Below are 61,137 nucleotides of genomic sequence, written 5' to 3' on the forward strand. Positions count from 1 at the left end.
TTCATTGGATGTAATACTGTTGAAGACCATTACAACATATTCTTACTAGAAATCAAAAGAGCCATCAAACTATATGTACCAATAACAACTCCCAAAACCAGGAAAAACAGCTTACCTATAACAATAAGGAACTTGCAATCCAAAAAGAGATCACTCAAAAAAACAAATCTAGTCACGCTGCCAACTTTAAAAGCCAATACAAAAATCTATGCCACCAGATAAAAACTGAATGCACTAATTATCACATTAAACAAGAAGAAAATCTTCTATGCACCAATTCCACCCGAGCTTTCTACAACTTTGTAAACAACAAACTAAAGGACTCAAGGTCCTTCCCACCCCTGAAAGGACTTAATGGTAAAGACTGCAATGACAACACCATCAAAGCAAACCTCTTTAACACATTCTTTGGCTCAGTATTTGTAAATAGCAATGGATCATGCCCAGTATTTCCTAGCTGAACCACAGACAACAACAATGATCTAATACATATCGATTTTACAGAAGACATTGTTGAAAAAGCACTGTGCAATCTAAAACCATCCCTATCTATTGGACCGAATGGAATATGTGCCTACTTCTTAAAAAAGCTATCCACTGCCATAGCTGAACCACTAAGCATAATCTTTGAAAAAATTTTCAGGAACAGCTCCTTACCAAAACTATAGTCACAAGCCACGGTCATCCCCATCTTCAAAAAGGGAGAGCCCAGCCTAGTTCAAAATTACAGACCAATCTGCTTATGCTGCATCACCTGAAAAGTCATGAAAGCAATTATTAACCAATCCATTATCCTCCACTTAGAGACAAACAACCTACTCTCTAATAAACAATTTGGTTTCAGAAAAAAAAATCCTGTAATCTGCAACTCTTACACTGCAAAAACATATGGACTACACAACTCGATCAGGGCAAAGCAATAAGCGCAATCTACATAGACTTCTGTAAAGCCTTTGATTCAGTGGTACATGACAAACTACTACTAAAACTAAAATCTTATGGTATCTCTGGACACTTATATAACTGGATAGTAGCATTCCTGTCAAACAGACAACAAATGGTCAAAATTGGGAGCGTCCTATCAAATTCTGTACCTGTCAACAGTGATGTCCCCCAAGGCAGTGTTTTAGGACCCAACTCTCTTCATACTCTACATAAATTACCTCTGTGATCATATTAAGAGCAACTGCATTCTCTTCGCTGATGATGTAGAGCTATTCAACACCAGAGATAATACTACTACCCTCCCAAAGGACCTTGGCTATATATCAATCAAATGGCAACTTCAGATCTCAACAAATAAATGCTCTGTCTTATATATTGGCAGAAACAAATCAGAACACAAAATACAAGCTAAATAGCCAAGACCTTGTTGAGGATCCAAACTCTGCTAAGGATCTTGGAGTACTCATCTCAAATGATCTAAGTGCTAGAGCCCACTGTAACTACATAGCCAAAAAGGCATTACGATTTCTTAATCTAATCCTACGTAGCTTCTTCTCTGGTAATATCACACTACTAACTAGAGCATATGAAACATTGGCTAGACCTATACTTGAATACAGCTCATCAGTCTGGAACCCGTATCATGTATCTGATGTTAACACAATTGAAAAAGTCCAGAAATATTTCACAAGAAGAGTTCTCGGCTCCTCTACTCATTACAGAATACCTTATGCCACCAGACTTGAAACTCTAGACCTAGAAAACCTAGAACTACGCTGCCTTTGGTCCTAAGTATATAAGTATAATATATAAAATCATACATTGCAATGTCCTATCTATCAATGAATACTTCAGCTTCAACCATGACAACACAAGAGCAAACAATAGATACAAACTCAAGGTTAACCGCACCAAATTTGACTGCAGAAAATACGACTTCAGCAACAGAGTGGTCAATGTTTGGTATACTCTACCTGACTCTGTGGTTTCTTCCACAAACCCCCAAAACTTTAACCTTAGATTGTCTACTATTGACCTCACCCCCTTCCTAAGAGGCTTGTAGGGGGCATAAGTGCACCAGGGGCTGATATTGAAATAGAATTGCTAGTTTATTTTAATTGACCAATAAAGTACCAGCCCAATGAAAGAATGAATGGTTTTGAAAGAGAAAAATAATGAAAGGCACCAGGAGAACTTACAGAATACAGTGATTAAACAGCTAAGCGGGGCTTCGAACTGGGAAAGGAAGAAGCTGGAACTAAAGATTTAACTAAATTGGACTAAATATTTTGGGAATAAACAAGCATAAAATAAAGCTGGACTTAAGATTGTCAAAAAATAATAATAATAAAGTTTACAAATTGGAGACTGGACTGTGCTGGAATATTGAGACTCGAAAAACCCTAAATAAAAAAATAGGGGGGAAAGGTGAAGACTTTGTATAATGGAGACTGTCACCTTTTAACAAAAACTTGTGCTCAAACAAAAGGGAAAGCATCCTGTTTCTGAATGAACTTGTATATAACATTAATTAAAGAAATATAACAATATTTCTTTAATATAACATTAAAGAAATATTGAAACAAAGTAAGAATCTTAGAAAGTGAAAGCAGAACCAGAATAAAGGAAAAAAGCAAGGAAAGATGAACTGTGGGATTGATTGATGTTTTTGGTGTAGACCCTGGGCTGGAATAACTGAGAACTTTAGAAAATTGAAAGAAGAAAGAAGGAAAGTAAAAGTGGGGGGGGTTGTGGACTTTAATGATGATAAAATATAAGAGTGTGTAATGATGATATCTCTTCAGGAATTAAAAATGGAACTTAAAAATATGAGAGAATTACTACAGGAAAGAGGCAAATCACTTTGCTCTGTGTTAGAAAAAATGGAAATGGCGATTGAAGAACAAGAAGAAAGAGCTTCAGAGGAGGAGGAGTCGACTCAAGGAGAAGACATTTTAAATAGACAATTAACACAAAGAACACTACAAAGAAGTGGGGAAAGAAGGAAGGTTAAAAAGTTGAAATTTAAGAAGGCAATCAAAAGCGGGAATACCTGTGAAGTCAGGAAAGGCACAAAGACCCAGCAGAAAAGGGGAAAGGAAGATATTAAGAAAGAGAGAGAGACAAACTGGAATGAGAAAAGATATGGGGAAAAGAGGGGGAGGAGAAGCAGTAAGAAACAAGTGCATGAAATAAAGAAATACAGAAATAGTAAAATGTTGAAAAAAAAATGTTTTTTCAGAGATAATGGTTAATGAATTAAAAAGGGGATTCTGCAGGGTGACAAGGGGTAATAAGAATATTTCTGCAATTAAAAATATTTAGAAAATAGGGTAATATAGATACTGATAACTCTTATTAAAAATCAAGGGGGGAAAATATGCTGCAAAATCCAAATGAAAAAATGTAACGATTATTATTGTAACTTCTTAAAAATAATGGTTTATTGGGAATCAAGATGAGGGAATAAAGGTATATTTTAATCATTGAGGTGTCACACTCAAAACAATAAAAGGGTGGAAACCTATACTTTTTTTTTAGTGTTAACATTTGAATTAATCTAGAATTTATAAAAAGAATGTGTAATGGAAAGGGAATATGACAGACTAAAGAACCAACTAAATAAGTTAATATAGACTATTAAAAGCAAGGAGAGACATTGGTATATTATTATTATTATTATTATTATTATTATTATTATTATTATTCAAACACATATTGTTTATTTTTATTTTTAAAATAAATATTAAAGGATTATATTTGAAATAATTGAAATGAAACAAAAAGATGTTTCGATTGAGATTAATGAAAGAGGCCAGAAATAATGTGTTCTCCTAACTGAAAATTTGGAATGGAAAATGTAATAATAGAATTAAGTATGCATATATGAATGTATAATTGCTGTCATATTTGTTTGTAAAGGAAATATGTTGTCCACTAAAAAGAGATTTTTGTTTTTAATGTGAAAAACTGAATAACTTTGTTTAAAAAAAAGAAGAAGGTGAATATATGATCTAATGATTCCAGAGTGCAGGACATAAAACAATGGATTCAAATTGGAGAAAGGAAATTCTAGATAAAAATTAATGAAAAAAATCCCGATAAGAGCAGTTTGCCAGTGGAAGTACTATCCAGGCAAGTTGTGAACTTTGCTTTTCTGGAACTCTGGAGGGTTATTTAAAGAGGATTCCTGCACTGAGAAGGAGGTTCAATAATCTTAATAGTCTCTTCTCATTTTTTGTGAAAAAAAAATGGAAAACAGAAAGTCTTTATCTCTTTTACTGGATTTAATCTTTGTAATGGAAGAACAATGAAAGTTAAATATGGTGGCTTCTTCTGTGAGACAAAAGAATAGGATAAGGATATGCAGTGGAGATGGTGCTTTTGTAAAACAAAATTACCAACATGTTTGTTACTTAAAATGTTTTAACCCCTCTGAGACCTGTTGACCACTGTTATTAGCAACAGATAGTTGAATTTGCGCTACAAAAAATAGCTGTGGTTAGATATTTTAAGGTGCTTTGTTTCCTATGTTGACCTCAAAATTAGCAGCCAGGTTTTCAAAAGTCTTCAACATGTTGTGTTCTGAAAACCTGACCATGAGGATAACAAAACAGGATTCTTCTTTTAAAAATGTGACTACATTTGCAACTTTTCAGTGCAAAACATGATTCCAAAGTCATTAAATAGTATCATTCTGTTGATTCCAGTACCATGGCACCCCACACAAGATATCCAGAGTAAGCAAGTTCTTTTCATCATTTTTTAAATCTGCAAATAATTAAAAATATATTTCTGAAATACCCTGTCTCATGAATTTGTGTTGCTTCTGACTAGTTGCCAAGTCCCAGATTATGTGTAAGTCATTACCAAATGTTTTCCTCACATGGGAACAACTGGAATTGTTTGGTGTTAGTCTTGCCCTCCAACATTAATTCTAATTACCTCAAAATGCAAACATGCTTAAGTTTCCAGCAGATGACATTATTTTCTCTTTGACATCAGACATCAAAGCAAGAAAAATAAACATGGGATAGTGACAGCATTAGCTGTTAGTCATTATTCAGAACTTTTTTTTTCATGTTTTAGTCCAGACAAGTTCCTATTGAAGTCTTCTACAAGAGATTAGGCTGGGAGTATTGAAGTGTTTCAGTCTGATGAAAGCCTTTTTTCCTTTCCAATTCTCTTAAAATAAGTACATGACCAAGAAAAAAGTAGAGCAAAAGGGAGAGAGAAGAGGAGGAAAAGTCTGGTTTAGATCAGAATTGGAGTCTTGGTTTTTAGGGGCACTCATTCTGAGACTTGTTTTGTTTATTTTTAGATACCTTCTACATGCTTGTGGAGGATAGATTCATAGTTTCAAATTGAACTAATTCAAAGAGTAATTTGGCAATCACAGTAAATTGTGTGGTTTGCCTAATGAACACAAATTAAGATCAGAAACTATAAAAGCTGAGTGCAGATTTCTGGAATGGAGATATTTAATGCATTGCTATATTTGCTCTTAGATATCATTGTTGGATGGCTTTTGTGACCTCAGCGTGAGGAACTTTAGCTTCAATTTGAGAAATATTCATCTGACCCTAGATCTATATGCTTGTACCATAGAACTATATGGTGTTATAGGTCTGTAGATTTCAGTTAGACATATTTTCCAAGTTAGGGTTAGCTAAAAAGCAATGTTTCCCAATTTATTTGAATCTGCTTCTCCCTTCTTAAAATTGTTTATTTTTAACCAATAAATGTTTATGTCATGATTGACTATAGAATATGTAAAGGTTATTTTGTTCAGTTTTCTGTCCCTGTTGCTAAATGTGAGGATTTGTAGTTGGAAAGACTAACATAACATAGATATTTGAAGAGGACTTAACATAGATATTTGAGGGGGACTTAGAGCAGAGGTGGTATTCAGCAGGTTCTGACCAGTTCTGGAGAACTAGTAGCAGAAATTTTGAGTAGTTTGGAGAATTGACAAATATCACCTCTTACTGGCCTTGCCCCCATCTATTTTCTGCCCCCTAAATCCCAACCTTAAAGCTGGGTCTTCTTTTGTTGCCCTGCACAGGAGAATGGAGCTGGAAAGGTTAGTGGGGTGGGGAAGGAATGGAGATTTTACGGTATTCTTCCTCTGCCACACCCACCAAGCCATGCCACATCCACTAAGCCATGTCATGCCCACCAAGCCACCCGCACAGAACTGGTAATAAAAAAAATTGAATCCCACCACTGACATAGAGATATTCTAAGTTATTTGACTAAATGATTTAAATAAAATAATATTAGAATAAACATAAGTATACCTTTCTAAACCAATTTAAAGGAACCTAATAGTGCTCTATCACTTGCTAGTCAAAACTATCCATGTTCCTAAGAAAAACATAGTTCATTCTTTCTTTAAGATGCCCATGTCATCCCACAATTTAAGTGCATTAAATGCTTAAAAAAACATGCAACGTTCCATATCTTAGAAACAAGACATATGCTTCCTATGTATGACATTCAAATGCAAAACTGATATCTGTAAAAGCATCAAGAAACTGAACTAAGATAAATTCTTTGCCTGGTATCCCTTTCATAGTTATACAAAGTTCCAACTGGTGTTCAGGAACAGCTCAGTATGTTCTATTTGGCTGAGACAAAATGTCAAGGTTGGTCAAAGTATTGTCCTATTTTAGATAGAAAATCCCACAAGTAGAAAATAATAATAAATAATAACTAGCATTTCTATAAGTTCTCCAAAATCAGCAACTATCTTATTCTAGTGAATAGTAGGAATTCTTGATGATCAGAAGTGAGTAATGAAAAGGATCATATAGTAAAAAGAAATGGAGAAGAAGGGGTGGGCATGAGCAGGGGTGGGATTCAAATTTTTTAACAACTGGTTCTGTGGGTGCGGCTTAGTTGGTGGGCATGGCTTGATGGTCATGTGACTGGCTGGGTGTGGCCAACTCAATATCACTCACATTGAGGCATGCATCTCCTCACCTGGCCTCTCGTGACAGTGGGGATGCTGCAACAGTCGCAAGTGTGAAAAATGGTCATAAGTCACTTTTTTCAGTGCCACTGTAACTTTGAATGGTCACTCCACACAAGCAAAGTACCAGCAAAGGAGGAGAAAAAAACTCCAGAGAAGTTCCTGAGATAGGAAGTCTAGTCCTGCCAAGAATGTAATAAGGATTAACAGAGAGGCAGTTTCTGTAAGCAATACCAGAATGTTTCCTTCCTGCCTTCCTTACAGGATTAGGCCAGTAATTTCTTCTAACAACCAATTCTCTGAATTGCTTAGAATGTTAACAACTAGAGAATAGGTGCAAATAGGTGCCACCCCCGGGCATGAGGGGAAAATATCGAGAGTTGACTTACTTCAAGGGAGAAGGTACTGCTTTTTAAAAAAAATCTACAAATAGATAGTTTGGCACAGCTGTTTGGTTTTCAAGTAATGCCATTTGTTGCATTTGAGAATTTAATTTTAGTTCACATTCAGATTAACAGATTAACAGAGTTGGAAGGTACCTTGTAGGTCATCTAGTCCAACCCCTTGCCCAAGCAGGAGAGCCTACACCAGTTCTGACAAATGGCAGTCCAGTCTCTTCTTGAAAGTCTTAAGTGATGAAGCTCCCACAACTTCCTAAGACTAGATGTTCCACTGATAGATTGATCTCACTATCAGAACATGTATCCTTATTTCCAGGTTAAATCTCTTTGTTCAGTTTCCATCCATTATTACTTGTCTGGCCTACAGATGCTTTGAAAAATAACTTCATCCCTTCCTCTCTATGGAGCCCCTCAAATATTGGAACACTACTATCATGTGTCCCCTGGTTCACTCTTCACTAGATAGCCATGCCCAGTTTCTGTAACCGTTCTTCATATGTTTAACCTCCTGGTTGCTCTTCTCTGCAGACTCTTTTTCTAGAGTCTCAACATCTTTTTATAGTGTGGTGACCAAAACTGGATGCAGTACTCTAGGTGTGGTCTTACTAAGGCTTTATAGAGTAGTATTAGTATCTCATTTGATCTTGATTGTATCCCTCTGTTAATGCAATTTAGGAGTGCATTGGCTTTTTTGGCTGCCGCTGCACACTGCTGGCTCATTCATTTAGTTTATTCTCCCATTTGCTTTATTTAATCATTTCCTTTGCCTCACATTGATGAGATAATGATGAGATAATTTCATTCTGATGACAGAATGAAATAAATTTGGAAAACAGTTTTATCATGTTCACAAATTATAAAATGGCAAGCAAGTTTACAGGTTATGTTGGTAGGAGAAATTATGATAGCTACAGAATCTTCCATAAAAAGAGTTTCACATTTACTAAAACTTCATAAATCTCCATATTTGTCCCTATCTTATACAAATGTTGGGTTGGCAACATTTTTATTTCCATCAAGCATAATAAAGATGATGTTGAAAATGAAGTTGTCAAATTTGTCACAGGTTCTTTAACTGTACCTAACTTTGTGGCTTCAAGGTACAAAGGAACCAACACAAAACAGATTCTTAATCAACACACACACACACACACAAGCATTCACAATACCAATTGCTACTTCACTCTTCTCCACTGCTAATATTTCTACTGCTACTGCAACTACTACTCCTTGTGAACTCTACTATTCCTATTCCTGTGAGTATTGCTACAGAAAAAATATATCTTGCTTCAGGCTTTATTTCCACACATAACAAACACTTTTTTCTCTTTCCACACAAAAACACACCCACAATTGTCTCTCATTATTGCCAACATTGCAGTGCTGACTGAGGAGAGGACTTACCTAGGATAGTCCCACAGCAAGATAGGATACAAATGCATATTATTATTATTATTATTATTATTATTATTATTATTATTATCATCATCATCATCATCATCATCATCATCATCATCATCATCATCATCATTACAGTGTAGGTGTTGGCCTGCTTTCTCACAAAATTCATATTTTGAATGGTTTTCAAATACAGATTTCTTAAAGAAATACAAGCATATGATTAATTTTGCCATTGTTACTATTTCACCAAAAATAAGACCTACCCTGAAAATAAGCCTGAGCCTGATTTTTAGAGGGGTTGTAATATAAGCCCTACTGCAGAAATAAGCCCTGGTGGCATGGCCAGCACAAAAGGCAGCAATTGAGCGAGGGCCAATAATGTCTGGCAGTAGCTGCAGCACACACACGGCAGGTGAGTTGATTATTTGTCCAAGGAGCAGGAGGAGGCAGAGATATTAAAAGAAAATAGAAAAATGGCTCCTTGAGTGTATAAGGGTGCAGAGCCCTGGGTTAGGCAAACACCATGGTCATTAAGTGAACCTTCTGGTCATTAAGTGAACACTGTGGTTGTTAAACAAGTCCATTTTCCCCAATTTTTAATTTGAAACCAGAAGGAATTGTTGGAAACTAGCAAAAACCATAGAAAACCTCAGTCATATGACCATGTGGGATGTTGTAACTCAGGGGTGGGCAAACTTTTTGGCTCGGGGGCCTCATTGACTTTTAAAATTTGACAGACGGGCCACCACCTGGTGTCGAAATGCCTGTCATTACAAGTCAAAATCAAATGAATGCAATCATTCAATCATTCACATCAAACCTTAATTCTGTACCAATCTTCGGGCCGGATTAAAAAGACCAATGGGCTGGATGTGGCCCCCGGGCCGTAGTTTGCCCACCCCTGTTGTAACTGGTCATAAATGTGTATATGTGTCTGTGTGCATGTCTGTCCAAACTCCAAAAACAGGTCAAGTAGCTCTGGGGAGGTCAGTTGTAAATTAGAACACTTGCTAAGCAACTGGCCATTAAGCAAGGATCACTTGTATTTGGTTTGCCACCTGGCCATACCCATCCAGTCACATGCCCACCAAGCCATGCCCACCAAGCCAGCCCACAGAAACAGTTGTTAAAAAACTTGAATCCCACCCCTGGGCAGGGGTGTGGTTTCTGGCTGTAGATGCAGCCCACCAGCCCCTCAACTGGCACATGCAGTGTTTCCAGAGCCCACTCCCACCACCAGGCTGACAGCAAGCAGAGGTAGAGGGAGGAACATGATGTGGACTGCTGAATGCGCTTACTCCATCCCACTGTCTGTTTTGGCTTGCGACTGGAGAGCAGGTTGCTGTTGGTCATCTTCACCTTGGCCCCCTCACGGGTCTTGCTCTTGGTCTTTGATTGGAGCATGTTCCCCTCATGCACCTGATCACGGTGACCCACAGTGGTGCCAAGGTGCATCAGGTGCACAAGAGGTGCCCTTCCCAAGCAGATCCAGCAGAAAGTGGGGGAAGCCAAGTAGACATGGTAAAGCACACCAAGGCACAGAGGACAAAAGACAGCCATCATGAGTGGGAAAAGCCAGATCTCCATTGGCACCATGGCCACCCAGGCCCAGCAGAGATGGAGGGAGGCACATGATGGCAGTGGCTTAATGGACCTGTGTGAGCTGCTGGAAGCCTTGCTGGTGCTTAAAGGAAACCTGCAAGTTATTATAGGAAAGCCTGGATTCTATTGAGGGCTGTATTTGCCTTCAATTAAATTGATATAGTTGCTCTTCAGATCTTTTAGTTAATGACATGGATATTGTTATAATCAATATATGCCCTCTATTCTCTATTCTCAAGTCTTCATAAATACATCTGGGTGTATGAATGCTTGAAATTTTACTAGTTCAAATACAAGGGAACAAGGTAAACATTTAAATATGTATGTTATTGTCTCCTTCCTCCTTTTTTTTTTTAAAAAAAGATAAACTGCAATTTTCTATTGAAGCAAATCAGAAATTTGGATCTAGATCAATGGTGGTATTCAGCCAATTCGCACCAATTCCAGAGAACCAGTAGCAACAATTTGGCCTGGGTCGTCGAACTGGTAGTGACTTCGGGCTGGCTACGCCCCCTGACCTGGTCGCCTGGTCACCACTTGCTCACCCTTTCTGGCTGCTCACCACCTCCCTATCTATGTTGCCGTCACCACATGGCCCAACTAATTGCCTCGCCAGTTGCCTTGCTGATGCATGGTCAGCTTAGCTACATCAAAGGTAAGCAATGCATGCTGCCCGCTGACCCTTTGCCTTGGGTTGGGCGCTGGGGCCCCAGGGAATACGCTATTCCTTGAAGCCCTGGAGCCACTGACTGCTTCGGCTGGGTCAGGGAATGTGTGATTCCCTAGCTCTGGCCTTGCCCCAAAGCTGCCGCCCACTCGCCATCTGCTCTCCCTTAAGTGCGATGCATCACCCATTTTCTCCTCCTTCAGAGGCTCTGGCCTTTAATCTCCTCACTTCCTCCCCTACGACTGCCTCTTTCATCATCCGTGGCCATGGCCTTACCTTCCTCCCATGGCTGGCTGCCAGGGAAAGCAAGCCAGGACTGAGAGCCACTGAGCTCCCCACCAGTCTGCATCTCGCCCCCCTTATCATGAGATGTCTGCAGATGATGTCTCTTTGCCAGCCGTAACCAAGCCGGATGGCTGGAGGCTTCTTGCACCAAAAACTATCAGCCTCTGCTTTTCGAATGTGCCAAAAAAGAGTTTCATCACCACCCTGTTCTTCACACTGGCCACACACACACACACACACACCATTGCTTGCTGAACCAAAAGGACTTGCCTGGGCAAGTACCTCCACTCTGGCATAGCAGGCAATGGGGCACACTCCGATGCAAAGAACAGGGCGGCAAGTCCCAGTTGTTGCTTCTTTGCCACCAGAACCAAGCCAATAGCCCACAAACTGTCTCCTAGCAGAAGGTCCCAGGACCTCACATGTGCACACATGAGGCTAGGATCTTCTGCGAGAAGATAGTGTATGGGCAAGTCCTTATGGAACCCTGAGATGCATTGCACATGCTCTGTGTATGCCTGAGAAGGAGGAGAAGATTTGGGTGAACTTTTCTGCCTCCCTTCACTTCGCTCCACTGCTGCTCGGAAGGCAGCCACCCCAGCCTGTCCCTTTAAGGTACTTCAATGTGGAGGGAGGGACCAAAAAGAGACAGGTAGGGTGCAAGAGCTACCTTCTAACTCCCAGCCGAGTCATCCCCATCCCACTGCCAAGAAGCCTCCAGCCGCCACCTCTTTGCTGGCAGGAGAATCCTCCAGCCACCACTTCTGACTCAGTTCTGGCCAGCAAAGAAGTGGCAAAAAGGCATGGTGGCTGTAGGCTTCTTGCAGCAAAAATTACCGACCTCTGGCTTTGCTCCACTTCTCCAACATGCCGCCATGGCTGCGTTCAAGACACCAGCCATGCAGGTCCACCCCATTGAGCCTGCTGCCCTGGAGGGACTTGCCCAAGCAAGTCTGAGTGGAGTGGTGCAGCAGGCAATGGGGTAAACCTGCATGGCCAGCACCTAGAACATGGCAGCAACAGCACATTGGAAAAGTGGAGCAAAGCCAGAGGTTGGTGGTGTAGGCTTCTTGAAGCAAAAATTACCAACCTCCAACTTGCTTGGGCAAGTCCTCCGGTGCAGTGGGCTCAATAGGATGGACTTGTGTGGCCGGCGCCTAGAATACTGCAGTGGCAGTGTGTTGGAGAAGCAGAGCAAAATCAGAGGTCGGTAATTTTCACTGCAAGAAGTGTACAGCCACTGTGTCTTCTTTTCAGTGCAGCTGGAATCCATTCACACACACAAAAAAAACACACAGTGGCTGCAGGCATGTCGTGACAAGGGTAAGATGTGGGCTGGCAGGGACCCAGTAACAACAGTGGCTCAGCTCTGGCTTGCCTTCCCTGAGAGCCAGCTGCAGGAGGAAGGTAAAGTCACATCCATGGGATGATGAAAGAGGCGGTCATGGGGGAGGAAATGAGGAGATTAAGGGCCAGGTCCTCTGAAAGGCCTGCCCGGGCAGAAAATAGGTAGATAGATAGAAATTCAATTTTTTTCCTACCAGGTTCTGTGGGCATGGCTTGGTGGGGGGTCATGTGACTGAGTGGGTATGAATGATGTCAAGTTGGACATGCCCACTCAGTCACATCACCCTTCCCCACCAAACCACAACCACAGAAACGGTAGAGGAAAAAATTGGATACCATCACTGATCTAGATCTGAATGTTTTTAAACTTAGAGGCTGCAGATCTTTATAATTTAATTGGATTCATCATTAACTTTAATCCATTATTAACTTCCTCTTTTTCTTCAACAGCAAGTATTGTACAGCTGTTTAGATAAGAATAATTAAGAACAATGTAGTTTCTTGTAAATTCCTTTAAGAATAACGTGAACAAAATGACTAAGCATCAAAATCAGGCCACACACAAAAGATGGGTAATATTTAATAACTTTCAGAAAGGCAAGATAAACTAATTTTGCTTTAAAACAGGGTGGTCTTCAGATCAAGTATTGGCAAAAGAACATGAGCTTTTATCTGGAATACATTTTTTCACTTCTCAAGGAGGGCAAGAGGACAAAACATGAAAGTAGTCTATTGATGCGAGAACAGAAGACAATTCTGTCTAGAAGAGTAGCAAAATTATAAAAGTTACAAGTCAGTCCAAAATAAATTTAGAATACGCACGTTTGCAAAGTAAGTATACTTGTAAAACAGTATTTTGGATATAATGTGATTTAATTCCAATGAAAAATAGCTATTAGTTACAAATATGAACCCTAAAAAAACAAACCATATAATTTGTATTATTCCACTATTGAATGAAAGCAGAATTAATCACATGAAAGAATACAACTATTGTATATTGGGATTATCATTCCATTTAACCCTGGAGTTACATTTCAAAGAATGATTGATTCAACAGGTCATATCTATTTCAGACTGGAACTTCCGTAATTCTATGCTAGTAGGACATGAAAACTGAATATTCTGAAAATTGTAATCCAATATATTTGGAGATTAGAGAACAATGCAGAGCACTAAATAATGTAGTGCCTTAAATTTATATAACTTGACTTGCTAATATCCAATTGTCTCAAATATTAACTCAGGTCACTGCAGGAATAATCCATAGATATTAAACATTGCCTTATTTTTTCTTTAAGGCCAAATTGTGAGAAACTTCAAAGATGTAACTATAAACTAGATTTTTCTTTACTTTTGTCCTGTATAGTAAGGATCATAATCTGAACATTAATGAGGAGTTTTTACTTTTTATTCCTGTCACACTACAGTATTATTAAAAACATGTAATATGATCAATTTCCCAAAACTGATCCATCTTTTAAAAAACGAAATACTGTGATATCAGATAGAACTAGTTCAAATTCTGATTACATTTTTACTGGTTTAAATCAGAAAACTAAAAAGAGAATTAGAGTGCTTCCACTGTAACAGGGATACTGAAATCAAGACAATAAAATAATCTCCCTGCATCCAAATGCATTCAGAACATTCTGCCACTCATTGATACACAGTACAATGAACTTTACACTGATATTTAAAACTTTTTAAAATTAGTGACTGTTTAAGAATGGTTCTGTCTATTGGACTTCCTAGAAGTGCAAAGATGAGCAGATCTGGGGTGGGATTCAAAAATTTCAGCAACTGTCCAATTGCTGGGTGGGCATAGCCATGGTGGGCATGGCCTACCAGAACATCCAGGAGGGCTGTTTTTTTGCCTTTCCATGGGTCCAGATGCTTCCCTCAGCTGCTGGGAGGGTAAAAACAGCCTCCCCCAGGCTATGGAGGCCCTCTAGAAGCCAGAAACAAGCCCATTTCGTGACTTCCAGTACTTCCCAGAGGGCATTTTTTGCCTTGCCAAGGGTCTGGAAGCTTCCCTCAGGCCTCTGGGAGAGCAAAAATGTCCTCCCCCAGGCTCTGGATATTTGAGGCCCGGGGAAAGCCAGAAACCGGCCCATTTTTGGACTTCTGGAAGGCCTATTCTCCCCCTCCCAGAGCCTCTGCGTGGACCCTGCACTTACCTGCATCGAAAATGGATGGTGTGGAGACTCCTGGGAGGGGCAGTGTGGGGTGGGGAGGGCCATCCAGTTGGTTCAAATATCAGTTCAGTGAACCAGATGCAAATTTAACATCTGGTTCGCATGAACGGGTTCAAACCGGTAGAATCCCACCCCTGGAGCAGATGCTTTCAGTAGCTAACAAGACAGATTTTGCAGTGGAGACTGTTGCTAGATTCCAAGATAGCTAATTCCAAGGTGGAAAAAAAAGAGAACTTGTTGAGATGTCCGCAAGAGGGCAGCAGCAGTAGATGCAGAGTGAGGAGCTCCAGCGGGCACGGGCAGTGCCAGGTGATAAGCTCTCTAATCCCTGCAGTTCCAGCCAGTGAGATGGAAAGCCTAATGCCCGAGACTTGCCAGCAAGCCAGAAAAGAGCTCCATTCCTCAGCAAACGCTCAATTCAAAAGTACTCTGAGATCTCCGATTCCTCCCATCCTTGACCAGCATGCCGGAGCGCTCTATTCAAAAGTGCTCAATGATCTGAGACTCGACCCATCCTTACTAGAAGGTAAGGCAGTGAGGCTCGCCCGTAACAGGGAGCTCAACAATCATCCTTGCAGGGTGGTGAAAAGATGAGATTCATCCCATCCTTGCAGGGCGGTGAGTACCGGGAGCTGTGAGTCGGTCTTCAGACATTTGCAGCAAGGGTGTGAAGCAGACTGCTTCCCCACTGCCACCCCTCCTTCCCTCTTCCCTCTTCACCAAATTGCAAATCCAGACTTCCTCTTTAAAAGGACAGTAACTTTGGACTTTCATAAGTACGGAAGTATTGTTATAACTGAACTTCTGTGAAGATTGGAAGCAATTTTATTTCCTGTGATAGAAGCAGAAGTCAGGAGTGAATGTTCAGTACAAATCTGAGTCTACATAGTAAAAATATAAACTGTTCAAATTGCTAGTGCAAGACTATCTTTCTTTCTCTTTCTCTTAAAAGCAACAAACTTTGAAAGTGTATTTAAATTAACTAGGAGGTGGCCAGAAATCCCATTCATCAAGGGAAAACAAAACAAAAAGTTTCCTGTTGCCTCCCAGTGAATTGTTCTGTTTATCTCTGCTGAAGAAGGGGCCAGAGATCCCCCCTTCAACATCTTTGCATCTTTTTCTCAAAAATTCAATCTACAAAACAAGAAATAGAGTGTAAACCCTTGCTCACTGATTGTTTTCAAGCAGCCCAGAGACCTCCTGCCAGTTTATCGAGGATTATAAACCTATTCTCAGATATCAGCAACAGCTAAGCAAAGTAAAGCAATAACCCTTTACTTACCAACTCTCAATACTACTTCATACTACTTCATTACTTTCATTATCTCAAAAAAATCAATTTCTTTAAAATAATTAATTTTTATCAAATGATCAATTGATTTATTGTTTTATTGCTTAGTATGATTGAGTGTTTAGTGCATATAGTATAATTACTGAATATCTGATTAGTAAAATCAGTGATTTAGTGAATTTAATTGACCAGTGTGTTTAGTAATTACTGAAATAAATTAGGCTGTTAGGCTGTTTGTTGCTTAGCAAAATTATTTGATTAGAGTGATTTGAATAACCAGTTGATTGATTGATTGATTTTTAGTAACAAGCAACCTTACTTTTGATTTGTTCTTGAACATATCAATTAACATTTATTAATTACCAACATTCATTAAGTAACTATCTACCTATCACATTAACTAGCCATTGGAATTGATTACTGTACTATTGCCATTGACCATGCCAGCCAAAAACTCCAAAACAAAACAAAAGAAAAATATCTGTACCAATGACCTCCCAGATTCCTGCACATGTTTCAAATGTCTTGAAACCACCAATGAAAGCAAAATTTACATCAAATGCTGCCTATGTAATAATCTAGCCCACCCTCCCTGCTTAAACGCAAACAAAAGCCTAGCTGATATGGTTAAAAATTCAGACACATTCTTGGGGAGAGGGGAGGAGCTGGCATCGCGATGGTATGGTCTGCAATCAAGCTCCAAGATTGCAGCTGATATCTTCGCCCCTGGCCGGTCCAAACGGACCTAAACCATCCCGTAGAGATGGTGATAGTGAAGGGCACATCCTGTGGATCCCAGGGACACTGCAAAGTCCCTGGTTGATTCAGGAGAAGTCCCTTTTGCCGGCGGCGGAGAGGTAGCCCCAAAGCTGCTGAAGTTGGGACAGCTCCAGAAAGGAAGAGACTGAAAGAGAAAGTGTGTCGGCTAGGTGAAAATCTTTTTTTTTTTTACTAATATTTTGAGAATTGAAAGGACACTCTAAATATAAGAAGAAACCTGTAAGATTTTTGACAAAATTGAATAAGCGGCGATTTTTAAAGGAAGACGTCAAAGTGAGGCTTGGCTTTTTATTTTTTACTTTTTTTACTGGACTTTATTGTGACTTAGCAGTTAACTGGACTGAATTTTCCTCTCTATATATTCTTTTTTTCTCTTCTCCTTGATTTTTCAATTTTTTAGATTAGAAGCTCCCTTTAGTTACTTTTCTTTATATATATATATATGTATATGCTCTCTCTCTCTCTCTCTCTCTCTCTTTTTTTTTTTTTTTTACCTCAATTACATTTTTCTGGGAAAGAAGCGGGAAATGAGAACAAAGAAACTTTGTAACACTGCCAACTAGAGGCTTGAAAATATTATACTTGAAGTGAAGAGAACTGTGAAAGACTCCTTCTCAAGGACATTGCAACTTGATAAGACAGAGGGAAGAGTGCGGAATATTATTACAGGTGTTCTTCTGGACTTCTATCAACAATCTAACACTTGAAGCTTGGCTTTGAAGTTTGTGGAGAAGAGAGTCATAATAAGAGCCTTGGATAATTAAATAAAGTGCAGTGTGTTTTCATCTATTTTCTTCTAGTTGTGTTACCCCTCCTTACCAGCTCTACTGTAAACTATTATTTTTGCAATATTTTTATTTTCGCTTTTTATTTTAAATATCTCCTTACTCATCAGAGACACCCTGGAACATGAACAGAAACGTCCAAATGCTATCTTATTTGGCCTCGAAGACACCAACAAATCAGATGACATCAGAAAAGTTTGTGATATCATAAGCAACTCAAATACAACAAACATCTCTCCTGAAGATATCATTGAAATAACCAGAGATGGCCATGGGTGCAAATACAATGACGGCTCTGTGGGCCCAAGATTTTGTAGAGTTGTATGCAAAAATGAGTCCAGCAAACGCATATTCATTCATACAATAAATGCCATTGCAAAAACCAATCCCAACCACAAAAAACTTTGCTCAAGACCAGACTTATCCATACTACAAAGAATCCGCTCCTGTGAACTCCGCACAGAACTCAAAAACCATCTAGACAACGGAGAAAAGGATCTATACGTTGAGTACAGAGCTGATTGCATCAAAAGAAGGTCACATAACCCACAACTCCGCATCCCACCCCACCCCATCCAATCCAACATCACTCAAAACTAGGCATGCACACCCCTAACTAGCTCTATTCCAACTACAACTGGCCTTAAAGGCAAGCTACTCAATGCAAGAAGCCTTGTAAATAAAATACCTGATTTTTCCTCTTACTAAATATGGCTAAATTCGACATCATATTTGTCTGTGAAACATGGCTCAATGCATCTCTCCCTGACTCCATTACCACAGTAAGAAACTATCATGTTTACTGATCAGATCGTGAAATCTGTAGAGGTGGTGTTGCTATCTTCTATAAAAAGTCCCTACATCCAAAAATAATCCAAGTTACCCAGGAGCTTGCTATTCCTGAGACCATTGTCTGTGAACTGTCCTTAAATATCACATTTCATTTCTTACTATGTTACAGAGCCCCTGATTATGACATCGAATATGTAAACAAGCTAAATACACTACTAACATGGGCAGCATCCTGCCCACACACTTTTATCTTTCTTGGTGACTTCAATCAACCTCATATTAACTGGACTCTAAACGAATGTAAAACTGAACCCATACATGCAACCTTCTACAATGCTGTAACAAATCTGAGACCGGAACAACTAGTAACCAACAATACTAGACTTAACAACTGCCTCGATCTCATCTTCTGCAATAGTTTGAATTCAATTTATGGAATACAAATTAAAGAACCCTTTTCCAACAGTGACAGCATGATTGACTTTTGTCTCAATATACGTCCACACAAAAATCATCACAATGACAGAATCCCCAATTATAACTTGAAAAAAGGCAACTATGATCTTATAAATAACGATCTCTCAGCTCTTGATTGGCAATTTCTATTCTCTGGATGCAATACTGTAGAAGACTATTACAACATATTTTTACTTGAAGTCAAAAGAGTCATCAAACTCTATGTACCATTAACAACTCCCAAAACCAGAAAAAACAAATTACCCAAAGCAATAAGGAAGCTTCAGTCCAAAAAGAAATTACTTTGGCAGAAAAACAAATCTGGTCACGTTGCCAATACAAAAAATTATGCCACCAGATAAAAACTGAAGGCACCAATTATCACATTAAACAAGAAGAAAATCTTCTATGCACCAATTCCACCCGAGCTTTCTACAACTTTGTAAACAACAAAAAGACTCAAGGTCCATCTCACCCCTGAAAGGACCTAATGGTAAAGACTGCAATGATGACCCCATCAAGGCAAACCTCTTTAACACATTCTTTGGCTCAGTATTTGTAAACAGCAATAGATCATGCCCAGTATTTCCTAGTCAAACCACAGACAACTACAATGATCTAATACATATTGATTTTACAGAAGACAATGTTGAAAAAGCACTACACAATCTAAAACCATCTCTATCTATTGGACTGGATGGAATATGTGCCTACTTCTTAAAAAAGCTACCCACTGCCATAGCAGAGCCTCTAAGCATAATCTTTGAAAAATCTTCCAGGACCAGCTCCTTACCAAAACTATGGTCACAAGCCGTGGTCATCCCCATCTTCAAAAAGGGAGAGCCCAGCCTAGTTGAAAATTACAGACCAATCTGCTTATTCTGCGTCACCTGTAAAGTCATGGAATCAATTATTAACCAATCCATTATCCTCCACTTAGAGACAACTTACTCTCCATTAAACAATTTGGTTTCAGAAAAAAAACTATCCTGTAATCTGCAACTCTTACACTGCAAAAACATACGGACTACACAACTTGATCAGGGCAAAGCAATAGATGCAATCTACATAGACTTTTGTAAAGCCTTTGATTCAGTGGTACACAACAAACTACTACTAAAATTAAAATCTTATGGTATCTCTGGACACCTACATAACTGGATAGTAGCATTCCTGTCAAACAGACAACAAATGGTCAAAATTGGGAGCGTCCTATCAAATTCTGTACCTGTCAACAGTGGTGTCCCCCAAGGCATTGTTCTAGGATCAACTCTTTTCATACTCTACATACATGACCTCTGTGATCATATCAAGAGCAACTGCGTTCACTTCGTTGATGATGTAAAACTATTCAACACCACAGACAATACTGCTACCCTTCAAAAAGACCTTGACTATGTATCAGAATGGTCAAACAAATGGCAACTTCAAATCTCAACAAATAAATGCTCTCTCCTACATATTGGCAAAAAAAAATCAGAAAATAAAATTCAGGCTGAATAGTCAAGACCTTGTTGATGATCCAAACTCTGTCAAGGATCTTGGAATACTCATCTCAAATGATCTAAGTGCTAGAGCCCACTGTAACTACATAGCTAAAAAGGCATTAAGAGTTGTTAACCTAATCTTACATAGCTTTTTCTCTGGTAATATTACACTAATAACTAGAGCATACAAAACATTTGTTAGACCAATACTCGAATATAGATCATTTTAAAAAGAAAAAAGCAAAGTCTATCTTCCCAAACAATTTCTTTTAATTAGGAAAGCATCAAATTGGCAGTCTGTTGTAATTCCAGATCTGGGACAACCTGGAATTACACAACATAGTATTGGAAATTAGAAACACCTCCCCCCTCAAGAGTCACATTGCCCAATAGAAGTAAATCAACATTGTCTGGTGTCATCAATATTCACCTCCAGGTCTCAGCAGGGCCAGCTTTTGTTTCCATGGGAAAGAGAACCACTTAGCCTAAACAACTCTCTCTATCTCCCTCCTCCCATCTTAGGAATGTGGCAAGCCTGAAACCCTTCTCCCCATGATCAGCAAAGAGAAAGAGAGAAAAGGAATATATAATAAGGCTAAATAAAATGGCTACACATGTGTCAAATTTGGGCTTGAGACCTTCCTTCCTTCCTTGACACTAAAAACATAGGATAAAGAAAATGGAGCAGAAATCCTTAGTGCAAAATTTCAATGCCTTTCAATCAGGTTTTTAGAAAAAATGTGCCAAATGTTTGATAAAATTGACAAAGCATGTTCTAATGAGGTTGTAAAACAAGACCAAACTATAACGGATATCTCTGAAATTAATTTGAAGAGGGATTTAAATGTAATATAAATTGATCTGATGGATGACTCATTCTCTAAAGAAGATAAACAGATATTAAAATAGGAAATTTAAAAAGAAAAAGAAATAAAGGAGAGAGGGAGGGAGGGAGGAGAAAGATAATGAGATATCTATTCTATTCCAATCACCTGCTCCAACAGGGTTAGAAGGGTGTGTGTGTTCTCTTTGTAATTTACCAGTACATTTTGGTTTTGCCTTCTTCAGAATTGGCATTGTAATACATTGAGGAAAAGTAATTTTTAGGGTGGAGATCTGATCCAATGGATCCTGTTTAAAGCCTCAACAAAATGTGAGAGCTTCCTGATAGTCTTGACCATGTTTCGTTCACAAAACCTTTAATAGAAGCCAAAGATGTTTCAATGTGCTGGCAAAGATGTTTCAATGTGGAAAAGGGCCTCAGTCTAAATTAGGCCTCATTCCAATTTGATGCATCAGGTCTCTCTCTCCTTCCCTCCCTCCCTCCCTCCTAGACTGGTTTTGCTCAATTTATCCTGCGGGGCCAGAACTTTAAACATGGGTGGATGGATAGAGAAAATGAGAGAGAGAGAAAGATTGGTAGGTAGGTAGGCAGGCAGGCAGGCAGGCAGGCAGACCTTTTGGATGAATGTATAGATAGATAGGTAGGTATGTTTACTATGGAAATGAGGAGAAGAAAATATTACCCAAAACATGGTCAGAAGCATATATTACACTATACTGAAGGAAAATACAGACCTGCAGCAAGTTAAAAATTATAGACCTATATCCCTATTAAATTCAGATTATAAAATCTTTGCTTCAATCCTGGCAGAAAGACTGAAAAGATATTTAAATAACTTTATCCATGCTGATCAAAATGGATTTCTGCCAAAGAGACAAATCAAAGACAATGTGAGAATAATTCTGGACACTTTGGAATACTATGAGGCACATCCAGAAAAGCAAAAGGTCTTGATGTTTCTAGATGCACAAAAAACCTTTGACAATGTGAGTTGGCAATTCATCTTACTGCAATTGATACAAATGGGCTTTGGTAAAAAATTTATCCAAGCCATTGAAATGATATATCATAAACAAACTGCAAAAGTTATGGTAAATGGAGAATTAACAGAATCCATAGATATAAGAAAAGGGACAAGACAAGGTTGTCCACTGTTGCCTCTGCTGTTTGTGTTAACATTGGAAGTGTTGAATAGGAATATTAGAGAAGAAAAAGAAATAAAAGGAATGAAAATAAAAAAGGAAGAGTATAAATTGCAAGCCTTTGCAGATGACCTGGTATTTATATTAGAGGATCCATTGGAAACAACACCTAAATTAATAGAAAAGATAGAAGAATATGGAAGAGTAGCAGGTTTGAAAATAAATAAAGATAAAACAAAGATATTAACAAAGAATATGTTAGCAAGAAAGAGTTGGAAGAAGTTTTAGAAATACAGGTCACAAATAAGGTTAAGTATTTAGGGATATACATTACATCAAGATGTAGCACACTGAAGGAGGGTAACTATCTTAAACTCAAACAGCAGATTGTGACAGATTTGACAAAATGGGAAAATTTACAATTATCATTGATTGGGAGAATATCTACAATTAAGATGAATATATTGCCTAGAATTTTATATCTATTCCAGACAATTCCAATTCAGCTAGGGAAAGAGTTTTTTGAAGACTTAAATAGAATTGCGCTGAAATATATTTGGAAGGGTAAGAAAGTGAGAATAAAACTTAAACTGTTACAAGATGCAAAAACAAGAGGAGGGTTTGCCTTGCCCAACTGGGAGTTATATTACCAGGCGACAAATCTGATGTGGGTAAAGGAATGCATAACACTAAGGAACAGTAGACTATTGACTTTAGAAGGATATGACTTGCTGCTGGGATGGCATGCTTTCCTCTGGTATAAGGGAACTAAAACACAGGGGTATTTTAGAAGACATTACATTAGAGAGGCACTTTTTTTGAACTGGGAGAAGATAAAAAGACAATACTACTTAAAAATTCCATTATGGATATCTACCATTGAAGCTTTTTCTTATCCAATAATATATAAAAAGGAACAAACAGTTAGATATGGTGGGATATTGAATGAAAGGGGTGAACTTAAATCTATGCAAGCATTGGAAGAACAAGGTGTAAAAATGAATTGTTTTTCATATTTGCAAATACAATCTAGATTTGATAAAGATTTTAAAACAGAAGGTATTTATGATAAGTTGACTGATTTAGATAAAATTCTGATGGGTACTGATGAAAAGGTAATTTTAAAACTCTATGGACATTTATTAGAATTTAAGTTGGAAGAAGAACAAGTTAAAGAAACAATGATTGCTTGGGGGGAAATTTTGGATATGGGATTGATTTAGAGAAATGGCAAGAATTGTGGTCTCAGAATTATAAAATGATAATATCAACTGCATATAAAGAAAATTTGTATAAGATGTTTTACAGGTGGCACCTACCCTGTCAAGAATTGCAAGAATGTTTAAGAATAAATTGGATAAATGTTGGAAATGTCATCGGATACCTGGTTCATATTACCATTTGTGGTGGACATGCTCAGATACAAAAAGATATTGGAGCAAAATCCACACATGGTTGGAAAAAATGCTAAAACAACACATAGACTTTAAACAGGAGATCTTTTTATTGGGAATTATACTGGAAATGTACAATAAAGAGCTGAAATCCCTCTATTTTTTTTTTGTTGGGCTAGAGATACATATAAATCTCCTAACTTTGGTGCTTCTAACAGTTTATTTTGATGTTTCTGGATATGTGTTTCTTGAAGGCCTATAATATCTAAGTTCAATTTCTGTAATTTAGTTATCATTTTTTTCCTCTTAATTTGTGAATTTAAACCATTGATGTTAATGGAAATCAATTTGATTTCTTCTGCCAGAAAATTATGGACTGTGCTGAAATGAGTAAATTGACATTTGAAATTAGAGAGCAAAAAGACAAACAATTTTATATGATATGGGATTTGTTTTATCAATGGTTGGACAAGAAGACATGGTAATGTAATAGATCAGATAATTTTGTAATAGAAGTTTAATAGATTGATATAAAATCTAATATAGACATATATAACCATTGGATGAAAGTACAATATAAACTTTGGAATAAACTTTGGAATATCTCATATGGAATGATGGAATAGATAGTTTGGTCATGGATGATTAATAACTGATAAATATATAAGCATATGTTAGCTTGTCAATGTGAAAATTTATATAAACTGTGAGTAATGACTGTGAGGGGATAGCACAAAAGATTTGTAACCAACTGACACACTGTATTTATATAAAGTGGAAGGTGGTTTTGTGTTTTTATGTTTTGTTTGTATATGTTTATCTTAAAAATAAAAACTTTTATAAAAAAACATGGATGGATGGATGGATGGATGGATGAATGGATAGATAGATAGATAGATATAGAGAGAGAAAGAGAGAGGCAGAGAGAGATGTAAGTAAGTAGGTAGGTAGCTATATAGATAGATATATTGGTAGATAGGTAGGTAGGCAGGCAGGCAGGACTTTTGGATGAATGTATGGTTAGATAGGTAGGTAGGTAGGTAGGTAGGTAGGCAGGCAGGCAGGCAGGCAGGCAGGCAGGAAGACAGACAGACAGACCTTTTGGAGGGATGGATGGATAGGTAGGTAGATTGGTAGATAAGTAGATAGATAGATAGATAGATAGATAGATAGATAGATAGTTTGGTGGGTAGGTAGAAAGAAAGATCTATATTGGTAGATAGGTAGGTAGGTAGGTAGGCAGGAAGGCAGGCAGGCAGACTGACTGACAGACCTTTTGGATGGATGGATGGACAGGCAGACAGACAGATAGACAGACAGAATGCAACAGCAGCGACACTTTGGGAAAGTACAGCCACTCTGGCTTTGGTCTACTTTCCTGATGTGCCTGCAGGGCCGGCGCTTCGAACATGGATGGATGGATGGATAGATAGAGAGACAGAGAGAGACAGAGAGAGACAGGTCGATAGATAGATAGATAGATAGATAGATAGATAGATAGATAGATAGATAGACAGACAGACAGACAGACAGATCTATATTGGTAGATAGATAGATAGATAGATAGATAGATAGATAGATAGATAGACAGACAGACAGATCTATATTGGTAGATAGATAGGTAGATAGGTAGGTAGGCAGGAAGACAGGCAGGCAGGTAGGTAGGTAGGCAGGAAGACAGACGGACAGACCTTTTGGATGTATGTACATATGGATGGATAGACAGACGGACAGACAGAAAGACAGACAGACAGAATGCAACAGCAGTGGCACTTTGGAAAGTAGAGCCACTCTGGCTTTGTTCTTTCCCGATGTTCCTGCAGGGCTGGCACTTCAAACATGGATGGATGGATAGAGAGAGAGAGAGAGAGAGAGAGGTAGGTAGATAGGTAGGTAGGTAGGCAGGCAGGCAAGCAGGCAGGAAGAGAGGCAGACAGACCTTTTGGGTGGATGGATGGGTGGGTGGGTAGGTAGGTAGGTAAGTAGGTAGGTAGGTAGGTAGGTATCTTTGGTTCTTTGGTCTTAAACCCATTAAGTCTGTTTGCAGGAGTAACCTTACTTTTCTCTTGGCTACAAGCATTACAGTTTAAATACTTGCTACAGGGTTTCAATTTTACTCCCTCTGATAATTCAACAGTTTGTTTGAGCATTTTGAAATTAATGTGCCCTAGACATCTATGCAGTAAATGTATACATTCATCATGTGGCTTAACAAATAAACTGAATTAGCCATCTTCAACTGGTCATCATGTATTACATATAAATCATTCACTAATGTAGTAGTAACACTTTTACCCTCTTTCTCTATTATACAGTTATCTCCCCTAAAGGTTACTACATAACCAATATTAACTAAAGCCCTTACTGATAGCAAATTAAATTTCAGTTTAGGTACATATATAAATGTTTATACAAGAACAATATGCAGTATCTTCACCTAATGCGTTCATCTTCCATCCATTTGTCAATGATACATGTTGTTTACTCGTGGACATCTTTACAAATCTTTTTCTATCTTTAGTAATATATTGTGATGCTCCACTATCATCAACCCACAAATCATGGTTTACAGTTGAATTGCTAGACATAGCTAAACTAACATTCTTCTTAGCCTTCTGGTGTTTGCCAGTATTCTGTTGTTTTCCCTTCTTACAGAATCTAGCTATATGTCCCCTAGCCCCACAAGAAAAACATTTCCTAATAGTATAGGCAGTTGAAGACAAATTTTCTTCTTGTGGTTGTTCCTTCCTCAGTTGGTCCCTATCCATCCGTCTTCTTGCTTCTTCTAACAATCTTCCAGTTATGTCAGTCAATGTCAGTTTATCTTTGGAAAGGACTTCCAGTGAAGATACATAATCATCATAACTTTCATCCAATGAGGAAAGAATGATGTAAACTTGATGCAGCTCTGAAAATATCAGTTCTTTTTCATGTAGCTCTTGAAAAGTTCTTTTCATGAAGTTTAAATGAGCTAACATATCTCCACCTTTCAGAAGACGTGCTCTAAACAGTTTACGTGTAAGATGTATGTGTGCACCTACACTGTCACAAACATAAATCCTCTTCAAATTCTCCCAACACCTAGCAGCAGACTCTTCTCCACGATTATGGACTAGCTGCTGGTCACTCAGTGTTAGTCTAATTATACAAAGAGCTCGTTCGTTGTTCTGTTTAAAGTCAGCAAGCTTCTTGGCATCATCCTCATTAGCTGGATCCCAAGCATTTATATCCGGTGGGTCTTGAACTACATTCCATAAACCTTCTTTACACAGAAGCAGACTGCATTTCATAGACCAGGAAACATAGTTTGTTCCATCCAACTGGGTTATCAGTGATAGACTTGTTGAAGTGTCTTGTGCCATCTTTATCAGAACAGTAACCCACAATTAAACAGTAAACAGCTGTCTGTCTACAGTACTGTGCATTCACACCAACTCTCAGTTATCTGAGCCTGGTATGGCCTGGGCCCATAATCAGTGTTGAGGTAATTCCCTGTTAGGAGAATGAGCGCATACAGAGAGACATATTTGAGAGAAGTGTTTGAATAATATACACACAGCACACAGATACACCGTACAGTAAATGTAGGGTTTTACTTTCAATAAAGGTTTAAGCAAAGTTCAAGATCAGCAGTCCATAGTCATTCTCAGTTAAATTAGTCAGTTTTCAGTCCAGGGATAATCCAATAACAAAGTCCAGTGTCAAAAACAGTTCAGTATCAGACTTACATCAAATTCAAAAATAGCAGTCAGTTAGGAAGAACAGCAATACTCTCCAACAGAAGGAAACAGAGACTCACTGAGACCACTCTCTTCTGAGACTAAGACTAAACAACCCAGGTTTCTGGCTCCATCTTATGGCTGTTTGAGAAACCACACCTAATTACACTTTTAGGATTCTCTTAAAGAGACAGTATTAAAATGTCTATCCTGGTTTATATATTGTCCAACCCAAATAGCTGTTAGGTGACTTACATTCCTAACAGGTAGGCAGGAAGACAGGCAAGCAGGCAGGCAGGTAGGTAAATAGGCAGGAAAGCAGACAGACAGACAGACCTTTTGGATGGATGGATGGATGGGTGGGTGGATGGGTGGGTGGATGTATGATAGACAGACAGACAGACAGACAGACAGGCAGGCAGGCAGACAGAATGTGACAGTGGTGTCACTTTGGGAAAGTAGAGCCACTCTGGTTTTGCTCTACTTTCCTGATGTGCCTGCAGGGCTGGCGCTTCGAACATGGATGGATGGATGGATGGATGGATGGATAGATAGATAGATAGATAGATAGATAGATAGATAGATAGATAGATAGATAGATAGATATAGAGATAGATAGATAGAGAGCGAGAGAAAGAGAGAGAGACAGAGGTAGATAGGTAGGTAAGTTGATAGGTAGGTAGGCAGGCAGGCAGACCTTTTGGATGAATGTATGGATAGAAAGATAGGCAGGCAGGCAGGCAGGCAAGCAGGCAGGAAGAGAGACAGACAGACCTTTTGGATGGCTGATGGGTAGGTAGGTAGGTAGGTATGTAGGTAGGTAGATTGGTAGGTAGGTAGGTAGATAGATAGAGAAATCTATATTGGTAGATAGATAGATAGGTAGGTAGGTAGGTAGGTAGACAGGAAGACAGGCAGGCAGGTAGGTAGGCAGGCAGGTAGGTAGGCAGGCAGGAAGGCAGACAGATAGACAGACAGACAGACCTTCTGGGTGGATGGATGGATGGATAGATAGATAGATAGATAGACAGAAAGACAGACAGACAGAATACTTTGGGAAAGTAGAGCCACTCTGGCTTTGCTATACTTTCCCAACGTGCTGCCGCCACTGCATTTAATACACCGGCTCCACAGGCTCACCCCATTGAGCCCCTTGCACCACTCTGGTGCAACAGTCGATAGGGTGAGCCTGCAGTGCTGCACCTCGAACACCCCCTACTGCCTCTTAGCATCCCCACGGGGTCTGGCAGAGGGGCACTAAGAGGCAGTAGGGGGGTGTTCGAGGTGCAGCACTGTAGGCTGACTCCATTGACTGTTGCATCGGAGCGGTGCAAGGGGTTCAATGGGGTGAGCCTGTGGAGCTGGCGTATCAAACGTGGCTGTGGCTGTTGCTCTATTCTCCCAACATGCCACCACTGCCACATTCAAGCTGCCAGCTATGGAGCAGTGCAACAGTCAATGGGGTGAACCTGTGGGCCCAGAGCCTCTAACGCCCTCTGCCACCTCTTAGCTCCCCTGCTGGCCCCCTTGCATCTTTGTGCCCCCCTAAGGCATCCCCCTGACTTCCAGGGGGCAGTACCACATTGGGAACCACTGCTCTAGAAGAACACATCAAATTATTGAGAAAAGTATTTAAAAGACTATTAGAGGCAAAGCTGCATGTGAAACTATCCAAATGTGAATTCTATAAAGAGTCATTAGGTTATCTTGGCTACCACATTTTAAATCAAGGGATAGAAATGGATCTAGCACAAGTGAAAGCTGTCTTGGATTGGCAACCCCCAAAAGTCACATTCTCCAATAGAAGTAATTCAACGTTGCTTGATGTCATAAATCTCCACCTCAAGGGGCCTGAACACAGTCAGCTCATTTTCCCATGGGAAGAAGAATCACCTAACCTAAACAACTCTCCTTATCTCCACTCCTCCCCTCTTAGGAATGTGGCAATCTCGAAACACTTCCCCCATGACTGCCAAAGAGAAAGTAAGACAAAAGAATATATACTAAGCCTAACTAAAATGGCTACACATATGTCAATTTCAGGCTTGACATGCCATTAGATCATACTGTATTACCAAATGTAGTGGGCATGCATGGAAGCTGAAAGATACTGAACTAAAATACACACATGGTAGGAAAAAAATGATAAAACAACACATAGACTTAAAACCGGAGATATTCTTATTGGGAATTGTGCCTGAAAGCTATGGTAAAGAAATAACACGGTTATAAGAAAATAATGGAATGTGCAGAAAAGAGTAGATTAACATTAGTAACTAGAGAACAAGAAGAAAAGGAGTATTATAACATTTTGGAGTTATTATATAGATGGCTAGAAAATAGAGTAGGAAATTAAAGGATATTATATTACTAATGATATACTAAAATTGATTATTTTTGGATAAGGTTTAATATGAATATAATTTAGTAAGATTTGAAATTTTCCTTTAAGGACAGTTTGAAATTGAAATAAAAACTTAATGACAATATAATGATATAAGAGTATATCTTCACTATAATATAATGTAAATGTAAACTAAATAAGAAATGTATACCAATATTATTACATGCACAAGTTATATGTACTCAATCAACACATTGTATAATTGAAAGATGGTTTTATTTGTTGTTTTTGTTATAAAAATAAAAAATTTTCAAAAAAAAAAGAACTGCAGAAAAAACAGTTACTACCAACCTGCCTTCCAGTGATGGCCTGTATACTGCACAAGTAAAAAAGAGGGCTGTGAAAATATTTACAGACCCCTCACATCCTGGACATAAACTGTTTCAACTGCTATCCTCAAAAGACGCTATAGAGCACTGCACACCAGAACAAATAGACACAAGAACAGTTTTTCCCCAAATGCCATCACCCTGCTAAACAAATAATTCCCTCAACACTCTCGAACTATTTACTAAGCCTGCATTGCTATTACTATTAATTTTCTCATCATTTCTATCATCCATCTCTTCCCACTTATGACTGTATGACTGTAACTTTGTTGCTTGTATCCTTAAGATTTAGATTGACTGTGTCCTAGTATGATTTGATTGCTTATTTGTACCCTATGACTATCATTAAGTATTGTACCTTCTGATTTTTGATGAATGTATCTTTTCTTTTTATGTACACTCAAAGCATATGCACCAAAGACAAATTCCTTTTGTGTCCAATCACACTTGGCCAATAAATAAAAAATTCTAAATTTATTATCCTGACTCAATATTTTTTATATATGAAACTATTTTTTCTTTATATTTTTATATTTTCTTTATATTTAGATGTAGCTTCTCTCCACCAGTTATAGCAAATCAGTATACCTTAATATTTGTCATAGGACAACTAAAATTGATACATTTGATTTATAACTACTATTTATAACTAATGAAAATTTAAAACAAATTATTATTTATTTAGCATATGGTGATGGTATATTACCCAGGAGACTACACTGTGAACCCAGAGTAGTTATTTGGCTGCATAAGACTACTAGTCCATTCAGCTCATGCTCTATCTACAGGGGGCAAACTAGCTCCACACTTAGAATAGCTAACAGCCTTTTGCAGCAGCATCTGCATTCCCCTCCACTGAAGCCATCTCAAGTTCAAGTGTTGCATTTGGGCAGGTCAAGCACTGATTGGATTTATACTTCCACATGAAGCACTATTATTTTTCCTACCAAGGTACTATCTATTTATCTACTTGTATGTAGCATGCTTTCAAAGCGCTAGGTTGGCAGAAGCCAAGGCAAGTTGACAGGAGCTCACCCCTGCAATCATGCAGTATTAAGACTTAAACCACCAGACCACAGACCTTCTCCAGCATCTTTAAGGCATTGAGCCATCTTGCTTCTTAGAAACAAATGGAAAATATTAAAAACCAGATTACTAAACTAAAATAAACAGTAGAATTGCTAAATAAATAAATGCTTAAGGAAAAAAGATTCATCTTTCTGATTTTTTTAAATATTTTAAATAATATAGAGCAAGATCTTTTCATATGCCAGAAAAAGAAGCCTTTCAAAACCTCCTGACCTGCACAGTTTTTAGTTGATAGATAAGGTCATAACAAGAACCTTTAGTCAAATCTTAAATACTAAATTAATGGGGTTCAGAAAGGGCTGCTCTTTTCATCAGTGTTTGACTCGCTAAGGTAACATAACTAAAGTCAACCTTCAGAATTATAATTACCCTCAAAATAATATGGTAGTCCAAGTTCTTCTAATCTTGATCCTCCTTTTTTATACTTGTAAATTACAAACCACTCTTGTGAAATTGATGGGTTGACAACATTGTAAAATTGGTATGAATAGATGGCCAAATCCCAGCATGTGATATAAAGTGTACAATTCATCATGAAAGATAATTAATCTGATGTGGTTTACTACAACTGCACTATGAGAAATCCAGCTCACCAGTAGATATTATACTAAAGCATTAAATAGTTGTGGTTTAATACAATCAAAGATCAGCATACTCTGGACACCAAATTGAAAAAGAAATCTTTCAAGTGTTGGTCCTGTGATGACACATTCATTGCCTGCAATGTCTTGTAGATCTAAATTTTGCATATTTCTGGGGGTTAACACACACACACACACACACACACACCTTATAATACTAAAAATATCATTATAAATTATCTAACTAAAATACAAAACTTGCTGAATCCATGTTGTTTAAAAGAGATCTGCCTAAAATAAGACTTTTACACAAATCTCTCTCTCTCTCTCTCTCTCTCTCTCTCTCTCTCTCTCTCTCTCTCTCTCTCTCACACACACACACACACACACACACACACACACACACACACACACAAACACATACTGAAAGCATTCAAGCTCCCTTCACTTTTGTGGATTTTTAATAAATTTAAAGACATTTATAAAATTCTGTTTTCACTTTGGCATTATGGAGTCCTAAGTGTAATGACAAAAATGAATTTCATTCATATATCCTTTCAATATCAGGCTGCAACATAACAAAATGGACAAAAGTGAAAAAACAAAAAAAAAACTGAAAGCAAATAAGGAAAATTGATATTAAAATGGGGCATTGTGATTACCTATACTCAATCTTTACAAGATGCAACAGAAAATGTACCTACTTAATCTAGAGTGTGTATGTACATGTACATGTACATGTGCATATACATATACATACATACACACACACACACATCACATATGTCTGTGTATATGTGTGTGTGTATATGTGTGTATGTATATGTATATACACGCACACATATACATACACACACTAGATTAAGTAGGTACTTTTTCTGTTGTATCTGGTAGGGATTGAATGTAGGTATTCACAATGCCCCTTTTTAATATCAATATTCCTTTTTTGCTTTCAGTTTTTTTAGTTTTGATCATACACTTTTTTCCTTTATTTCTAAGAGTTACCTAGCCTATGAGTACTACTCTAACCTTTTGGAGAAATTTATTGCAAAATCTGAAGTTATTTGGATACCTACAAGTTACATTAATTAAATTACATAGCAGGAGCAGAAACTGATTTATATATTATTGAAATTTAAAAAAACAAAGCTCACAGCAGTATTCTACACTTCAGTACATAATATATTCTAAATATGAATCTCTTGTCATTCCCCAGTAAATTTAGTTCTAACTTATATTTCAAGGCAAGGGGACTGACAATCCATACATGTCTATTCTAAGCTAAATAACTTCCTTCCTGGGTCCCGGATGCTAAATTAAGCATTTTGGTCTCAGACTATCACAAGAAGAAAGAATAACTTTAATGACAACAAGCACAATGAAGAAAACAAGCAAAAATAAAAGAAATCTGACTTTGGCCCAGAATTGGAAGCATCTTATATAGAACCTGATGTAGTTCTCATGAAGATAGTGTATCCAGACTTGCAAGATTCTATTAATATCATTTTATAATAAAAATGGCATAAATATGCATGACTTTGTTTTCCTAGTCTGATCTACCATGATGGAGCATGCCATATCTTTTTATCAAGACTTAAGCTCTAGGGATTATTCTTCCTTAACTTGTTTGGAGAGAATCGTGGCTTGTTTAACAAGACTTGGCTAATAAAGGTGGTAGTGTACCCTATCTAAGGCGACAGATTATTTCAACAACTGGAACTTCAAGTTGGAGTAGGAGATGGTGGTGATCTTGAAAGAGAATTTGGCTGTTCCTGGAGCCCCGATTGTGCAACAAAGTGAGTGCTGCACCTTAAAATTGTGGCACCTACCTAGCTGCCAACCAAGCTATAGATTAAGCTCTAGGGATTAATCTAGTTTCTAAATTTCACTGCAGGGAAATTCACTGCATCTGGCAGAAGATGAAGAACAAATATAATAAAATGCAGGTGCGAGTGTTTGGGCCTAAACTGTGTTGATAAAAATTATAAAACATCAGTAATTTGTCACCCCATTGTATCAACAAAATATCATCCAGCACATTGTATCTGGTAATCTGCATATTTTAGTCAATGGGAAGACCATATCTTCTATCTGAGTTTTTACTCAATCTGCAGATAGCTGGGTATCTAGGGAAACCTTTCTCCAGATTTAACGAGGTTGCTGGTTGTGGGCTTTTTAGAACTGGAAGACCCTAGCAACAGTAACTCATTATCTCATCTTAAAACTGGATTTCTGGAGAGTGCTTGACTGTCTTTGAAGAGTACTCAGAAGCTCTGGTTGGCACAGAATATAGCGGCCTGAATACTGGTAGGCAATAGCACTTGAAAATAATGGCTCCTATGCCCTGAATGTTGCATTGGTTCCAAGGACAATTTAAAGTCATACTTAACTGCTGAGATCTAGGTAACCCTTTCTACATTAACATTTCAAAAACATTTGTCAGCCCCATTAAATAGACTAGGCCAGGAAATTTTAAAAAAACCTTTTTTAAAAGATTTATCCTAATTACTGCATTTTTCAAGTTTCACAGTGCTGCATCTTCTCCTTTTTCTTATAATTTTGTAAATTAGGGAGGATTTGTCAAGCTGCTTTTGAATATCATCTCTTCTTAGGACTTAAGAAATACTTTTGTCCCTTTTGTTTAGGTTTCTGCATATCTCTCTCGAGTTCATCTTCCTTACTGTCTGTATCAGTGATGAGTTTTGGGAAACGTGACTGTGGATGAGGTCATGTTTAACTCTGTCTCTAACTAGTTTTAACTATATTTTGAGTACAGTGTGGGATTGTTGCCTTAAAACATTTATGATAGATAGAACTTTTTTTCAATCATATCATATTCTTGGATACTGCCTGGGTTAATCCCTGCATTTTCTTGGCAAGGCTTTTCAGAAATGGTCTTCCTAAGTTGAGAGGAAAGGACAAGATAAGATCACCCAGATGGCTTTGGGCCCAAGGTCAATCTGGAACTTGGAGAAAATTTATTTTTCTACTAGATTTTGTATTCTATCTGTCTCTGTCTGTCTGTTTTTCTTTCTTTCTTTCTATCATCTATCTATCTCTTATTATCTCTCTCTTTCTATCATCTCTAGATAGAAAAAGAGATAGATGATATAGAGATAGATGATGGATGGATGGATGGAGGGAGGGATGGATGGACAACAGACAGAGAGATAAAATACACAATCTAATATAAAAATACAAATCCTTTTGCATATTCCATTCTATAGATTGGTATATTCAAAAATGATTGTCACTGAGTATGAGTATGTCAATGAGTAAGAAAATTTTACCTTCTGGCAGTTCAACCTCTGCTCCGGCTTCTCCATCAACTGGAGGACGACTTTCAACAATGGCGAAGCAAGATAAAGCACAAATGGACCTAACGACGGTTATACAAGGAATACAAGAACTTAAAATGAGTATTGAACAAAGAACAGAGAGTATTGAACAAAGAATTGAGAAGACTGGTGAAAAAATTGAAAATTTTCAACAAATGATGGCGAAACATGAGGAGAGACTCCAAAAAATTAAAGAGAAAGACAAACAAAGAGATGAGACAATTGGAAATATCGTTAGCAAATTAACAATGGTTGAACAAGACAAAAGTGGGATGTTGAAGTGGGAGATGGATAGGTCAGAATTTTATCTCAGATTTCAAAATATAGAGGAAGAAAAAGGACAAGATTTGGCGGCAGTAATGATAGAAATCTTGGCTGGAGCTTTGAGGATAACAGAGGAAAAGATGATGGATGGAGTAGATGAGATATACCGTGTCTTCACAAAATATGCGATGAGGAATAAGCTACCAAGAGAGGTCCATGTCAGATTTACTAAAAAGACTATTAAAACACAAATACTACAAGTGGCAAGAGATAAGGCGTTGAAATATAAAGACAAAGAGATTGTGGTCTTAAAACAAGTACCCAGAAGAGTGAGAGAGATGAGAAGAGAATATCGATTCCTGACTAAAATGATATTGGAAAAAGAGGTGAATTATAGATGGTTGATCCCAGAAGGATTAATGTTCACATGGGAAGAACAGAGACACAGAATTGATTCAATTGAGAAAGCAGAAATATTCTACAATGAATCTTTTGGAAGAAGAGAAATAGAGACAGAAAAAGAGATCATTTCAACTGAACCCCAAGAGGACCAAATGGGAATGGGAAAAGAAGAAGGTGCAGCAGGTGGACAAATGGAGACCAAAGAACAAGGTGAAATAAGATCCACGAGAGCTGTTAGACCTAAATACAAAATATAATCATGGATGAAAAAAATTGATTTCTATGAATATAAATGGATTGAACTCAGCTACTAAAAGAAGAAAAACTTTCCATAGACTAGAGAAGTTAAAATTTGGATGCCAGATATATCAACAATTATAAACCAATCTCACTTTTAAACGCCGATTATAAATTATTTACCTCAATTATAGCGAATAGAGTAAAACAAGTTTTAAATTTATACATTCATGAAGACCAAAATGGTTTCCTTCCATTCCGCCAAATTAAAAACAATTTAAGAACCGTTATTGACGTCTTAGAATATTATGAAGCTCATCCAGAGAAACAATTTACACTCATGTTTCTAGATGCGGAGAAAGCATTCGATAACTTACATTGGCACTTTTTAATACAAAAAATCTATAACATGAATCTGGGCACTAAATTCGAGAATATTATCACAACAATTTACAATACCCAACAAGCCAATATACTAATTAATGGTGAACAAACAGGCCCACTAAGCATTGAAAAGGGCGTTAGACAGGGTTGCCCTCTCTCACCCCTCTTATTTATATTTGCTTTAGAATCATTGTTAACGCGGATAAGACAAAATTCTGAAATCCAAGGAGTTAGGGTCAAAGCAGAGGAATATAAATTACAGGCGTTTGCAGACGATATGGTTTTCTTCCTAGAGGATCCCATGGAAAAAGGACATAATCTAATAAAAGAACTAGAACAATATGGCTCAGTAGCAGGATTAAAGATTAACAGAAATAAGATGAAATTACTGACTAAAAATCTAACAGAGAACCAGAGGAAAGAATTAGAAAAAACCATGGGGATACAGGCAACAAAAAAGGTCAAATATTTAGGCATATGGTTAACACCACATAGTAAATCACTCAAAGAGAATAATTATGATAAACTGTTACAGCAAATTAAGAAAGATCTAGAATCTTGGAATAAGTTGCAGCTTTCTCTACTGGGCAGGATTGCCACAATCAAAATGAACATCTTACCAAAACTCCTTTACTTATTCCAGACAATCCCAATAAAATTACCAAAAAATTTTTTGATGATATAAATAAGGTAACTCTTAAATTTATTTGGCAAGGGAAAAAAGCTAGAATCAGTATTAAGGCCTTACAAGATGCAAAAAGTAGAGGTGGGCTTAGCGCTTCCAAACTGGGAATTATATTATTGGGCAGCCAACTTATTATGGTTAAAAGACTGGGTCAATTTACGGAACAAAAGAACTCTAGTCTTGGAAGGGCACGACCTTCAGAGAGGATGGCACGCATTTCTATGGGATGTGGGGAAAACTAAACAGGCGTACTTTCATAGACATCTTATTAGAGATTCACTATTAACTAATTGGAAAAAATATGTAAAAAACATTATTTAAAAATTCGATTTGGCTTTCAACAATGGAGGCAATGGTTCATCCCAACAATTTGGATATAACAAAAGCGACTAAATATAAAGATTTATTAGACCCTTTAGGAAAATTAAGAACTCGACAGGACTTACAGGAACAGGGATTTAAAATTGATCAGTGGTTATATATACAAATCCATAGTAGATACAAACAAGATATCAAAGAGTTTGGAATCTATAGCAAATTACAACACTTAGATAAAATCTTATTAGGATCAAATAAAAAGAATATCTCTAAATTTTATAAATATTTATTGGAGGTAGAATTAGAGCAAGAGATAGTGAAAGGGAACATGATAACGTGGAGTAGGAATATTGGAAGAAGCATTACATTAACAGAATGGGAAAAGATCTGGAATAGAATCATTAAGATTATGAAATCCACGGCGTACAAAGAAAATATGTATAAAATGTTATATAGATGGCACTTACCCCCTTCGAGGTTAGCGAAAATGAACCCAAACTCTAGTCCAAAATGTTGGAAATGTAAAAACATAGAGGGAACCTACTTTCATATGTGGTGGACCTGTAAAGAAGCCCAGAAATACTGGCAAAAAATTAGAAAATGGCTGGAGGAGATAACCAAAGAACAAATCGAATACAAACCAGAGTTCTTCCTACTAGGGATCTCTGATAAACATTTTCCTAAAAAGACGAAATATATAATAATTCATATTCTAACTGTGGCCAGATTAGCATTTGCCCAGTGCTGGAAATCATCCTGTTTACCTACAGATCAATTGGTCATTCAGAAAATATGTGACTGCGCAGAAATGGACAATTTAACCATAGCTCTTAAAAATAAAGAGTCTTCAGCATTTGATAATAATTGGAATGCGTGGTACAATTGGTTATATCAGAGATAAACTGTTCAAGGAATAATGGGTAATTTAAGCATAAATAGTGATAAGATGTGTATATTTAAAGTAAGGTAGGAGAATTGGATCTTGCAGACTGTCAAAAAGAATATCTGTTTGGTTTTAACATATTTTCTTTTTTCTTCCGTCTCTTTGTTTTTTTTCTCTCTTTTATACTTCTTTTTCTCCTTTTTCGGTCGCAAGACCGAGCGTTTTTTTTTTTCTTTTCCTCTCTCTTTCTCTTCTTTCTTTCTTCTTTTTTTCTCTCTGTTGCATATGTAATGTTGTTATGTTATTTTTTAATTGTAAATTCAATAAAATTTATATATAAAAAACAACATCAATGATTATTGACACGACCAAAATTGGGGAAAATTTTTACTTCCTTGACTCATTGTAAGAAAAGAGGAGTGGTCTTGTACATTAAAGAAACTATTGCAGCAAAACTGATTTATACTGATGAAGACAGAAGAGTATTAATGGTTGAAATAGTGGATGACAATACAAAAACACTCCTGGTTGCAATTTATGCCCCGAATGACAAGCAAGAAGAATTTTATAAAAAGTTACATATGAAAACAATTGGGCTGGACTATATTAATATAGTTATGATGGGAGATTTTAATGGAATTGTAGATAATAAATTGGACTATACAGCAACAGCATCAAGACAAAATAGAAAGACTCTCCCTAAATCCTTTTTCAAAATGATAGATGAATTAAATCTAAAAGATATATGGAGAGAAAGAAATGGTAAAACTCAACAATATACTTTTTATTCAAATAGACATTTATCATGGTCCAGAATAGATATGATTTGGACTTCATCAGAATTAATATCTAACATTCAAGAAATAAATATTGAAACAAGTATATGGGCAGACCATAATCCAATGACAATTAAATGGAAAGGACAAAAATGAAGATCTAGATGGACATTAAATAATACTATTTTAAAGGAAAAAGATTTCACACAATGGATGGGCAAAGAATTGGCTTTCTTTTTCAGTGAAAATAAAAAAGAAGATACTTCAATGCAGAATGTTTGGGATACAATGAAGGCATATGCGAGAGGATTAATAATAGACTATACAAAGAAAAAGAATATTAGGAGGAGGCAAACTATCAAAGCTTTAGAAGATGATCACAAAAAACTGGAAAAAGAATTGCAGAATATGCCACAGAAAAAAGATATTAAACTCAAAATGGATATAATTAAACATAAGATGGGTCAGGCAGAGAAAGAAGAACTGGCACAAAAAATTAGAAGTGCTAAACAGAACTATTTTGAAGATGCAAATAAGCCAGGTAGATGGTTAGCATATAAATTGAGAAAGGAGAAAGAATCTAGGAAAATATTACAGCTAATAGATGATCAAGGTCAAATGTGTTATGGTAATAAGGAGAAATGGGAAATTATTCAAGACTTTTATGGACAATTATATAAGCAGGAGGATTTTGACGAGGAAAGAATTAAACTTTATTTACAAAATGCCAACTTACCTAAGTATCTGAAGAGACTGAAAAAATGTTAGAAAGCACTATAACAATGATGGAACTAACTGAAACATTTAACAGACAGAATAATGGAAAAGCACCAGGTCCAGATGGGCTCCTGGCAGAATTCTATAAAACACTACAAGAATCGTTGAGCACTCCACTGCTAGAAGTCATGAATGAAGTTATGTTAAATAAGAAAATACCTAAAACATGGTCAGAAGCTTATATTACATTTATTCCAAAAGAAGGGGCTGATCCATTACAAATTAAGAACTATAGACCTATTTCTTTACTGTATGCAGACTATAAAATCTTTGCTTCAATTTTGGCAGAAAGGCTTAAAAGATACTTAAATAACTTTATTCATCCTGATCAGAATAGATTCCTGCCAAAGAGACAAATTAAAGACAACATGAGGGTAATTCTGGACACTTTGGAATATTATGAGGCACATCCTGAAAAACAAATGGCTTTGATATTTCTAGATGCCCAAAAGGCATTTGATAATGTGAACTGGAGATTTATGTTTTTGTTATTGGAACAGATGGGCTTCGCTAGAAAATTTATTCAAGCAATAGAAGCCATATACGATAAGCAAACGGCAAAAGTAATGATAGAGGGAGAATTTACAGACTCTATTAATATAAGAAAAGGCACAAGACAAGGATGCCCATTATCACCTTTGCTATTTGTATTGACTTTGGAAGTGTTGAATAGAAATGTTAGAGAGGATCCAAATATAAAAGGAATGAAAGTCAAGAAGGAGGAATTTAAATTGCAAGCCTTTGCGGATGATTTGGTTTTCATTTTGGAAGATCCTCTAGAAACAGCTTTAAAACTATTGGAAAAGATAGAGACGTATGGTGAGATGGCTGGTTTGAAATAAATAAAGATAAACAAAGATTTTGACAAAGAATATGCTATTAAAACAAAGAGTTGAATTGGCAGACTTATTGAAAATTAAAGTTACGAACAAGGTTAAATATTTGGGGATACATTTGACGTCAAGATGTACCACATTGAAAGAGAATAACTATATTAAACTTAAACAACAGATAGCATCTGATCTGAAGAAATGGGAAAACTTACAATTGTCATTGATAGGTAGAATTTCAACAATCAAGATGAATATTTTACCCAGAATCTTATACTTGTTTCAAACAATACCAATTAGGCTTGACAAAGATTATTTTGAAGAATTAAATAAAATTGTGTTGAAGTATATATGGCAAGGTAAGAAAGCGAGAATAAAATTAAAACTTCTACAAGATGCTAGAATTAGAGGAGGATTTGGCCTTCCTAATTGGGAGTTGTACTACCAAGCTGCAAATTTAATGTGGGCTAAAGAATGGATAACATTAAGAAAGACTAGATTGTTGACATTAGAAGGACATGATTTATTACTGGGATGGCATGCTTTTCTGTGGTATAAGGGAACTAAATCGCAGGGCTATTTTAGAAGGCATTACATACGGGAGTCTTTATGGTTGAATTGGGAGAAAATTAAGAGAAAATGTTATTTGAAAATCCCAGTCTGGTTATCAACTATTGAAGCTTTTTCTTATCCTGTAATATATAAGAAGGAACAAACAGTTAAATATGGGGAAATATTGGATGAAAAGAGTGAACTTAAAATGATGCAAAAACTAGAAGAACAAGGCATAAGGATGAATTGGTTCTCATATGCGCAAATACACTCAAGGTATTTTAAAGATTCTAAAACGGAGGGATTTTATGATAAATTGACTGATTTAGATAGGATTTTGACAGGTACTGATGAAAAAGCGATTAAAAAATTATATAGTTATTTGCTGGAAATTAAATTAGAGGAGGAACAAGTTAAAGAAATGATGATTGTTTGGGGGAAGAATTTTGGATATGGGATTGATTTAGAGAAATGGGAAAAATTGTGGTCTCAAAATTATAAAATGACAATGTCAACAGCATATAAAGAAAACTTGTATAAGATGTTTTACAGGTGGCATTTCCCCCCGACAAGAATAGCAAGAATGTTCAAGAATAAATCTGAAAAGTGCTGGAAATGTCATCAGATACCTGGCTCATATTACCATATGTGGTGGACTTGTGAGGACGCTAGAAAATATTGAACTAAAATTTGCATATGGTTGGAAAAAATGATAAAGACACATATAGACTTGAAACCAGAGATTCTTTTACTGGGAATTTTACCTGATACATATAATAAAAATTTGAAGTACTTGATTGTAAATGTATTAACAGCGGCTAGGATTGCATTTGCTAAAAATTGGAAGAGTGAGAAAATTCCATCAGAGGAAGAAACTATTAAGAAAATATTGGATTGTGCTGAAATGAGTAGATTGACATTTGAAATTAGAGAACAAGAAGATAAACAATTTTATGAAGTTTGGGATCTTTTTTATCAATGGTTAGATAATAAAACATAATAATAGAATATTTAGACTTAGGATATAATGAATATATATTTTCTTTTTCTTTTTTCTTTGATATTACTTTTATAAAACTTTACTAAGATAGATTTGGTATGATTTTATGATTTGTTGTAAAATAAATTAAGTAAATTATAGTTATCTCATTAAAGTATGAATTAACAAAATTATAGTTAAATGATTTCTTAGTAATGATACTAGGTTATACAATTGTTGATTGATAATATGAGTGATTATGTAATATAACTATAATGGCGTCTAGGAAACGGATGCACAAAAAAAAGTGGTAAACCAAAAAAGTGGTAAACCAAACCTGTGTAAATCTATGAAGGAGGAGGATGTTTTATGTTTTATGTTGTATGTTTTATGTGGTTTTGTTTGTTGTTAAAATCAATAAAACTTTTTTTAAAAAATATGATTGTCACTGGTTTCCCAAATTTGAAGCTGGAATATTTTCAGCTATATCTAGGTACTCTAGGAAAAGAAGTTTGCCAATACATCATTTCTTGAAAAACTGGAATAATCTCAACAGTGCTAACTTAAGCAAAGAGTTACCAAAATATTTTCAGCATGTCAATTGTCTCATGAGAGGCAAGAATACTTTAGATGATTTCTACACAACATTAAAAGATGCTTATCAGTCTTTATGATGAGCAGCTGTGAGACACTCTGATCATTGTATGATTCATCTTGTACCTGTTTACAGACAAAGACTTAAAACCATGAAACCAACAATTAAACCAGTGAGGACTTAGACTGAGGAGGCAAAGTTGAAGTCACAGTCTTTTCTTGACTTCACTGATTGGAATGTTTTCGAAGATATCTCTGCAAACTTGGATGAACTCACAGATACTGTAACATCATATATCAGTTTTGTGAAGACCTTTGTGTGCCAACTAGAAACCTATGAATATACAGGAACAACAAACCTTGGTTCACAGCTAAACATAAATAGCTATATCATGCCAAAGAGGAACCTACAGAAAAGGTGACAGAATGATGTAAAACCAGGCCAGAAACATAATAACAAGGCAGATCAGAGCAGCAAAAAGAAGCTACTCTCAAAAGCTAAAAATTAGTTATCAACAAATGAACCAGTAAACATGTGGAAAACTTTTAAAAATATCACCGGCTACAGCAAACCTGCTTCCCATGCTGAAGGAAATCAACAATTGGCAAATGACCTGAATGTTTTTTACTGTAGGTTTGAGCGAAAACTACTGCCACTCTACTAGACACACCAACAACAGCCAAGCTTCCTACAACCTATTCCATCCCATTGAGCCTACCACCTCTGGTGATTAAAGCTCACATGGCTGACAATGAAGTGCAAGGTCTATTTCACAGACAAAAGCCAGGAAAAACACCAGGCCCAGGGAAAATAACTCCTTCTTGCTTAATAGCTTGTGTTGACCAACTAGTCCCATGTTCACCCCCATCTTTAATAAATCATTAGAAATATGCTATGTTCTTTTTTGCTCCAAACATTCTACTATCATCCCAGTGCCAAAGAAACTTTCCATTAAGGAACTGAATGATTTCAGACCAGTTGCCCTAACATCTGTAGTTATGAAAATCTTTGAAAGGGCAGTGCTGGCCCACCTGAAAACCATCACAGACCTGCTATTAGACGCCTTGCAATTTGCCTACCAAGCAAATAGATTGACAGATGATACTGTTACTATGTCTCTGCACTACATCCTACAACATCTTGAATGTCCAAAGATCTATGCAAAGGTCTCCTTTGTAGACTTCAACTCAGCATTCAATACCATCATCCAGATATTCTTCTAATTAAACAAAATCAGCTAGCTGTGCCTGATCACACTTGTAAGTGGATCATAAGCTTCAAGGGTGGGATTTAAATTTCTTAACCGGTTCTGTGGGTGTGGCCTAATTTGTGGGTGTGGCTTGGTGGTCATGTGACTGGGTGGATATGGCTTGCTGACTGGGCATGGCTTGGTGGGCATGTGACTGGGTGGGCATGGCTTGAATGTAAATATTATAAATATTTATATAAATATTTAATGTTTTATTTTTAAAAAGCAACTTTTACCCAAAAGCAGGCAAAGCAGGCAGGCAGACTGAGTTGCTCACAGAATAACAGATTCACTTAGAGCTCTATATAACTCCAATCAGCCACCTGAGTCTGTCACACAAGTAAATTCATAAAATTTGCTTGCAAGCAAATTCACAAAATTAACTCACAAAACACCATGTATATAAATATTGATTTTTTTATAAACAAGAGAGCAACTGAATGATTTCAGACCAGTTGTTCTAACATCTGAGTTATGAAAATCTTTGAAAGGCTAGTGGTGGCCCCCCTGAAAACCATCACAGACCTGCTATTAGACGCCTTGCAATTTGCCTACCAAGCAAATAGATTGACAGATGATACTGTTACTATGTCTCTGCACTACATCCTACAACATCTTGAATGTCCAAAGATCTATGCAAAGGTCTCCTTTGTAGACTTCAACTCAGCATTCAATACCATCATTTCAGATATTCTTCTAATTAAACAAAATCAGCTAGCTGTGCCTGATCACACTTGTAAGTGGATCATAAGCTTCAAGGGTGGGATTTAAATTTCTTAACCGGTTCTGTGGGTGTGGCCTAATTTGTGGGTGTGGCTTGGTGGTCATATGACTGGGTGAATATGGCTTGCTGACTGGGCATGGCTTGGTGGTCATGTGACTGGGTAGGCATGGCTTGTATGTAAATATTATAAATATTAATGCAAATATTAATGTAAATATTGAATTTTTTATAAAAAAGAGCAACTTTTACCCAAAAGCAGGCAAAGCAGGCAGGCAGATTGAGTTGCTCACAGAATCACAGATTCACTTAGAGATCTATCTATCTCAAACCGGCTACCTGAGTCTGTCACATAAAATTTGCTTGCAAGCAAACTCATAAAATTAACTCACAAAACACCATGTATGTAAATACTGAAATTTTTATTTTAAAAAGAGCAACTTTTACCCAAAAGCAGGCAAAGCAGGCAGGCTGATTGAGTTGTTTACAGAATCACAGAGTCACTTTAGAAATCTATCTATCTCCAATCAGCTACCTGAATATGACTCTGCAATGAAAACTAGAAGCTTCAGTCCTAAGGAAAGTTCAGCTGTGCTTTTAGATTAGCTAGGAAGCAAGAAATCCAAGGATTTCCTGCTTTCTAACTAATCTAAATCTCCCGGCAGAGCAGAACAACTGATGGTCAGGGAAAAAAATGGAAAACTAGCAACTCACCAAACCAGGCAAGTTGGATGGCTTGCATGCCAGGTAAGGAGTGAATGGGTGGGGAGGGACGGGCCCAGCCAGTAGATCGATTTGCCGGTTCTCCGAACTACCCATGTATGCAGCATTTGCAAGAAATCAACTCTGCTGCCTGAACAGCTGACAAGCGCTGCACATGGGTATGCAGCATTTGAAAATCCTCTTGTTTCCTGCTTTTTCAACCTCAATTGTGCCACACATAGCAGCTGAGGAGGGAAAAGCAGGGAATAGAGGACAGCCTAGAGCCCGGGCAGGTGGGTGGGCCAAACACCCAACTGGTTCGGTTTCAGCTGCTCTTCACAGCTACCGGTTCTGGGATGCTGCCAAACTGGTAGCATCCCACACGATAAGCTTCCTAACAGACACGAAGCAGCAGGTGAAGCTAGGCAAATTACATCAGATACCTATACAGCCCCCCTGCACAGCCCCGCCCCCCTGGGCTCTCTCCATTCCTCTTCTCTCATAGAATAGAATAGAATAGAATAGAATAGAATAGAATAGAATAGAATAGAATAGAATAGAATAGAATAGAATTAGAATGAAATGGAATGGAATAGAATAGAATAGAATAGAATAGAATAGAATAGAATAGAATAGAATAGAATAGAATAGAATAGAATAGAATTCTTTATTGGCCAAGTGTGATTGGACACACAAGAAATTTGTCTTGATGCAAATTCTCTCAGTCTACATAAAAGAAAAGATACATTCATCAAGAGTTAAGAATCATAAGGTACAACACTTAATAGTAGTCATAGATTACAATAAGCAATCAAATCATACTAGGAAACAGTCAATATGAATACAGTCATAAGGATACAAGCAACAAAGTTACAGTCATACAGTCACAAGTGGGAGGGGATGGGTGATAAGGAGTGATGAGAAAATTAACAGTAATAGTAATGCAGACTTTGTAAATAGTTGGACAGCGTTGAGGGAATTATTTATTTAAATGTAGATTCAGATGTTCCTAGCATTACCTTTATAATGCCCTCTGATGGATTGAAATCATCCTGTTTATCTGTTTGCAATTTACCTTCCAAATCAATGGTATGATTGTGAAGAGATCTGCATTGTTTCTTAAATGTTACGTTGAAACAGTGATATTCTCAGGTAATATGTAATTGTTGTTTAGTTCCATGGGTAAGCAATAGGTTATGGTGGTTACAAATTTGTTCTTTTTGTATGCATACAACTCCCAGGCCATCTGGAAGCAATTCCGACCTTGTCCCCCTGCAAGACAAGTCTACCACACCATCGCACAACATGTGGCTACAGTTAGGTATCATCAGAAGCAAACAGGAAAAATAAAAATTTATTCAGCATTCAAGCAGATTAAGTCTAGGCAAAGAAAACATTTTCCATAATCAAACAGGAATTAGATTACTCCTTGCATTTGGGCTGTTATCTTTATTGGTTGACTTTTCCTTTGCATCCATTATCTACTACCCAATAATGTGAGCTATAAGAGAAATCCAATGAGCTCCTTGCTGGAGAAATGTGAAAGATAAAAGAAGCAGAAGCCCCCATACTTCCTACAATGGATGAAAAATATGCAACTTATTTAATTGAAAGCCTTATTGACACTGAGCCTCTTGTAGAAATAAAATAGTTGGCACAACAAAAGATTTGCTTTCCAAATCCAACCATTCAGTTATAAAACTGACATTTATAAGAAAGAAAAGGCACAAATAAAAGCTGCTGTTATTAATCATTTTTCCAAATATTCCCTTTTATTATAACTGTCTCTGCATACAAGAATACCTTGTGGTTATGAAAGAAGAGTGAAAACACCCTGAATCATACAGTCAGTCACCATGCCTTAGAAGAATGAAGATAATCTTTTAAAGGTAATTCATGGAAATGTTGAAACCACTCTTTTAAAGGTCAGACAGAGGGTAATGAGGACTTTAAATACTGGGAATGGATTGTCCCAATTTCTGCCAATCCAAGTAAGTCAGGCTGCTTTATTCCTGAAGTACTGCAACTAAAATACTTTGATGGGTAACCCCGCTAGAATTCTACAGAGTGCTCAAAATACTATGAAGCATTTTAGGTTGGGAACACTTAAAACTATTGTGTGATTCCCATGGAGAACACTTCATCTAGCCACAAAGAATGAATACTTATGTTTCATAAGTGGGATTTTCAGCAAATGAACTTGCATGTTCTTTCTTAGACTAAAATGCAACCTATTATTTCATTAGGAAGGTGTCAGATCTGTAGCTACTGTTTTGGGGTGATTTGAAGTTTTTTCCCCATTCTACTCTGGTTCTTCAAAAAGTTACCTGTAGCACTAATATTAGTCTTGGATTGACGGTTTGGCAACAGCCACTGAAGTGTACTCTTATGTAATGATGTCATGACATTTACAAATATTCCTTAAAAATCATCTAAAAAACCATAGCACACACACTTTTAAAAATAATTTTACTGAATTTCAAAGGAATAATAAAATACAAAATAATATAAAAGGGAGAAATTGGGAAGGGTAAAAAAAGGGAGGAAATTTAAAAGGTGACAAAATAAAAAATGCATAAAACAAATTATAAACTTTTCAACTTTTTATAATAGAGATTCAAACATGTAATATAGAAACATACTACTCTAAATTTAAGTAAACATGTAGCAGTTGAACAGCATGAGGAAAATAAATTTTCATGTTTGGAAGGTATGGGAAGCCCTCTCCTAGAAGAATGAAATATTTTGAGAAATATTAAAAAGAAAGAATATTATATTTCCCTAAATGAGAAACAGAGAAACATCTTCTTAAAAGACAGAAAGCAGACTCAGTCTCTCTCTGCCCCAGAAACTAAGGAGGCCGCCTTTTAAAAATACAGATTTGGTAATCCATTCAAGACAGAATTAAAACCCCAACTCATTGCCATCCTTCATAAGACAAACTAATTAAAATCAAATAACAAAATACATCTCTAAAATACAAAATGCTGTATAAAAATCCTTGAAATTGCTACAAGATGCTAAATACAAAGGAGGCTTTGGGTTGTCAGTTTGGAAATTATACTACCAGGCCTCTGCACTTGTCTGGAGGAAAGAATGAGTAAATCTGTGACAACAAAGGTTATTAAATTTGAAGGGGCATGATCAGGGGTGGGGTTTCAATGGTTGTTAACGTCACCAGTAGTTCTAAGAACCAAAGTAAAAGCCTCCATTTTTTAAAAAAAAACCTGTTTCTTTTACTGCGCATGGCAAAAATTCCTTCCTCATTCTCCCCCGCTGCCTGCCTTCTGCCACCCTGATGAGTGAGTGAGGGCAAGCCGCAGCCCCACTCACCACTGCTGCTAACCATCCTCACCAGGCTGGCCTGCCTCCCAGGCCCACCTTGCCTCCCGAGTCCAACATGCGTGCCTTACCTTAAAGAAGATGCAAGCCTTGGCCGCCGCTGCTGCTAGCCATCCTCGCCCGCCCTGGCTGCCTATCCCGCCGTCCTCCAAAGATGTAGATTGGTAAGTACAGCCTCCAACCAGGTCGCCTACCTACCGCTGCCACTCCTGGTCGATTGCCAAATCACGGGACACCCACCGCCCTTGTTGACACTCCCTGCCTCACCAGCTTCCACCTTCCCTTGCCCACCGTGACCCAAGGGTTGCTGCCTTGCCTTCCCACCACCAATTGGTAGTGAGGAGGCAAAGTAGCAGCTCCTGCTGGCCCGGTTCCCTACCCCCTCTTGCCACCGGTGCCACCAGCTGACTCCCAGGCCTGGCGCCGCTGCCTCACCCACCACGGCCCAAGGGTTGATGCCTTGTCTTCCCACCAATGATTGGTAGTGAGGAGGCAAAGCAGCAGCTCCTGCTGGGCCAGTCCCCTACCTCCTCTTGCTGTCGTCAGCTGACTCCCAGGTCCAGTGCTGCTGCCTCACTCACATGGTGGCTGCCATCTTGGCTAGCCCACCAGTGCTAGCCCGCCACCTTCCCTTGCCCACCACAGCCCAAGGGTTGCTGCCTTGCCTTCCCACCACCGATTGGTAGTGAGGAGGCAAAGCAGCAACTCTTGCTGGGTCAGTCCCCTACTGTTAAGTTTGGGAAAGGAGAGGCTGAACCAGAGCATGAGTGCAACAATACTTTATTATAACAATAAAGGGCTGACCGTGCTTGCCAAGCCGGGAACTGGCTCGCAGCGATCAGCGACTGGTTGGACCCCGCAGCCTGCTTTTACAGCTGGCTGCTGGGGAGAACCAACCAATGAGTGAAGGGGAAGAACACCCCCGCAAAGTGAATGGACCTGAGTGAGAACTCCTAGGGTTCTCAGAACATAACACCCCTTCCCCCAGATGCGAACACGCATAGTCTTTGAGGTAGGCAGGAAGTTTATGCTGGCGCCCGGAACAGGCGCAGCTCTGGGCGCTGTCTGTCCGTTCAGGGTCTGCCTGGGAAGGCAGAGCTGGTAAAGTGTCACCAACGTGCCCCTCGGTTCGGGCAGGTCCGGGACTCGTAGGGTTGGTCACTGGGGACGTGCTCCTGTAGACTGGATCGGACTGGTCAGCTGTCTGGGCGCCGCTGTCCATGTTCGGGCTTTCTGGAATGGCTGCCGGTGTAAGCTGGTCGCCGGGAAGGATGTGGATGTGGGGTTGATGTTGAGGCCTCCTTCGTTTTGTAATTCTGGGTCCCTGCTAGCGAGGTGCTGAGGCGCCTACGCAGCTGGTCCAGGTGCCTTCTCCAGACACGACCGTCCTCCAGTCTGACTCGTACGACCTGGGTCCGGTGATGGCCACGATCTCGCCCGGGATCCACAGGGGGTCTCCAGCGAAGTTCCTCGCGAATACTGGCTCCTGTAAGATAAAATGTCTAACCCCGATGTGGAAGCGAGGGGAGAGTCAGGGCAGTATTGAGGGTGCAGTCTGTCCAATACAGTCCTCAGGCGCCTGCCCATCAGGAGCTCAGCTGGGGACTTATTGGTGACTGAACAAGGAGTTGAGTGCTGGCTCATCAGGAAACGCGCGAGTTTGTGGTGCCAATCATCCCTGCTGAATCTCGCCAGGGCTTCTTTAGTGGTCCTGACGGCCCTTTCAGCCAATCCGTTACTGGCAGGATGAAATGGGGCTGTGAAAATGTGGCGGATACCCAGGTTGGCAGCAAAACGGCTGAACTCGGTTGATGCGAACTGTGGGCCATTGTCAGAGACAATGGAGTCGGGTAGCCCGTGTGTTACAAACAGGCGAGTTAATACTTTGGTAATTGCTTGTGTGGTGGTCGTGGATAGCTGTGCTACATCAATCCATTTAGAATAGGAGTCCACGACTACTAGGAACATTTTCCCATGCAAAGGGCGGCCAGGTCGATGTGAATTCTGGACCACGGAGCGCTGGCGCTCTCCCATTTAGTAGGGGTGGCAATAGGAGGAGCAGGACGGGATTCCTGGCAAATGTTGCAGGAACTTACCCATCTGACGACGTCCTCGTCGAGGCCCGGCCACCATACATAGCTGCGTGCTAATGCCTTCATTCTAACGATGCCAGGGTGTCCCTCATGCAACGCCTCCAGAATTCGGGTGCGCAGTGAGGTCGGGATGACCACTCGAGTGCCCCACAGTAGACAGCCCTGCAAACTGGACAATTCCTGCATGCGGGTCTTGAAAGGTGTGAATTTGTTTTCAACATTACAACCCGGCCACCCCTCCTCACCCAGTCGAGCACCTGGGCGGCGTTTTGTCTGCCTTGGTTTTAGCAGCAATGTCAAGGGCAGTGATGGGGAGGTCCAGTTGGGTGACCTCAAAAATAGCGTGGACAGGAGCAGGGTCTTCAGCTGGAGCTGGCAAGGGACAGCGGCTGAGAGCGTCAGCGTGGGACAATGTTTTACCTGGACGGTGTATGAGTCTGTAGGAGTAGGCTGCAAGGAAGAGGGTCCATCTCGTCATTCTAGGAGAAAGGACCTGAGGGGTCTGTTTGTCCCCAGCTAGTAGACCCAGGAGGGGCTTGTGGTCCGTGACCAGCTCGAAAAAATGGCCAAAGAGAAACTCGTGAAATTTTTTCACTGCTGCAACAGCTGCTAGAGCTTCCTTATCGATCTGGCTGTAATTGCGCTCTGTTGTAGAGGCGTCCTGGAGAAAAAAGCAATGGGAGCCTCGGCGCCATTGGGAAGCCTGTGACTTAATACTGCCCCGATTCCAAAGGGAGATGCGTCTGCTGCCAGCACTAATGGAAGGTTGGGGTCGAATTGAATAAGTACCGCCTCTGGCGTGAGTAGTGATTTGACGGCGTGAAAAGCAGCGTCTTCTTTGTGCCCCCAGTGCCAAGGTGATTTTTTCCAGTAATCTGTGTAGGGGTTCAGCTACTGATGCTTTATGGGGCAAGAAGGAGGCGTAAAGTTCAATAGCCCCAAGAAGGCCTGTAGTTCAGTTTTGGAGGTTGGAGTGGGTGCCTCGTGAATTGCCTTAACCTTGGACTCCAGGGGTGAATGCCTGAGGCGTCAATTTTATAACCCAGAAAGTCCACCTGTCTAGTGGCAATGGCGCATTTTTCTTTTTTCAATTTGAGGCCATGCTGTCTGAACCTCTCTAACACTGCTCTGACTCTCTGGAAGAGTTGGGGTCTGTCCCTGGCCGAGACTAAGATGTCGTCGAGTAGGGTACTACACCAGGAGGCCCTGCAAAATCCGCTCCATGAGGGATTGAAAAATACCTGGGGCAACACTTACGCCAAATTGGAGACGCTTGCATCGGAAAGCACCCCTGTGAGTGACAATGGTCTGGAGTTCCGCTGTTTGGTTGTCAACAGGGAACTGTTAATACGCTTGAGACATGTCCAATTTGGCAAAAATGCTGCGGGTTCAAAAGTGTGTAATAAATGCTGAATGACGGGCACTGGGTAAGCGCTGACTTGTAGAAACTTATTGATTGTGGTCTTGTAGTCCGAGCAAATTCTCAGGCTACCGTCTTTTTGAGGGTGTGACAATGGCGTCTCCCATTTGGCGAAATCTGTTGGCTCAATGACCCCTTGTTTTAACAGTTTATCCAATTCCGCATCTAGTTTTGGCGAATAGCGAATGGGACCCTCCGCAGCGGTTTAAGTCTGTTTGGGACTGCCTGGGGTCGACTGAGAATGAGATAGGGGTACCGTTATAACACCCCAGCTCATCGCTGAATACATCTGAGTAATCAGCGAATAAGGAGTCAGTGTCAGAGGTTGAGACAGCATGGACTCCTGTTAGCCCTAGGCCGAGATGGGGAAACCAATCGAGCCCCAATAAAGTAGGGAGATTGCCGTTAACTACCACTAGAGGTAGGTGACCTTTAAAAGCTCTAAAATTGACAAGGAACTTGCCTCTGCCGATTACAGGAATGGTCCTCCCCTGGTAGTCCTTCAGGCTAAACTGGCACTTCTGGAGCCGGCTAGTTGATAGGCTGGGCTGGAGCCTCTTGAGGGTGTTCCACGAGATAATTGAGAGCGCTGACCCTGTGTCAACCTCCATGCGGCACGGTTTACCTTCTAAGTAAACAGAGAGAGAGATTTTACTAACAGTGTGGCAAGTGTGCTTGGCATGGTGGTGAGTGCGACAGTTCAATACTTGCCTCTGCGGTCCAGAGTGTGAGAAGGGGGTGCCTTTGTGCTGGGTTTTGAGGGGCTTGGCAGACTCTCGCGATGTGCCCCCTTTTATGGCAGTTATTGCAGGTGGCTCCTTTGAACTTGCAGGTGGCCCTCAGATGAGATCCACCACAGGCTAGGCACAGGGTGATGTGCTTGGGCGGACCGATGTTTTCTTGTTTGGCTCCTACCTGCGGCCGTCTGGCGTTGGAGAGGCGGTGGACGTCGTTTTCATCACTAGGGGCTTCCTCTGCTACCACCTCCTCGGAGTGGACTGGAACTGTCGTTAGCTTTGCAGTCGGGCCATGGATTTCGGTGGCTGAGTGCGCTGCCAGTTCTGCTGCCAAGGCCTCCTCGACGGCTTGCGCTAGGTTGAGGTCCTTTTTAGCGAGAAGGCGCCTCTGAAGGTGGAGGTCCTTGACCCCGCAGACTAGTTGATCGAGGAGCATGTCCTCCATGTAGGTTCCAAACCCACAATGCAGTGCTGCTGTTCTGAGGGAGGCCATGTACTGATTGATGGTCTCCTTGTCCGATTGCTTCCTCATACGGAAGGTGAATCTCCTGGAAATCTGTGAGGGCCTGGGAGAATAGTGGTTAGTGAGGATTTCAAGTAGTTCAGACCAAGGAACGTTTTTCAACTCACGTGGAGCCACGAGGGCTGTGGCAGTATCGAAAACGATGGCTCCACAGTAGATCAGGAAATACGATTTTTTCCGATGCTCCCCAGCATCAGCCAGCCTGATTGCATCGATATAATGGTTGAAGCGGTTCTTGTATGATTCCCACTTCTCCTCATCCGGTTTGAACGCTGGGAAGACTGGATTGGAATTCATGGTGATGGGACCGGTGGAACAACCTGTGGACAAAATCTCTCTGGGGCAGCGGCAAAAGGTTCTAGTGCCTGTGGCAGGCAAGTGATTTCAGCTCTGGAGAGGCTTTTCGCAATCCTCTCTCTCTCTCTGGGCTAGCACACGGTTCGGCTATCAACCGTTGGCAGCGTTTGAATTCGCGCCTGTGTGGGCGTCAGTGACTTGACTACAGCACTGCGCTGTACCTTTTAGGTTTGAAATTCAAATGACAGCCGTTTGAATTTTGCGCCTAAACAAACGAGCGGCTGCGGCTCACAGCGCTTCACTTTTCCTGTAGCTGGGCTAACAAGCGGCTACAGACGCTTCTAACTTTCGATTCTGACCGCTCTCTCTGGCTGCGGATCAGTGTTCGCTTCTTAGTGCTTGCTGACTGCTTTCTCTGTCAGCGGATCAGCGTTCGCTCTTTTTGCTTGCTGACCGCTCTATCTGGCTGCGGATCAGCGTTGCTCTTATCGCCGGCCGATCGCTCTCTCTCTGGCTGCGGATCGGCGGCTAGTGACTCAGCGGTTGCATGGTGCTTCTGGTAGCCATCCCATCCTCGTCGCCAGTGTTAAGTTTGGGAAAGGAGAGGCTGAACCAGAGCATGAGTGCAACAATACTTTATTATAACAATAAAGGGCTAACCGTGCTTGCCAAGCCGGGAACTGGCTTGCAGCGATCAGCGACTGGTTGGACCCCGCAGCCTGCTTTTATAGCTGGCTGCTGGGGAGAACCAACCAATGAGTGAAGGGGAAGAACGCCCCCGCAAAGTGAATGGACCTGAGTGAGAACTCCTAGGGTTCTCAGAACATAACACCTACCTTCTCCTACCACTGCCACCGCCAGCCCGGTAGAGAGCCGACTCCTGGGCCGGCCGTCCTCGCCACAGCAAGCTAGAAGACTGAGGAGGACCCCAGCATAGTTGGCTAGCCAAATAGCCTGTCTCTTTTTGGTAAGTTGCTTTTTTATATTTATGTATAAAATATATTAATCATAAAAACAAAACAGATACTAAAGAAATAAATAAACACATAAATAAAAATTATTTTACTATTCATCTTGATATTTTTTTAAGCAAAGAAGAAACATCAAGATAAATAGTAAAATAATTTTATTTATGTGTTTATTTCTTTAGAATCTGTTTTGTTTTTATGATTAATAAAAACAAAAACAGATAGTAAAAAATATATATAAATACATAAATATAAAAAAGCAACTTACCAAAAGGGAGACAGGCAATTTCTTGTTACATTGATGTTATACATTGTATGTTTCTGCTTAAATCAATATATAGCAACATCAATGTAATAAGAAGTTGCATGCATGCATAAATTGATTTTTTTAAAATAAAAGTGTTTTTTTAAACATAAACAAAACAAATAAACATAAACCATCTTCAGTTACATAGTGTGTTGGTTGGTACAAATCACTTGTGCACAATCTCTGCAGTCTTTCTCTTCCAATTTGCATTAATCCTTAGATCAGAAATCCACTATATATATTTATATTATTACTATTATTACTTACTTACTAGACTACTAATATTACATCATTTGATGTGAGCAAATCACCATTTTTACTTAATTTACTTTATAATGTTCATTTTATCATCATCAATCTATTCTACAACAATATATCCTTACTTTACCTTACCTCTGTAATTCTACTATACTTATATTATAAAGTATTATAAAATATTTCATAAATGAAAAAGCAAAGCAGAAACAAATATCAATAAGTACAGCAGTGGAACAGAAAAATTATTTACATTTCTTTGTACTGACTTATTTCTAATTTTGTTAATTGTATCAACAATGTTTATAATTATCAACCTTCTGTATTTAATTCATACATAGCAATGATCATTCTCTGCCTAATTTCTACCTCTTATCTCTATTCATTTCTGCACATTGTATTTTTTTAATTTCATTTTCATCTATGGGGATCTCTTCATTTTTCCACTATTGCGCAAACAATTCTAGCCTCTGTTAACACGCATAACATTAAATATGTAGTGTACTCCCTTTATGTGGATACCAACAAAATATTTCTGGTTTTAAAATTTAAATTTATATGTTGTTTTACCATTTTTGCTAACCTGGACACTATATCCTCTTGAATAGCTACACTAGCAGTGCCCAATACTGAATTCATATATTCCAGTTTTTTAAACTGAGGAATAAATTTCAGAAAAAGAATTCAGTATTGCTCTGTGAATGTGCCTATCAATTCCATTTGTAATTTAACTTCTTAGATGATTTTGTACTATCATCTATTTTTTGGACTATATATATCTGCATAAGGCTGTAAAAAGCTTCAGTATATTTTTAAGCTGCATTCTAAAAAGGTTAGGTGACCAAACATGGCTTCTTCTGGCTTCTCTCTCTCTGCTATAGAGAGAGCATTCCATTAGGGACTGTTGGTCCAGGTAAGTAGTCTTGGCTAGAAAAGATTTTTTGTGCCCCCACTGGCACAATATAACAAACTCCCTGGGTTTGTTAATAGTATTTCCATTTCAAATTTTTCTTTTTCAATTAATCAATTGTAATTATGGAACTATCGGCCATTCTTTTATATACACAGTGCAACATCTTTTTTATAGACTGTCATTTTCAAATCCACTTTCAGTTCCGTCTCATTCTTGTCTAGTGAAACTTGTTCCTCTTCCATAAGATCTTTTAAACACTAACTAGCTATAGTGTAAGGGACTTTTAAAAGTAACTGAATATTACTGATCTCTGTTCCTCGCCTGCTTTCTTTGCTTGCTACTGCCTTCACCACTCAACTTACAACAATCGAGTCCAAATCACTGTTGTTGGGGTTTTTTTGCAGCATATTGCCAAGATGAAAAGGCAAATGAATTTATCTGCTTTCTTCGGCAAGAAAACAAAAGGAGATCCAAAAGAGTCACAACCACAACCATTGGAGTCCGAGGAAAGCAGAGCCAGCACATCATCCATCAAAGAAAGCAGAGCCAGCAGATCATCCACACCAGGACCAGTGGAAAGAGCCAGCACATCATCCACACCAGGACCAGGGGAAAGAGCTAGCACATCATCCACACCAGGACCAGGGGAAAGAGCCAGCACATCATCCACACCAGGACCTGAGGAAAGAACCAGTACATCATCCACACCAGGACCAGAGGAAAGAGCCAGCACATCATCAGGTACTGGAAGAGTTGAATCAGACATTGAAGGGAACCTTCCTGACAGCTGGACACTGCAGCAGTACAATCATTTTAGGGAAAAATATGATGGACTAGACGTTTCCCAGAAAAAATTAGGTTCAAGTATTGCAGAAGATTTGAAATTTTGACCAAAGAAAAAAGTGTCCATGGAGCTAAGGAGTGGAAGAATTACCAAATTAAACCATCAGGAAGGAGTAAAGAAATCCAACAAGCTTCCCTCAGAAAGAAATTGAAGGAACATTTCTCATCTAAAGCTCACAACATCTGTACAGAGAAGTTAAAGCAATGTGAGCATGATGCCATAAGCAAAGGATTGAAGAAGATGAGTGAGAAATAACTGGGTAGTACATGTAGAGTGTTTATTACAGTTTATAGTCTGGCACAAATGTGCAGACCATTTTCATATATAGAAGATCTGACTGAGTTACAAAAAAGAAATGGTGTAGATTTGGGAACAGGGTTGCATTCACATAGAACTGCAGTTGCAAAAGATATCAGGAAACATTTTTTTAACCAAAATTATTGAGAAAACTTGCAAAATCTGTTTGATAATTGATGAAGCCTCAACTATATCTTCCAAACCAGTTCTTATACTGTACTTAAAAGTTGAGGGTCCAGCTTTCTCACCAACAATTTTCCTTGAACTAGTAGAATTAGATAGACAAGATGCAGAGATGATATATTGTTAGGTTATAGAAAGTTTGAATAAAGTTGGGTTTAAACTATCTGGAGAAACATTTAACTGGATTTTGTTCTAATGGAGCCAGTGTTATGCTTGGGAGAAAATCTGAGGTAAGTACTAGGATAGCCAAAGCGTTTCCTAATATTATAATATGGCACTGTTTTAACATCGCCTGCAACTTGTTTTAGATGATTCTATTAGGGAAATAAAGCAAATCAATCATTTTCAATTTTTTATTGATAAAATATATTCTATTTTCCATCAATCGAATAAGAATCTAATTGAACATAACAAAATTTCTTAACAACTTGAGATTGAAATTATAAAAATTGGTAGCGTTTTGGGACCAAGATGGTACGCCTGTAGTTTAAGATCAACCTAGCTGTGTGGCATGCTTATCCATCTCTACATCAATTTTTCTGTTCAAATAAAAAATACTCTGGTGTTCTGTCTCACCTGTAGCCACAAGGTGAGAGTCCAAATTTCCAAAGGAAAATACTCAAACAGACAGAAACAGAAGCGACAGAGTTAACTTCCCTTGGCTGAATTTGTCCTTGGCAGTTTTCCCAGAAGCTGCCTACCAAGTCCGATAACGAGCAAAGCAATAAATTAGAAGTGACCGTCACACAGAATAATTCATCCGAACTGCTAGCTCCAAAAGACAATTTGACCTGAACAGGGATTCAGAACTAACACGCCTCCTTATATTCCCTGAGGGGCGTGTCAGTCTCTTTTCTTTTTACGTTGTATGTCACGTTTCTGCCTGCGTCTTAGCCTTGCATCAGACCAGCATTTCTCAGCTTGATCTTCAGCTAATGACTCCGGCACACTTTCCTGATTATCTGCTGACACCTGAGGCACAATCAGGGAGGAAGTTTCTGGAGAGGAAGATGACTCCGAAACTTCCAGCAAAGTAGGCTCAAATTTTAGAGCCAAGTCCTCCTCTTCCTCCTGACTCCCATTTATGTCACTCAACAAGGCAGGCTCAAACCTTAATGCCAGATCTTCCTCATCACTTGAGCCTATGTCTTCTGACAGAGCAGGTTCAAACCTCCGAGTCACAACACTCCGGTATGGCTGCCCGTCTTGAAAACTCCTATTTTCTCACTGATTTGGCCTTGATGATTTATGTGCTAACTGAGCTATCTCTCCTTTCTAATGCATTGCAAGTGAGAAACATAGACATTATGAAGGCTGAAAAACTTGTGCTAAGATAAATTAGATCATTTGAAATGCTTGTAGAGGCAAATGATTCATATGAAAATAAGGTTGATGAATTAATTACTTCAGAAACCTTTAAAAATATAAATTTTATACAAAATCATCAATTTGTGGGACTCCCTCATGAAAAACTTATATAAGCATTGTAACTAGTTTGAAGAAAAGATTGATGGATTGTGAACATTTAAAAACAGGCTGCCAATTTAAAGACATCAATCAATTAAAATTTCTAAATTATTTGGAGCCAGAATATTGGAACATTGAAGAAGTGTGGTTCCATGGAGAGCAGCTGAAGGACAATTGGTTGCATTTGGTCAAATTTTCAATTATGAAATCAATATTAATGATTATCATGATTTCATAGAAAATGTACTAAAAGATTTTTAAAATTATACAATTCCTTGCAGCATTAAAAAGGCTAGCAATATTATTAAAACTATTGCAGTCAGTTCAGCAGAGGCGGAAAGGGGTTTCTCGCAGATGAACATAATACGTTCAGAAGGTAGAAGTCGCTTTACAGTTTCCAATATTACGAACCTCCTGACCATCAGTCTAATTGGCTTACCTGTGCAAGAATGGGACCCTGTTCCTATAGTAAAGAAGTGGTTACGGACACACATCACACAGCTGATGATGCTCGTGTTAAACACAAGAAAACTGTAACTCAGGATGATAATAGAAAAGCAATTTGGGAGTACTTTAAATAAGTTTTATTGTTTTTTGTAAACTTTTGTTATGCAATAGTTTTTAATTAATATTTTAAAATGTTGTAACAATGTAGTTTTGTGCACCTTTTTATTATTTAAGCATTAAAGACATGACATAATAAACTACCTTTTGTTTTGGTATATCTTTTTTAATACTTAGTCATTAGGGTAAAGACAATGTTGCAGCCCTCTGCAGCCCTCCCCGTAGCTGCCCGCATCTTGCCTTATCCACTCCAGGATTCTCCAGGCTTGGAAACTGGCAAAAAGCACTTGCTAAGCAATTAGCCATTAAGCAAGTACCTGGTCATTAAGTGAGGACCACTTAAATTTGGGTTGCCAGCCACATGGCCACCTGCCTGGGCCTTGGAAACTGGCAAAAAGCAATTGTTAAACAATTAGCCACTAAGCAAGGACTGGTCATTAAGTGAGGACCACTTAAATTTGGGTTGCCAGCCACATGGCCATGCCCACCCCAGTCACATGACTACATAGCCATGCCCACCCCAGTCACATGACTACGTAGCCATGCCCAATCAGCAAGCCACTCCCCCAAATCACATGTCCACCAAGCCACACCCACAAATTAGGCCACGTCCACAGAACCGATTGTTAAGAAATTTGAATCCGACCCCTGGGCATGATCTCCAATTGGGGTTCCATGTTTTTCTATAATATGGTAAAAACAAAATACATGGATATTTTCAGAGACATTTTGTTAGAAATGTATTACTGTTAGTATGGGGGAAAGTCCAAGAAAAACACTATATGAAAGTACCAGTCTTGCTCTCATGATAGAGGCACTGACACATCCGAATGTGATTAATACAGAAAAAAATGTAAGATATAAGGACATTTTGAATGACAAATCTAAACAAGAACTGATTAATCAAGGGATTGATTAAGCATGATGGCCACATGTGCAAATACAATCAAGATATGAGAAAGATGCAAGAATGTATGGTTTCTATAAAGAACCAATGCAATTAGATCAAACACTATTAGGAACAATTAATTAAAATGTATAACTATTTGTTGAGTATTAAAATGGAACAAGAGCAAGTGAAAGAAACAATGATAAGATGGGCAAAAAAAATTGGCTATTCAATAGAACTAGATAAATGGCAAAAATTGTGGAATAGAAACTGCAAACCAACAATGTCAATGGCATATAAGGAAAATGAATACAAAATGTTTTATAGGTGGCATTTACCACCTGCGAGATTAGCAAAGTTGTATGAAAACTCATCAGCTAAATTTTAGAAGTGTAATCAGATACCAGATTCATATTATCATATATGGTGGACA

General features: G+C 38.6%; 1 pseudogene; it reads left to right on the forward strand.

The window, feature by feature from the left end:
• Window positions 1-10,282: 10,282 nt before the first annotated feature.
• On the forward strand, window positions 10,283-59,265 carry LOC148124077 (E3 SUMO-protein ligase KIAA1586 pseudogene; annotated as a pseudogene).
• The last annotated feature ends 1,872 nt before the right edge of the window (window positions 59,266-61,137 follow it).

Source organism: Pseudonaja textilis, chromosome Z (assembly GCF_049901715.1).
Source record: "Pseudonaja textilis isolate UNSWEBS1 chromosome Z, rPseTex1.2, whole genome shotgun sequence".
Classification (NCBI taxonomy): domain Eukaryota; kingdom Metazoa; phylum Chordata; class Lepidosauria; order Squamata; family Elapidae; genus Pseudonaja; species Pseudonaja textilis.